Genomic DNA, 70979 nt, shown 5'->3' with positions numbered 1-70979 from the left:
AGTGTAAAGAATAAAATGCAAGTGAAATTATCTTAGTTTGTATCCAAAGTTTGGAGTTGGGCAGCTGCTCTGAGGGGGAAAGCCGCCTCAAATTTTCACACCAGCCCTTCGGAGTAGGCCACTCTTAAGAAACTAAAGAACGCTAAGACTTTTATTAAAATAAAGTCTTCCCAGCCTGAATGTGCGTCTCCCTCAAGAGAAGTAGGAAATGTCACAGCTGAGGCACTTTCCCAGATTACATTTCTGCCTCAGGCATCAAGGATCTCTTGGTGGTGGCTTTTCCTCCAATCTCTTCGACAGCTTTTACAGCCCGTAAGGCTCACAGGCAGGAAGCCTTTGACTTAAGACCACAACCAGGTCTTCTGTCGCTAAGCAATGTGGTCCATTAACTGAATTGGGCCTGCTTTTGAAACCTTTTTGGAGTTGTGGTTGTTAAGTGAATCGCACGGTCATTGGGAGAATTCCCATTAAGTTGTTCAGTGAGTCACATCCAATTTTACAGTTTTGTTTGCCACAGTTGTTCAGCGAATCATGCGGCTGTTAAGTCACTCATGCAGTTGTTAAGTGGATCATGTGGTTGTTAAGTGAATCATGGCCTATAAATAAACTTATTCTAATTCTAATTCTAATGGGGTGTTAAGTGAATCTGGCTTCCCCCATTGACTTTGCATATCAAAAGGTCACAAATATATATATTTATTGTGTCACAACCCCTGGTATGCCCAGATATGGGAGGAAGCATACTGCTTCCTTTCTCTGTCTATCGGCTCATCTGAAGAGACCATCCAGACAGAAAGCCATTATTTTTATTGTTGCCTTTTTCTTACATTTGTGTTGCATTTATGCTGATAAATAAATAAAGGGAGACTAGTATGGCCTAGCTGATAAAGGAGGAGAGCATGTGGCTTAGTGGCTAATACAACTGCCTAATATGTAATATCAGCCCAGGTTCGAATCCCAGTAAGGGTATGGCTAGCTAATGAGAGCTAAATAGCTTGAAATAGATCTATACTAGTCTCCCTTTATTTATCAGCATAAATGCAACACAAATGTGTATATATATTGTATATATTTATAATTTCAAACAGTTGCCAAATGAACAGCTATAAATCGAGAACTACCTGTGGCCTTAATCCTAGTCCTAATCTTAATTCTAGATTTAGCCCTAATCTTATCCTTATCCCAGGACTTCAGGAGAAAACAAGAGAGAAAAGATAAGAGAATAAGAGAAAAGAGTAAGAAGAATCTGGTAACTGCTTTTCCCGACCCACACATTTTATTCTGAGACCATTTTTAAAAATTAGTTTTGAAAGACTTGAGATCTTTGTCTTAGTAAAATTGGAATCACTGGATTGTTTCCCCCTGCTATTTTGGAAAAAAATTGTTATTTCAGAGAATGAATATCTCATGAGATATTAATTTATTTTCCCAATAATATGCCATTATATCTAATTGCCTCCAAAGATGGGAATAAAACATTTCCCAGGATTTCCGAGTTGCCAGAATAATAACTCTAACTTGTGCCTAAAATGGTACATAATCACTATCATTTCAATACCAACAAAAACAGGGGCTAATAAATATGCCTTCATGATACAATACAATAATAATTTGGAAGATTAAAGCCCCCATGGGAACCACAACGCAGAAAGAGATCATCTCGGAGTCCTTAACCATTCCTTACAAATTTAATCATTACATTATCAAAAGCATCTAAGGGGAATTAACTTAGGCCTCCTCGTTAAACTATATAACCGTCGTGAAGTTATACATATTCATTGTTAGCACATTTAATTCTTCTCCTTCGTCTCAGAGGGATTGTTAACCATCTCTTAATATCACTATTAATTTGCGTAAAATAGCATTTGAGATATTCAGGTCCATCAACAAAGAGATTTTGCTTGAATAATTATCCCAAAATATTTTAGCAAATTTCTTTTTTTCTAGCAAACAAGCAGCGGTTTCTGTGAGGCGGTTGGTTCTTAGGTTCAATCTCTTCAGACATCCTTCATTAATTCCCAAACCGAATGAGAAAGAGTCAAATATCATCAAATGCTATAATTTATCTATGAAAACTAAGATGCATCGTGATGTGTCCGTTGGAAACAGGTTCCCTAGCCTTGCGGGACAATTACTGTACAAAAGGTAGTTCTCGACTTGCAACAGTAACCTGGTTGTTAAGTGAATCCAGCTTCCCCAAGGATTTTGCAAAAGGATCATATAACAGCAAGTTATGAACCAGTGGCCAAGCGTCTGAATTTTAATCACAAGATCACGGGGAAGGCACCAAGGCCGTAAGTATGAAAAATCATTGTAAATCCCTTTATTCAGAACCGTTGTAACTTTGAATGGTCTTATTAAAGACAGATCCAACCTAGAATTAAGGGGAAATATTCTGACAGCAGACTAAAAAGCAGAAACATCACCCTGCCAACAAAAGTGTGCATAGTCAAGGCTGTGGTTTTCCCAGTTGCAATGGATGGCTGTGGAAGATGGACCATAAGGAAGGCTGAGGGCCAAAGAATGGAGGCCTTTGAACTCGGGTGCTGGAGGAGAAGACTCCTGCATTGAGTCCCTTGGACTGCAAGGCCATCCAACCGGTCAGTCCTAGAGGAGATCCACCCTGGCTGCTCTTTAGAAGGTCCTAAATCCTGAAGAGGGAACTCAAAGGCTTTGGCCATCTGATGAGAAGGAAGAAGGACTCCCTGGAGAAGAGCCTCATGCTGGGAACCATGGAGGGCAAAAGAAGAAGAAGGAGACGGCAGAGAAGGAGGTGGCTGGATGGAGTCCCTGAAGCAGTTGGCGTGAGCTTCAATGGACTCCGGGGATGGTAGAGGACAGGAGGGCCTGGAGGAAGTGGTCCATGGGGTCTCCATGGGTCGGACACGACTTCGCAACTAACAACATTCTGACAGTAACAACAATTAATCAATGGAAGAGAAGTTGGTGGTGCTCCATCACTGGAGTTCTTCAAGAAGAGTTTGGACAACCATTTGATGGTATGGTATTCATTCTCCTGCTTGAGGAGGGGGCTGGACTAGAAGATCCTGCAAGACAAGTCAATCATTATAAAGCTGGTAGGGACCTTGGAGGTCTCCTAGTCCAACCCTCTGGAATATGGAACATGGAACATGTTCGGAGAGATCTATTGTTGGCTCACTGTGACCCTTCAGACTAACCGTTGCAACAGGGACTCAATGAATGCAAAAGTTGAGTAGTAGTGTTCCAAAATGGGTAACCTTCATGCATCCACAATTAATCAGTGGAACAACTTGCCACCAGAAGTTGTAGGTGCTCCAACACTGAAGGTTTTCAAGAAGAGATTGGACAACATTCAGTCTGAAATGGCATTTGGTGTCCTGTTGGAGCAGGGGGTTGGACTAGAAGACCTCCAAGGTCCCTTCCGACTCTTCTTATTCCGTTATTCTATTCTGTTATTCTGAAAAAAAAAGTGACTTATTCTGTTACATGTGGTGAAGCCAGCCATATTCCGTTGGGAAAGAGATTGGTGTTTCCTGGAGAAAGTTAAGTGTGTGTCTGTGTGTGTGTCTTTGAATTCTCCAGATGGCAGCCTTTGACTCAGCTGGTGTAGCTGTGTGTTGCCAGACCACAAGTACGGCAATTTGACTGGCTGAATGAATAGGCTGTAAGAGTTGTATTCATGCAACCTGCATGCCACAATTAACTAAATTAGGCAGCTTGACTGCAATTGCACAACGGACCGAACAATAAACTAAGCGTACCAACTGGATTCACACACACAGACACACACACACACCCTGAGCTCCTTCTTAGCCAAGTGGGATGTGCAAACCCAGCCTTTTCATTGGTCAGCCGAGCCTCTGGGACCCGTGTCCGATGCTCCAGGCCATACCAGTGAGGAGGTCTGTAACGGAGCGGATAGAGTCCAATTTTGAACATTTCAACCACACAAAACCGCCAGAGGAGTTGGCAGATGCCCAGCAAATCTTCATATCATGCCAGGCACCATCATGTTAGAGCATTTTCTCTCTTCTAGATACTCCACCCCTCCTGCAAAACATTTTCTTTTTTAATTTCTCTCCTCCAACTGACATTTGGAGAGCCTTCTCTGTGGCTGCTCCAACCCTCTGGAACAAACTCCCCGTGGAGATTCGAACCCTCACCACCCTCTAGGCCTTCCGCAAAGCCCTTAAAACCTGGCTGTTCCGACAGGCCTGGGGCTAAAGACTTGCAGCCCCACTCGAATGGTATGACTGTCGTGTATTTTTAAATTATGTATTGTTATGTTTTTGTTTTTATTTTCTGTCTGTACCCCGCTTCCCTGATTTGAATTGTGAGCCGCCCTAAGTCCCCTTCGGGGGGAAAGGGCGGCATATAAATATAATCAAATCAAATCAAATCAATCAAATCAAATTTGACCTTTCCTTTATCAGGCTGGCAGGGGAATTCTGGGTGTTGAAACCCACAAGTTTCAAAAATTTCCAAGGTTGGAATACCTTTACCTTCTCACCCTGAACAAACGGCAGTCCAGTCTCTTCTTCAAAGCCTCCAGGGACGTAGCACCCACAACCTCTGGTGGCCAGCTGTTCCACTGGTTAATTGTCCTCGCTGTCAGGAAACTCCTCCTTAATTCCAGGCGGCTTCTCTCCTTGGTTAGTTTCCATCCGTTGCTTCTTGTCCTGCCTTCGGGTGCTTTGGGGAACAGGCTGACCCCCCTCTTCTTTGGGGAAGCCCCTCAAATATTGAATGGAGCAGAGCAGAATAGAAACATATTTGGAAAGGACCTTGGAGGTCTTCTAGTCCAACCCTGTACTCAAGCAGAAGCACAATTTCAGACAATTGCCTGTCCAATCTCTTCTTAAAAACCTCCAGTGATGGGACAGCCACAACTTCTGGAGGGACGCTGTTGTTCCACAGATTAATTGTTCTCACTGTCAGGAAGTTTCTGCTTAATTCCAGCTTGCTTCTCTCCTTGATGAGTTTCCACCTGTTGCTTCTTGTCCAGCCCGCAGGTGCCTTTCCCGATGGATTGCAACTCTGGTGTTCTTCCCAGCAAGCCAGGCCCTTTCTTCAGAACCAGCCTGCTTCCAGATCCACAGCTTGATCCAGTGCCACTTGGAAAACGATTCTTCCACTTTGGAGCAAATAAACAAAAATCAGCATTTCATCTTCCTGCCCTGCCCTGCCAGCCCTCTTGCCCAATGCTGCCCTCTGCTGAGGATGCCAGTACCTGTTTCCATCCTGCTTTGCTTCTTAAAATTACTCTGTGCCAGCTGCAATCAGGTGTTGACTCCTAGAATTTTGGTTGTTGTTGTTGTTAGTTGAGAAGTCATGTCCAACTCACCGCGACCCCCTGGACCACGTTCCTCCAGGCCTTCCAGTCCTCTCCCATCCCCTGGAGTCCATTGAAGCTCATGCTGGCTGCTTCAGTTACTCCATCCAGGCACCTCCTTCTCTGCCGTCCCCTTCTTCTTCTTTTGCCCTCCATGGTTCCCAGCATGAGGCTCTTCTCCAGGGAGTCCTTCTTCCTTCTCATCAGATGGCCAAAGTCTTTGAGTTCCCTCTTCAGGATCTGGCCTTCTAAAGAGCAGCCAGGGTGGATCTCCTCTAGGACTGACCGGTTGGATGGCCTTGCTGTCCAAGGGACTTGCAATAGCAATAGCAGTTAGACTTATATACCGCTTCATAGGGCTTTCAGCCCTCTCTAAGCGGTTTACAGAGTCGGCATATTTGCCCCCACAGTCTGGGTCCTCATTTCACCCACCTTGGAAGGATGGAAGGCTGAGTCAACCTTGAGCCGGTGAGATTAGAACTGCTGAACTGCAGAACTGCAGTCAGCTGAAGTGGCCTGCAGTACTGCACCCTAACCGCTACGCCACCTTGGACAGACAGACAGACAGACAGACAGACAGACAGACAGATAGAGATAGATAGAGATAGATAGATAGAGATAGATAGATAGATAGATAGATAGATAGATAGATAGATAGATAGATAGAGAGAGAGAGAGAGAGAGATAGATAGATAGATAGATAGATAGATAGATAGATAGATAGGTAGGATAGATAGATATAGAGGATAGATAGATAGATAGATAGATAGATAGATAGATAGATAGATAGATAGATAGATGATAGAGAGAGAGAGAGAGAGAGAGAGATGATAGAGAGAGATGATAGAGAGATGGAGAGATAGATAATTATATAGGTAGATAAATAGGTAAGTTGATTGATAGGTAGGCAGACAGTCAGACAGATAGATAGAAGAATTCCCCTCCTTCTTCTTTTGCCCTCCATCGTTCCCAGCATGAGGCTCTTCTCCAGGGAGTCCTTCTTCCTTCTCATCAGGTGGCCAAAGCCTTTGAGTTTCCTCTTCAGGATTTAGGACCTTCTAAAGAGCAGCCAGGGTTGATGATCTCTAGGACTGACCGGTTGGATCATCTACCTGTGCCTATTTGGGTTTGATGATGGTCATACTCTCATCTGCTCTGTTTTTAACTCAAGATTACCAAATCGAGGCATGGTATACTGCTCAAAGTTGGTTTAACTTCATAAAACCCTGCAAAATCAAGTCAATACAGGCCGCCCTCCTCACCTTATGACGACAATGGAGCCCAAATTTTTGTGTTGTTAAGTGAGTTTCGCCATTTTGCAAATTTTCTTGCCACCGTTGTTAAGTGAATCGCTGCTGTTGTTAAGTGAGCAACACGGTTGTTAAGCGAAACTGGCCTCCCCCCCACTGACTTGGCTGGTCAGGAGGTCGCCCAAGGGGATCACGTGACCCAGCACCGTCATAAATACGAGTCAGTTGCCAAGAAGAGGTCCGGATCTTGATCAACCATACCACGGGGATGCTGCTGCAAAGGTCGTTAAGTGTGAAAAATGGTCATAACTCACTTTCCTTTCCCAGTGCCGCTGTGACTTCGAACGGTCGCTAAGTGAACCATTGCAAGCCGAGGACGACCTGTGTAAATGTGCATTCATACTCAGGAGCAAAATGTCAACAAAAAAGGATCCTTTCACAAAAAAAGAATTAATAGGAGTTCTCTGAAATCTTGGTGAACTTTTGCCCAGGAAGAGCGGAAGGGAGAAAGGATTTCCGGGCAGAGATTTGCCCTTTCAAATCACCGGGAGAACAAAGTCAAACGGAAATAGATCGGATTCTCTTATTTTCTCAGTAACCATTTGGTGTGGCTCTCCGGACAACGAGGGTCCAGTTTGTTTCGTACAAAGTTGCTGTGGAAAGCTTATGCCAGGTTGGAAATCTACCCTCCTCCTCAAAATTCACCTTTCTAAGGCTGTTGGGCTAACCCAGGGGTGTCCTTTCATTGTCAGAATAGAGCTGGAAGGGACCTTGGAGGTCTTCTAGTCTAACCCCCTGGCTCAAGCAGGAGATGTGAATATAGCATTTTAGACAGGTGGCTGTTCAGTCTCTTCTTAAAAAACCCAGTGGGAGGGAGGCAGGGAGGGAAGAAAGAAAGAAAGAAAGAAAGAAAGAAAGAAAGAAAGAAAGAAAGAAAGAAAGAAAGAAAGAGTGGAAGGGACCTCGGAAGTCTTCTAGTTTAACCCCCTGGCTCAAGCAGGAGATGAAAATATACCATTTTAGACAGGTGGCTGTTCAGTCTCTTCTTAAAAACCCCAGTGGGAGGGAGGCAGGGAGGGAAGGAAGGAAGGAAGGAAGAAAGGAAGGAAGGAAGGAAGGAAGGGAATGAAGAAAGAGTTGGAAGGGACCTCGGAGGTCTTCTAGTCCAACCCCCTGCTTAGGCAGGAAACTCTACACCACTTCAGACAAAATGGTTGACCAATCTCTTCTTAAAAACTTCCAGTGTCGGAGAATTCACAACTTCTGGAGGCAAGTTGTTCCACTGGTTAATTGTTCTGTCTCCTTAATTCCAGCTTGCTTCTCTCCTTGATTAGTTTCCACCCATTGCTTCTTGTCCTGCCCTCAGGTGCCTTGGAGAATAGCTTGACTCCCTCTTCTTTGGGGCAACCCCTGAGATATTGGAAGACTGCTATCCTGTCTCCCCTGGTCCTTCTTTCCATTAGACTAGCCAGGCCCAGTTCCTGCAACCGTTCTTCATATGTTTTAGCCTTAACAGAATAAGAGTTGGAAAGGACCTTGGAGGTCTTCTAGTCCAACCCCCTGCCTAGGCAGGAAACCCTATACTGTTTCAGACAAATGGCTATCCAGCATCTTCTTAAAGACTTCCAGTGTTGGGGCATTCACAACTTCTGGAGGCAACTTCTGTTCCACCGGATTAATTGTTCTCACTGTTAGAAAGTTTCTCCTTCCTTCTAAGTTGCTTGCCTCCTTGATTAGTTTCCACCCATTGCTTCTTGTCCTGCCTTGAGGTGCCTTGGAGAATAGCTTGACCCCCAAATCTTCTTTGGGGCAACCCCTGAGATATTGGAAGACTGCTATCCTGTCTCCCCTGGTCCTTCTTTCCATTAAACTAGACCTACCCAGTTCCTGCAACCATTCTTCGTATGTTTTAGCCTCCAGTCCCCTCATCCTCTTTGTTGCTCTTCTCTGCACTCTTTCTGGAGTCTCAAAATCATTCTTTAATATCGTGGTGACCACTGTCAGGAAATTCCTCACTTTTAGGTTGCTTTTCTCCTTGACCATTGCTCCTTCTCCTGCCTTCAGGTCCTTTGGAGAATAGATTGACCCCCCCCCTCTTCTTTGGGGCAGCCCCTCAAATACTGGAATGCTGATATCCTGCCACCCCCAGTCCATCTTTTCTCTAAACTGGCCAAAAACCCAAATCCTGCAATTCTGTTCTTCGTATGTTTTGGTCTCCAGGCCTTTGGTCATCTTGGTGGCTCTTCTCTGAACTTTTTTCCAAAGTCTCCACATCCTTTTTTGTAATGTGGTGACTCAAATTGGTCGCAGGATCCCAGGTGTGGCCTTGCTAAGGCTTTATAAAGCGGCACTAATACTTCACCCAATTTTGATTCTATGCTTCTGTTTATGCAACCCAGGATTGCATTAGCTTTTTTGGCTGCTGCTGCTGCTGCACGCGGCTGGCTCATATTCAAGAGATCGTCCACTAGGACTCCAAAGTCCATCTCCCAGTGACTGCGACAGCCAGAATGTAATTGACCGTCACAGTAACTGCGAGTTACCTGCTGGCTGGGCGATGGGGAATTCTAGGCTGCCTTGTGCCCACATTCATTCATTTCTCCAACCACTGATTTGGAAACCAGGTGGGATATCCCTAATGGTCATCTCTCTTCCAGACGCGGCTTGGGCCACCGGTCAAGCCAAGTCCAAGAGATGTGGAAGTCCTCAGGAGGAACCTTAGTGGGCCGGAAGCTGTTTTGGGGGCACCGTCCAGGTGAGGCTGGTTAGCCAAGAAATCCACCTTTGCAAACTTCTGGAGATCTTTAAACAGCTGCCGAATCTTACGAGCTGAATTTCGAGGGAGGAATCGGTCAGCAGACTGACCCCACTTCCAGGCAGCAGAGGGAAGCCCTCCACTTGGGAGTGGTGGGGTGGCCTAGAGGTGGAGCTCTAGCCTGACAATCAAGAGGTTGTGAGTTCGATCCTAGGTAAGAGGCAGATATTTCTGGGCAGAATGAGAATGTATCTGCCGAACAAAACTCCTCATTGGCGACGGGGAAGGGCGTCTGGCCATTAAAACACTCTGCTAGCTCCTTTCAGTTGCCCAGGCTCTACCCCACAAGGGATTTTTGGGGTCGTTAAAAGAGGATAGGCAAGTCCTCAATTTACAAGCAGTTCGTGTAGTGGCCGGTTTATAACGGTACTGAAAAAAAGCGACTCGTGACCGTTTCTCACACTTATGGCCGTTGCAGCATCCCCAAGGTCACATGATCAAAACTCAAAGGCTTGGCAACTGTCTCGTTATTTACGACGGGAGTTACATGACCTCCCCCCTCTTTTGTGACCTTCTGCTAAGCAGTCAATGGGGATCACTCAGCGTCCACGTGATTCACTTAAAAAGGTCACTAAATGGGGCAGAACTCACTTAACACCTTGCTTGGGAATTTTTGGGCTCAGTTGTGGTCGTTAAGTCGAGGACTACCTGCAACCATAAGCTTGTGAAGCTCTTTCCATCCCCCCCCCAACCCCCAAACCTTTGCAAGAGACGGGAGGTGGAATTTGATGTGGTCAGTTCCAAGCGTGGGTAGGGAGAAGGGGACGCGTGTATCCCCTTCTCCCTACCCATGCTTGGAACTGACCACAATGCTGGGTAAAGAGTGACTGGCACATGGGATGGGTGGATAAGGCACCCTCGGCTGTCTTGTCCAGCACACTGACCTCACTGCCAGTCTTCCAGGTGGCTTGACCACCTCTGGCATGGTTGCATCTCCAGTGCAGTTCTGGTCTAGTTTTAGTGCTCTACATGGGGCAGCCCTTGAAGAGCATTTGGCGACTTCAGCTGGTCCAGAACGCAGCCGCACGAGCGATTGTGGGTGCACCTCGGTACACCCACGTTACACCTATCCTCCGCGAGCTGCACTGGCTGCCTATCGGTCTCCGGATACGCTTCAAGGCGCTAGTCGTCACTTATAAAGCCCTTCATGGTATTGGACCTGAATACTTGAGAGACCGCCTGCTGTCAATTACCTCCAATAGACCGATCAGATCCCACAGATTAGGCCTCCTCCGAATTCCATCCGCCAGCCAGTGTCGACTGGCAACTACTCGGAGGAGAGCCTTCTCTGTGGCTGCTCCGACCCTCTGGAACGAACTCCCCGTGGAGATTCGAACCCTCACCACCCTCCAGGCCTTCCGCAAAGCCCTCAAAACCTGGCTGTTCCGACAGGCCTGGGGCTAAAGTGGTTTATAGAGGTTTATAGAGGTTTATTTGCATTTGTAGGCCGCCCTTTTCCCTGAGGGGACTCAGGGCGGCGCACAGAAAACCAGGGAAGGGGGGATACAACGTTGAGACAACAACACATAATAAAATAATGAGCAACATGCATACAACATTCGGGCGGGGTAGCAATCCTTATCCCCAGGCCTGACGGGCGAGCCAGTTCTTCAAGGCTGTGCGGAAGGCCTGGACGGTGGGGAGGGTACGAATCTCTACGGGGAGCTCGTTCCAAAGGGTCGGGGCCACTGCTGAAAAGGCCCTCCTCCTTGTAGTTGCCAGCCGACACTGGCTGGCCGATGGAATGCGGAGGAGAGCTGTTGCCCCCGTCTCGAATGGGTATGACTGCTTTGTGTTTTAAATTATGTATTGTTGCGTGTCACTTTAATTTTTGTGTGTATCCCCCTCCCTTGGTTTGAGTTGTGAGCCGCCCTGAGTCCCCTTGGGGGGGGGGGGAGGGCGGCATATAAATAAAATAAACATTCAACATACATTCAACATTTGAACTTGGATAGCAAAGGTGGCTACCGATTTATTGCAACCCTCATATTAACCATCTCTGACACGGGAGCCGTGTCCGTTGAGGGCATCCACAGAAGGGACTAGAAGACTCCCATTTTGCTGCTGGACTTGGCTGGTCCTCTGGAGTTCTTCAGCACCCAGCAAGTGGGCAAATGGACATTAAGGGGTCCGGCTGGCAAAACACAACGCTGCCTTCTCTTTAACCCAAAATCCCTTTTTCAAAAAAGCACCTGGGCTTTTTCTTGGGGGTGTTAAAAAAGTAGGAGATGTTGTAATATAGTTCCTTGTGTAGGTGTGTGTCCTCCATGGCCTAGTTCATACTAGGGCATGCAGAGCCACGCTGAACCACACAGGAGAAAACAAGCTCTTAAAACCCCATAACATCTTGATAGTGCATAACATAACATCCTGAGATGTGCCCTCCCAATGACGCCCAGGATTTGACCATATACAGACTGAGCAGTAGATTAGAAATTGTACTTTTACAGGCTGTTTTTACTCACATGCTATTGCTCCTCCTGCCTTTGTCCTATCTCATTAAAAGGGGCTCTCAGACCCCCAATCTGGGTCGCTCCATCCCGAGAAAGATCGTGTCCTGTCTTTTCTCCACATTGGCCTCATGGACAAACCACGGGAACATCACATTTCCCCCCTTCGGAAACATTTCGCTTCTCATCCAAGAAGCTCCTTAAGTTGATGTCCAAATGATGGCGAAGAATACAGATCCTTCCATTCCCCGCTATTCAGTTAGAACCGAAGCAGCTTCCTAGTTGAGAAGCGAAATGTTTTCAAGAAGGAAAAAAATCCAAAATGCTAAAGGGGCTCCAGTTTGGAAAAGCATCTTTCGAGACAACCGTGAGCTGGGATTTCGGAGAGCCTGCAAAGACGTTTCTCCTCTTTTTTGGACCAAAAGTTTCCCAACGTTAAAAGAGGTATGGATGTAAATCTGAAACTCCCCGGATGTTTGCCGGTGGAGCAGAAAGGAGGAGAAAAGGAAAAAAAAAAAACACACCCACCAAACCATGGAAACTTAATTTTTTGTTTTTTAATCAACAATTTTACATTATGTAGCATCTCTTTTTAATTTATTTGTCCTACACACATCTCTCTCTGCCCACTGGGATTTATTTTATTTTCTTCATTAAAATATATATTAAAAAAAACGCTTAAGCACTGAAGCGCTATTGTGGAAGAGAATTCAGCACGGAGGAGAGGAGGAGGAAGAAGAGGAGAGAAAAAAGGGGAAGGGGTTTTGACTCTCCCCAGTCCTGGGTGGGAGGAAACGCCCCTGCAGAACTGCAACTCCACACACCTTGGAGGGGGGGGGTCCTGAAGGACAGAAAAGTCAACCTTTGGTGCGCGGGGAGGGATGAAAAACACTCGCATTGAAAACCTTGCCCCTCCACAAGCCATTGTGGCTACCTTGAGAAGCACCGTGTGTTCCTGCAGCTTCGTCCCTCCCAAATCTGGTACCCAGGCAAGCACACCTGCTTCCCGCCCCCCCACCCCACCCCTCCCCAGGGAAAGAGATGGTTGCCAGCAGCCAAACCTCACATGCTGCATTATTTGCAACGAAGGGCAGCTTGCGTTGCGAGGGGGGAGAGAAGAGGCTGCATTGAATCGTAGTCCAGGCGAGGAGAACCTCGGGGGGGCTCGAAAGGCCCAAAGCAGGGTGCGGATTCCACGCAACCTCAAGGAGTGGGGGTGGCAGGAGGGATGGGAGCACCCCCCCATAAAAGAAACCGAAGCCGCGAGCGAGCGAGCCAATCCCCCGGATTCAAAGCATTGGGGCAGATTTAGTGCTATTCCAAACAGAGAGAGAAAAAATAGGTGAAATTAAGCTTCTCGAAGCCCCCTCCCCACAAAAAAAGCCACATCTGGAGAATTAGGTGCATTTTGAGGGGGACGGGGCCAAGGGTCAAAGGCCAGGAACTCCAGGCAAGGCGCCCCCCTCTTCCCCCCAGCAGCCCTTGTGAGGAAGAGGGTTTCACTCCATGCATTAGTGTTCGGGCCGTCGTCTGCATGCACGCAACCTTGCAAAGGGCGTTTCTCGCGCCTTCCCGCATCCCCTTTCCACGCAGCGCTTGCAACAGAGAGGTTCTGGAATGGGGTCAAAACTAGGGGTGCCATTTCTTTTAAGCCCCGAGGGACACCCCCAACTCCCAGAATTCCCCAGGCAGCCATTTTTCTCATCAACAACTTTTTACATGGCGTAGCATCTCTCTTTCGTGCCTGCTGGGGAATTAGCAATAGCAATAGCAGTTAGACTTATATACCGCTTCATAGGGCTTTCAGCTCTCTCTAAGCCGTTTACAGAGTCAGCATATATTGCCCCCAACAACAATCCGGGTCCTCATTTTACCCACCTCGGAAGGATGGAAGGCTGAGTCAACCTTGAGCCGGTGAGATTTGAACCGCCGAACTGCAGAACTAGCAGTCAGCTGAAATGGCCTGCAGTACTGCACTCTACCCACTGCGCCACCTTGGCTCTGGGAGCTGGGAGAGGCTGGAGGTTGGATCAACCTTGGCACGAAAGCTGAACTCCTCAGAATTTGAACTCGGCGCACAGAAAAATCTGACCCATCTACCACTGGCCTACCCTTTGAAAGAGGAGGGGGTGAAGGAGCGCGGGGGGGGGGAAATGGGGGAGGCCAGGCCTGGGGCCTTTTGAGGGAGCCGTGTTGAGTCTGCAAAATTGGGCTTCGACAGCGTCGCAGCCGCACTCCGAAAGACACTTGAGCGAGAGACGCAAAAAGCACCAGGAACCGGTTTCGGGAAGGGGGGGGGAGGAGGAAGAGGTGGCCTCCATTTGATTCGACGTAATGTGCCACACACCCCATGCACGCAAGCCTTTGACTGAGCTATGCGCTTCCTAGAGTCAACGCCCTCCAAAGGAAGGCTGGCGCATTTCATCAAAGGGGCAGCGGGGGGCCACACGGCTCTCTCCGCCGTTCACGGAAATCCAATGCTTTCACTGAATGAAGACTTGAAGACTTCCGAAGGCTTCCCCAGTTCAGCCAAAGATGCTTCTGGGAAACCCCAGGGAGCCAATCCGTTAAGAACGATGCCCGAAGGCGCCGCCCCACCTCCCAAGTGGCACCGGGAAATCGAGAGAGCCGCGTGTTGAGCCCCTACTTTGTATGCACGTGGAAGAAAAGAGGACGCGGGGGATTTTACTGTCGCCGTGAGCTACGCCGCCTCGATCCCTGCACCAAATCTTTAGTTTTACAAGATGGGTCAGGGGGAGGGAGAACCTTTTTGGCACCAAGGGCCCAAACTGGAATAGGTGTGCTTGCGCGCTCACCGAAACGCCGCAAACATGAAGACCAGCTGGCTGGTTGGCGCATACCTGTTTTCCGGGTGTTTTTCCGGCTCGGTTTTGGGGTGTTTTTCCGGACTGTTTTTAGGCTGGTTTTGGAGGGTTTTTTTGGCCCGTTTTAGGCCGTTTTTCAGCCTGAAAACGGCGCGAAAAACTGCCTGTTTTTTTTAAAGCAGAAGAGCGGCTTGGCAGCAGCACATCTGCCCAGAGGGGGGGTGTCTGTGTGCCACCTCTGGCATGCGTGCCATAGGTTTGCCATCAGGGTGCTAGGGGGATTTCCTGCCTGTCCCTTAAAAACAGGCAGGGAAAGCCAACGAATAAGCTATGTTAGGGTGGCATCAGTGCCAGTCAGCATCTGGAGCAGGAGTGGGCAACGATGCCAATTTTACAACGGGTGGACTTCAACTCCCAGGATTCCTGAGCCTGCCTGGCAGGCTCAGGAATCCTGGGAGTTGAAGTCCACCCATCGTAATGTCGGCATCGTTGCCCAGTGCTGAGTTAGGGACCAGAGGGTGGCGGCGCCAATACAGGCAGTCCTCGAATTATGACCGCAATCCAGCTCCAAATTTATGTTAACTGAGACCCGTGCTAGGGGAGTCACGCTCTGTTTTCCGACCTTCCTTGCCGCGGTTGTTAAGCGAGCCACTGACACCAGTTGTTAAAAATTGGTAACCTGGTCGTTAAGCGAATCCAGCTTCCCCCTTGACTTTGCTTGTCGGGAGGTCGTAAAAAAGAGGATCACGTTAACCCTGGGACACTACAACCGTCGTAAGTACGAGCGGGTTGCTAAGCGTCGGGATTTTGATCACATGCCTACGGGGATTCCGCAGTGGCTGCACCTGGCCAAACATGGGCCGTTATAGCTTTGAACGGTCATTAAATGAACTGCCGTTAAGTCAAGGTCCAGCTGGATAATCGAAGGGCGCCAGGCTGCTCTGCTGGCTGGGGAATTCTGGGACTTGGAAGTCCAACAGTCTTAAAAAGTTCCCGAGGTCGGAGACCCCCCCCCCTGATTTACAGGACAAAAACAACAACAATAATAATAATATTGCACAAATCCTCAAATTGTTTTCTGTTAAAGAGTGGACCGAAGCACCACACTTAAAGAGCACCAGAAGCTGGGAACAGGATTCGAATCGTGGCCTTTCTGAGGTTTTCGCGGGTGTTAGTATGTAGGTCTTTGGTTATTCGGGTTTTCTCCCATGTAAAATTGGAAGTGTCTTGGCGACATTTCGACGAAGTCTCATTCGTCATCTTCAGGCTTGTTTGCTCGGCTTGGTGCTCCTGGAAGCACCAAGCCACCAAGTCACGTTGCTCCTGGAAGCACCAAGCCGAGCAAACCAGCCTGAAGATGACGAATGAGACTTCGTCGAAACGTTGCCAAGACGCTTCCAATTTTACGCGGGAGAAAACCCGAATAACCAAAGACCTACACACACACACACACACACACAGACCTATACATTATAATTTCCTGTGCCACCGTCATTCACAGCTCCACCGAACTGCTCTTCTCCCTCCTCCCCTCTCCCCACAGTAGCCCCAATTATTCACACAAAATTCAACCAAGAGGAGGAAAAGGTTAAAAGAAGAAGTCTCTGTTTAATAAGCAGTCAAAGGCCTTGGCGAAAGGATTTTCCAAAAGAAAAATAATAATAATAGTAGGTAATAATAATAATAATAATGTTTAAAAACAAGGGACGTTTACGCAGAAGGGAGGGGTGAAGAGGATCTTGTCCATCATCGAGGAGAAATCAGGCAAACCCCCCCCCCCTCACAAAAAAATCCAATTTTAATAGTGGATAATAATTAAGCTCTATTTGAAGGAGAGGGGAAACGGAGGTATAATTTTTCAGGCAAGGGAAGGACCTGATGCAAAAATGAAAGGACCACCTACCCAACTGGATCCTGGGCTGGGGGTGGGGGGGCGCAGCAGGGGAAAGGGGTGGGGGCCAGGATGGAGGGATAGAAGTAATAAGATCAGCAGCAATTCCTAGCAAAATAAAAGCAGAAAAATAATCCCGTTTTCAGAGAGGCGTTAAAAGGCGCAACCCCCCCCCCGAAGGACGAACGGTTCAAACAAACGGCAGACCCTCCCCCACCCCCTTGAGAGATCAAGACAGCCCCCCCCCCAAGCTTCATGGGATCCAAATGTCTCTCCCCCCCCACGCCAACCACATCTGCAGTGCCCAGCCACACCTGGGGATTGTCTTGTCAAAGCCTGAAGCCCTTCCTTGTGTTATTGAGGGGGGGGGGGGCGAGAACAGCTTCTGATTCAAGACCTCCCCCTCCTCAGACCTGGCTGCAGCTCTGGATGCACCCAAGCCCACCCCCCTCACCCCCAAACCCTGCCTGGCTCCATAACCCGAAGAAATCCGGAGACCCTCCTCAGAAGACCCCCCTCCCTTCAAGGGGGTGGGGGGGGAGAAGCAGTCCAGAGTTACCACCAGAGTGAAAAAGCAGGCTGCGGGGTGGGGGGGTGAGTGAAGGGGAGGCACACACACACACACAACACACACACACACAGGGGGGAGGGAGGGAGAGCAGCTGGTTTGATTTTTCCTTTTATAAATTAATTTCCACACCAGTTACTACCTGCATCGTGTGTCTGTGTGTGTGTGTGTGTGTGTGTGTGTGTGGTGTGTAGAGGTCCAGGCATTCACACACGCAATGCACACTGTTAGCAAGAAGAAGAAAAAAGCTTTGAATCTCCACTAAAGGATCCCCAGCCAAACTCAGAATAGATCCAGGTGTTTTTTGGGGTGGGGAGGGGGAATCCCAGCATTCAAAGGATGGAAGGAGACCCCCCCCTTGAGGGCCTTTGTGCTCCCCCTTCCTCTTGTTCTCTCTCTCTCTCTCTCTCGGCCCACAGACACACAGGCACAGACCCCAACCCTGGATTCCGTATTAAGAAACAAAAGGCCCCTTCCTCACCTCCCCGCCAACCGCGGTCGAGGGGTTCGAAGGGCGGATATATCTTAGCGAAAACACCGTGTGTCCCCCCACCACCCCTCCACCCCACAGGGGGAACCCGCTAATTTGGCAACTGGCTGAATTTCCACAATTTTTCCCTTCCTTTTTTTGGGGTGGGGTGGGGGGAGCAGTGTGGTTGGGGAGACGCGCAGATCCAAGATGAATTCCTGCTCACCCCCCGCCCCCCCCAGCCACTCCCAGGGAAGAAAAGTGGGGGTGAGGAAGAGCTTCCTCCTGGTTAGTGTGTTACCAATGATTGCAAAGCCTCTTCCCACACACCCCCCCCCCGGAAAACGCGACGACAAAACCTGACACGCTTCTGCTCGCGATGCTCCGAGCTACGGGACAAGCGAAGTCTCTCTAACCCACCTCTGGTTTCATTTTAACGGGGGGGGGGGGGGGGAGAAAGGAAAACAAAAATGAAACTGGGGGAGGGGGGGGGAGAACGGGACGAGACATCAGGAAAGATCCGGACATTCGGAAGTGGGGTTTAAATAATCACAGGGAAGTCTCTTGCCAGCTTGGTAGGGAGTTTCGTCAAGCCCAGAAGAGGGATTGTGTCAGGCGGGTGTGCATCGGTATACAAACAGACACACACACAGACACATCTGCAGTTCAGATTCGGGTGACCAGAGCAGTCCAGCGGCGCCATTCAGGGATGGGGCACGGGGGCTGACCACGGGACCAGCGGAAACCGTCATGGGCTGCTGCTGCTGCTCAGGTGCTGGGGTGTCCAGGGCTTCGGCGTAAGTGATTATCCGTTTTGGGTCTGGAAAAGAAAGAACAGAGTCCGAGTGAACCGGACGTCCGGCGTGTCACTCCTGCAGCGCATACACCCCCCTCCCCCCGATTCCAGCATTAGCAAAGATCAGCGATGCCCCAAACCCAGCCGTGGTCCAGTCAGCCCGTATGATCAAGGGTCCACTTATTAGAAATTCTGTTTATATATAGCACCACAGATCAAACAAAGAGTACAATCACCATGTCCTTTACTGCTTAACTGTCTTAATTGTAATAGGAAACTCTACTTAGAACGAAAAAGCATAGAGCATATACCAGTGGTGTCAAACTCAAGGCCCGGGGCCCCAGATCCGGCCAGAGGGGTGCTTAGATCTGGCCCGTGGGGCCGTCCTATAAACAGCAAAGGACCAGCCCGTGGTGGCTCTGCCAGTGAAAATGGAGCTCGCAGGCGGATCTCCCAACTCTGTTTATGCTGGCAGAGGGATGCAGGAAGCTGTCGCAGCCAAAACCAGAGCTCAGGAGCCTGTTTTGCTGGCGGAGCACTTGGGCCACCACGGGCGCCTCCGACACAAGTGATGTCGAGCTGGTCATGCCCATCCTGGCCACGTTCACCCTGCCCACTCCACCCCAAGGTCAAGCACAATTCTGAAGCGGCCGTCAATGAAATCAAGCTTGACACCCTGGTATATACCATAGAGACAAACTTGTATAAACACTGCCATCTACTGGCTGAATACTACTCTAACGGTTGCACAAAAATACATTCCAACAATGAATTCCAACAAAGCTCCATTAAGTCAAACCTGGCCCCTTTGAGACCTGTGGACTTCAACTCCCAGAATGCTGGCTGGGGACTTCTGGGAGTTGAAGTCCACAGGTCTCGAAGTGGCCAAATTTGGAGACACCCTGCATTAAAGGGGATCCCCTCAGGTGCTGGCCGTGGGGTGAAGTGAGCCCCCGCAGCCAGTTCTAAAGGAATCGTGGCCACATGATTGGGAAAGGGAGTGCCAGATGTAGGAGCCAAACCCGAAGCGCTCGCGCACGGCGGGCACTTGCCAAAAGGCCCATTATGCTCCCCCAGAGAGGTGACTGGGTTTGCACTTAATTTGAAAACAGGCCAAGGTGGGAAGATTTAAACGGGGCTGATCGCACTTGGCTTCCGGACCAGATTTGATACACATCCTTAAGAAAGGATCCCTCGGTGTTTCACCCCAAACGTCCCACTGTCTCCCCCCCCCCCCAACAGCAATAACAATGTGCTTCCTCCCTTTTTAAGAGGACTAACGTAGGAAAATCCCTGGAAAATCTTACCTCGCTTTTGCAAATTACAAAGAGATTCCATTTCTGCAAGAAAGAAAGAGGGGGGAAAAGGGGGCGGGAGGGGGGGAGAGAGAAACCGGTTAGTATTGCAAAGACACGAAGTAGACTCTTATTCATGATCTAGCTCAGTGTTTCCCAAACTTGGCCACTTGAAGATGTCCGGACTTCAACTCCCAGAATTCCCCAGCCAGCGAATGCTGGCTGGGGAATTCTGGGAGTTGAAGTCCGGACATCTTCAAGTTGACAAGGTTGAGAAACACTGTCCTAACCACTGCTGGGGAATTCTGGGAGTTGAAGTCCAGACATCTTCAAGTGGCCAAGTTTGGGAAACACTGTTCTAGCTGATAACCTGCCTTGCCCTGGTACCGTATTTCTCGGAGTATAACATACACCAATATTTTGAAGATGCAAATTAAAAAAAACAATTGTTTTGCACTCTGCAGACCTCCCCAAAACCCGGTTTTTCACCCCAAAAAGGGCATGCATAGCCTTTAAGAGGCTTGTAAAGTGCTCCTGGGGGAGAGGGGGGCAAAAACGAGCAAAAAACAGCCCATTTTTTGCTCGTTTCTGCCCTCCCCAGCCCCCAGGAGCACTTTACAAGCCTCCTAAAGGCTCTGCACGGCCATTTTTGCAAAGTTTTGCAAAAACATTCGAAAGTGGGGTTTTGGGATGCCAAAAATGCTGTATTCAGTGCATAAGACGCACCCAGATTTTCTCCCTCTTTTTGGGGGGAAAAGGTGCATCTTATACTCCGAAAAATACGGTATTTATTTATAGGGGGGAAAATGTCCGGACCAAATGTAATTTCTAATGTTGGATTTTCCCCCCTACGAGAGGGAGCCCCCTTGTGGACTACTGTGAAGCCGTTACCATGGCAGCTCCACTGTGCTGTGCAGTAGAAACCATTTTGCGGCAGTACAGTAGAAGCCATTTTCAGTTGATTCAAAGTTACAACGGCACTGGGGAAAAAAAGGACCGTTATTCAGAGCCACCACCTTTGCAGTGTCTCCATGGTCACATGATCCAAATTCAGACGCTCGGCCACTGGTTCGTATTTACGACGGTTGCAGCATCCATCGGGGTCACGTGAGGTTCCCTTTTGCAACCTTCTGACAGGCAAAGTCAACGGGGAAACTGGATTCATTTAACGACCAGGTTACTGATAGAGCAACTGCAGTGATTCGCTTAACAACTGAGGCAAGAAAGTTTGGAAAACGGAGCAAGGCTCGCTTAACGACTGTCTTGCTTATCAACAGGAATATCGGGGGCTCCGTTATGGTTGCAAGCTGAGGATAACCTGCATTAACAGCTCGCCCTCTCCAGCTCCCAGACCCCGGGGAGACCCAACGCCAACCCTGGAGGGTAGGGCCCAAACCGCAAACTGGACTGCAGTTCTCCAGAAAATGCCGGGGCTGATGGGGAACGGAGTCCCTCCCAGGGAGGGGAGGAAGCCCGGGAGACCTTACCTTGGATGTGATATAGAACAGCTGCCCGGAGGTCGAACTCCCCCCAGCTGGCTTTCCGTTCTAGACTGCCGGGCTGCCTCTGCTCTTTGGTGGAGACTAAGAAAGTGTTCGTAGGCGAAGACAGGCGACTGTCTCCGGGATGATAGTCCTTGGCGAGGAACACAAAGGTCCCCGGGGCCCCCAGCTCAGCCTGGGGCAGGCCCCCCGGCAAGTGGGGCTCTAACAGTAGGTCGCTCTCCTCCCCAGCGGCCCCCATCTTCAAGAGTCCACCCAAAAGCTGGGGACTAGTCCGTCTGGCCAGCTCGTAGGCCTTCGGGAAGGCCGGCTGTTCGGGTCCAGTGGAAGGAGTCTCGGCCGCAGGAGGAACTGACGCGGCGGGGTAGGAGGAACCCTGGAAGGTCACCTCGCCCGCCTTGGTGTCCGTCGGCTTCCTGGGCGAGGCGTCCGGGCCCGCGCTGGGCTCGTTTATAAAGGATAACCCCCACTGATTCTGGAAGATCTCGCCTAGGTTTTGCTGCATGGCCAGGAATGGAGCCTCGGCCTGGGCCGCCACGCTGAACAGGCCGTGCATGTTTGACGGGTAGATGAAAAGGCTCGCCTTCTGTGGGTCCATGGCGGCCGCAGAGGGACTGGCGTCCTGGGGTGCCAGTTTGGAAGAAGCCGAAAGGACAGTACTAGCAGCTGGTACCAGCAGGGCCTGGACCCCGGCCGGACACACCCCGCGGTCAGCCCCGGCCAAGAGGGGCCCGTTGGAAAAGCTGGCCGATGTAACAGACTTCATGGCGGACATGGGGACCTGGGAGAGGCGGTTGGAGGTCTGGACTTGGGCCTCGCCCGCAGAAGACGAACATAAGGAGGAGGAAGAGGAGGAGGAGGAAGAGGAGGAGAGAGAAGGAACAGCCTTCTTGAGGTTCTCTTTCACTTTGCTTGCATAACTGATTTTGGGAACGATCTTCGCGCTGCTGTTATCCACGGGGAAAACCGGTGGCGGCTTAAACAGGGTCCAAGAATCTTCCTTCGACGAGGACGTCACCAAGACGTGCTTCCCCTTGGGACGCTCCTCAAACTTCTTGCTGGCCTGTCCGACTTTGGCCTCCGCTGCCTTCCGGAGCATGTCCGGAGCAACTCCGCCCGGCTTCCCACGGCCCACCCCCAGGCCTCCCGGATGTTCACACTTCCAAGCGGGTTTCAGGCCGTCCGGCCGAGGGTCAGCCTTCGGGTCCCCTCCGTCGGCCCCAAAGGGGTCCGTCTCCAGCTTCAAGGCCGGGACGGGGCTGCAGGGTGCGACCTTCTCCTGCCCCAAGCTCAGGTTCTCGCAGCCCTTGACGCTGTTGCGCCGGCCTTTCCGCTTCTTGGGTGTGGTGTAGCCGCTCTCCGAGCCACTGCCGTCGTTGTCCGCCCCTTTGCCGACGCAGCCGTTGGCGAGGTACTCAGAGCCGTTGGCCGCGATGCCGTTGGGGACGGGGTGCATCTCGGCTTTGTCCCAGGATGGACCATCCCTGGCTCGGCTCTCGTGGCATCGCTCGTTCTTCCTGTCCAGGCTGCTTTTCAAACTGAAGGGCTTGGTTTTCAGACCAGCTTTGACAAACATGCCGCCTTTCGCCGTCTGCTGGAGAGACAGGCTCAGGTCCTGGCCGGGCTGGCTGCCGTTGGGAACCCCGGAAACGGGGGCAAACAAGTCACCGGCAGCGGGAGACGTCAGGAAGGGGTCTCGTTCACCAACGGTCCCATTGAGTTCGCCATAATCTGCAGAAAGCAAACAGCGGAAGATTAGAGGTCTCCAACATAATCTCTGGTTTGAAGAAGGCATTCAAAACACACACACACACACAAACACAAACACACACAAACATAGTTAGGATAGATTAGCGAAGCTAAGGGAATAGGAAATGATGTTTGGGTTTGCGGAAATGCCATCCCAAGGAAACATAGATTTGAAAGAGACACCTATAACAACAGAAAAAGAAAGGGAGAGAGGAGGAGAGGAAGAGGAGAGAAGGAAGGAAGAGGTAAGGAGAGGATGGCGGAAGGGAGAGGAAGAGAAGGAGAGAGGGTAGGAAGGGGAAGAGGAAGAGTAGGGGAGAGGGAAGGGAAGGAAGGAAGAGATAAGGAGAGGAGAGTGGAAGGGAGAGAAGGAGAGAGGGTAGGAAGAGAAAGAGAGGAGTAGGGGAGAGGGAAGGGAAGAAGGAAGGGGGAAGGAGAGGAGGGTGGAAGGGAGAGAAAGAGAAGGAGAGAGGATAGGAAGGGGAAGAGGAAGAGTAGGAGTAGGGGAGAGTTAAGGGAAGGAAGGAAGAGGTAAGGAGAGGAGAGTGGAAGGGAGAGAAAGAGAAAGGGTAGGAAGAGAAAGAGAGGAGTAGGAGTAGGGGAGAGGAAAGGGAAGAAGGAAGGGGAAGGAGAGGAGGAAGGAAGAAAGTAGAGAAAGGAGGGAGGGAGAAAAGAAAGGGAAAATAAGGTGGTGTTACAACAGGAGGAAGGGATGGTAAATAAAGCAACCCAAACTGTGTATTATAACCTATCAAACGAAATAATAAATGTATAAGAATTATAAATGTAAAGAAGAAGAATCATGTGAATCTATACTTAAAATGGTATGTAAGAAAACAACAAAAAAAAAAATTTTCTGAGGGGAAACAAGACCAGTCACCCCAAACTATCAATGAGGGCTTGGTATGGAAGCATTGGTTCCTTTTTTTATGACATTGCTCAGATTTCCATCAAGGGCAGGCCGAGAAGAAGGAGGACATTCTGACCGACGCAAAGACTTTTCATCCCCCACGCGTTTCTCGTGCAAATGGAGGCGACTCCAGAAGATGCAGATAATAAATTTCAAACAAAAATAATAATTTCTGGGGCCCCAACAGCATTTGGGAGACGACACCCGAGGAAACTGGGGGTGCAGAGACCAAAAAAAAGGGACTCCTTTCTCACACTTACAACCGCCGCGGTTCTGTGATCGAAATTCAGACGCTTGCCAACTGACTCACATATACGACGGCTGCACTGTCCCAGGGTGATGCGATTCCCCCTTCTGACAAGCAGTTCAGTTCAGTTCAGTTGTGTTTATTTATAGGCCGCCCTTTTCCCTGGGGGGACTCAGGGCGGCTAACAACTTATGGGAGGGGAAGACATACAATAACATAAAAATACAGTGTGTAGTTAAGATCAAACAACATTCATTCAACATTCGGGCGGGGGCAAACTATGATCTTTACCCCCAGGCCTGGCGGGATAGCCAGATCTTGAGGGCTGTGCGGAAGGTCTGAAGGGTGGTGAGGGTACGAATCCCCACGGGGAGATCGTTCCAGAGGGTCGGAGCTGCTACAGAAAAGGCTCTCCTCCGCGTAGTTGCCAGCCGACACTGGCTGGCAGATGGCACTCGGAGGAGGCCTAATCTGTGGGATCTTATGGGTCGGGAGGAGGTAATTGGCAGAAGGCGGTCTCCCAAGTACGCAGATCCACTACCATGAAGGGCTTTATAGGTAGTAAGAAGCACCTTGAAGTGCACACGGAGGCCAACAGGTAGCCAGTGCAGCTCGCGGAGGATAGGTGTTATGTGGGCGAACCGAGGTGCACCCACGATCACTCGCGCGGCCGCATTCTGGACTAGCTGAAGCCGCCGAATGCTCTTCAAGGGCAGCCCCATGTAGAGCACGTTGCAGTATTCCAGCCTAGAGGTCACGAGGGCGCGAGTGACTGTTGTGAGAGCCTCCCGATTCAGGTAGGGTCGCAACTGGCGCACCAGGCGAACCTGGGCAAATGCCCCCCTGGTCACAGCCGACAGGTGATGATCAAAAGTCAGCTGTGGGTCCAGGAGGACTCCCAAGTTGCGAACCCTGTCTGAGGGGTGTAAATTTTGACCCCCCAGCCTGATCGTTGGAACACTAGCCAAATTTTTGGGAGGGAAACACAACAGCCACTCGGTCTTTTCTGGGTTGAGTACAAGCTTGTTAGCCCGCATCCAGTCCCTAACGGCTTCAAGACCCCGGCTCATCACGTCCACCGCTTCATTGAGTTGGCACGGGGCGGACAGATACAGCTGCGTATCGTCCGCATATTGGTGGTATCTTATCCCGTGCCTCCGAATGATCTCGCCCAGCGGTTTCATGTAGATGTTAAATAGTACGGGGGACAGGACCGACCCCTGCGGCACCCCATATGATAGGGGCCTCGTGGTCGATCTCTGACCCCCGACCAACACCGACTGCGACCTGTCCGAGAGGTAGGAGGAGAACCACTGTAAAACAGTGCCTCCCACCCCCACCTCCCGCAGTCGTCGCAGAAGGATACCATGGTCGATGGTATCGAAAGCCGCCGAGAGGTCGAGGAGAACCAAGATGGAGGAATGGCCTCCATCCCTGGCTCTCCAGAGATCATCGGTCAATGCGACCAAAGCGGTTTCTGTGCTGTAACCAGGTCTGAAGCCGGACTGGAAGGGGTCCAGGTAATCGGCTTCCTCCAAGGACCGCTGGAGCTGGTAGGCCACCACCTTCTCAACAACCTTCCCAATAAAGGGGAGGTTGGAGACTGGACGATAGTTGTTAAGTACGGCTGGATCCAAAGATGGTTTCTTCAGGAGGGGTCTCACCACCGCCGTTTTAAGTGCGGCGGGGAAGTGCCCCTCCCGAAGCGAGGCGGTAATAACCGCTTGGATCCAGCTCCGTGTCACCTCCCTGCTGTTAGCAACCAGCCAGGAGGGACACGGGTCCAGTACGCAGGTGGAGGCACTCACAGCCCTCATGGCCTTGTCCACGTCCCCGGAAGTAACATCCTGAAACTCAACCCAGCGATGGTCAACCAAATCATCCTCTCGTGCCTCTGCTGGCTCTGCAAAGGTGGAGTCCAAATCCGACCGAAACCGAGCAACTTTGTCCAGGACCAAGGGAGACATGATAGCAGTCTTCCGATATCTCAGGGGTTGCCCCAAAGAAGAGGGAGTCAAACTATTCTCCAAGGCACCTGAGGGTAGAACAAGAAGCAATGGGTGGAAACTAATCAAGGAGAGAAGCAACTTAGCACTAAGGAGGAATTTCCTGACAGTTAGAACAATTAATCAGTGGAACAGAAGTTGCCTCCAGAAGTTGTGAATGCCCCAACACTGGAAGTCTTTAAGAAGATGTTGGATAGCCATTTGTCTGGAACGGTATAGGGTCTCCTGCCTAGGCAGCGGGTTGGACTAGAAGACCTCCAAGGTCCCTTCCAACTCTGCTATTGCATTGTATTGTAACTGGCTCACATTTATGACAGTCGCAGCATCCCAGGGTGACGTGATGCCCCTTTGCGACTTTCTGACAAGTAGGAAGCCAGATTCATTTAACAACCGGGTTACTAACTTGGTGACTACGTTGATGACAACCGTGGCAAGAAAGGGTCGTAAAATGGGGCAAAACTCACTCAACAAATGTCTCACTTAGCAACATAAATTTTGGGCTCAATTATGGACGTAGGTCGAGGACTATCTGAACTTAAAAACGAAACCTTTAAGAATACAATCAAAACAGTTATAAATAAAGCAACCACAGAAAGCTTACAATCTCTGTGCAATTTTTCCAGCCCTGAAAAACATCCAAGGATTTCAACACTGCTGCTGGTTGCAGTAAAACATTTACTGTAATTGCACAATTCGCCGCTTATGTGAGAGATTTATCCTTTATTTTTTTTAAAACTTGAAACCCTTCCTCAAGTCGGTAATCTGTGACGGTCGTAGGTGTGAGGACTGGTCCTAAATCACTTCCCTCCCCCTCCCCAGTTCCGTTGTAACTTTGGACAGTCGCGAAGTTGAACCAAACGGCCTGTAACATTATGGCTTCTGCCCAGTTCAAATCCCCGCAAACGGAACCGCTCTCTCGTTTCAAGAGCGACTGAGACTTTTCCTCCCCATAGCAGTTAGGGGGGGGGGGGGAAGAGCATTTAAAATAAGGCTTTTAATGGTTTGGACGTGACTTGTGAGACGTGAAGTTAACACACAGCTTTCTTTAGTCATGAAGCTCCCAGGAGGACTTTCTGGATTGTGAGGCCTACACAAAATTATTTTAGAGAAGGATCCAATCTCTTCTGCTGATGGGAAGCTGAGCTCTGCCGGCTGGGGAATTCTGGGGATTGAAATCCGCCCGTTTTTAAAAACTGCAAAGAAGTTGAGAAGCCCCCCCACCCCACCCCGGACTGTCAAAAACCCTTTCAGAGTTTGGGAGCCAAACATAGGAAATAAATAAAGCACCATCCTTGTCTCCTTTAGAGGGGTTGGACCACAACATCCAGCAGCCTCAACTGCCAGGCTGGCAAAGGATGATGAGAGTGGGAGTCTCGTTGCTTTGCCCCAGGTCAAAAAAACATTTCTTGGGCTAATACTGAAGGCCCAAAAAACATCGTTATGGGTATCAATAATAGAATATTTGGAGGAAAAGGATTGGGGAGTCCTTGGTGCTCTCCGAGTGGTTTTCTTGCATTCTTCCATCTCATTACCCATCTCAGTAACATCATCAGGGATTTGCAGAGGAGGAGGAGGAAGAGAAGAGGAGGAGAGGAGAAGAAGGGGGAAAGGAAGAGGCAGAGGAAAAGAGGGGGGGAAGAAGAGGAAGACTGGGTCCTTGATGCTCTCTGGAAGACATTTCATTACCCATCTCGGCAGCATCATCAGTGCTATACGGGGGTTGGGGGAGAACTGTGGGGGTTCTTGGTGCTCTCTGAGCTGGGTAGTCTTCTTGCACTGATGATGTTACCTAGTTTGGTCATGAAACGTCTGCAAGAAAACCTCCAAGCTCAAGGAGCACCAAGGACCCCACAGTCCTCCTCCTCCTCCCCACAACCCCCCTTCTTGCACTGGTGATATTACCTAGTTTGGTCATGAAACGTCTGCAAGAAAACCTCCAAGCTCAGAGTGCCCCAGCATCTCCCATAAAGAGAAGTGATTTAATGAAACTTCGTTTGGACTCAAATCAATATTTTAACAGTTTTAAGGCAGTGTTTCTCAACCTTGGCAACTTGAAGATGTCCGGACTTCAACTCCCAGAATTCCCCAGCCAGCTTTGTTTTAGGACTTCAACTCCCAGAATTCCCCAGCCAGCTTCGCTTTAGGACTTCAACTCCCAGAATTCCCCAGCCAGCTTCGCTTTAGGACTTCAACTCCCAGAATTCCCCAGCCAGCTTCGCTTTAGGACTTCAACTCCCAGAATTCCCCAGCCAGCTTTGCTTTAGGACTTCAACTCCCAGAATTCCCCAGCCGGCTTTGCTTTAGGACTTCAACTCCCAGAATTCCCCAGCCAGCTTCGCTTTAGGACTTCAACTCCCAGAATTCCCCAGCCAGATTTGGAATTCTGGGAGTTGAAATCCACAAGTCTTAAAGTGGCGAAGGTTGGAGACCCCTGCATGTAAGTCTAAACTCAGGATCTCCTAGATCCATTTTCATCCCACAAAATGCCATTAAAATCCAGACATTTTTGAATGTATACAAGTTGTCTTCAACTTACAACCATCTGAAGTTACAATGGCACCAAGAAACCCGGACTTATGACCGGTTTTCACACTTACGACCATTGCAGCATTCCAGTGGTCGAAATTCGTATGCCTGGCAAATGACTCATATTTATGACGGTTGCAGCGTCCCAGGGTCACGTGATCCCCTTTTGTGAACCTTCTGATAAGCAAAGACAAGGGGGAAGCCAGATTCACTTAGCGACCGGGTGACTGACTTAACCACTGCAGAGATTCATTTAACCACTGTGAGGAAAAAAGGTGGTAAAATGGGGGAAAAGCTCACTTAACAAATGTCTCACTTAGCAACAGGCATTGTAGACTAAATTGGGATCGTAAGTCAAGGATTGCAGTGGGAAACTCTTTTTAACAACTGATCCCAAACTGGCTGGAATGATAAGGAGCCACACGCCTGGTCGACAAACCACAAGTGGGCTGGTTCGCACAAACACACAACGCAAAGAAAAACGAACAGGCCGCATTACGACATTCAGCCCAGTGTGCGAACCAGGTGGTAGCCGGATTTCTTCAGGTGATCTTTGTAACACAACACTCTTGCGACACAACACTCGTCCGTGGCCTCTCTGAGATTTATGCGCTTGTGCTAACCACACAAAATAGGGACCCGACAATCCCTGCCCAACAGTGACAACACAGCACAAGGGGTGGGAGGCCTCCGAGCTCTACCAGTTGGGTCTGAGCCAATGTTTTTTCAAAGTATCTGGTCTGAGCATTTTAATCCCACAACAACCCTGCAGTTGAGTTGCATCGAAGCTGGTTGCGCGCAAGGGGCTGAGTTCACAAGCCCCTGCCATGCATAAAATATGCTCTTCCTCTCCCCCAAAGGGCCACATGGCTACAACGGCTGATATCCCCCCCCTCCTCTCCCCCAAAAAACATAGGTTCCCTTAAAGGCAGGGCTCACCAAACTTGGCAACTTTTAAGACTTCTGGACTTCAACTCCCAGAATTCCGTAGCTAACATGGCTAACCAGGGAATTCTGGGAGCTGAAGTCCACAAGTCTTAAAAGTTGCCAAATTTGGAGGCCTCTACCGTAATGGACTGGACTCTTGTTAACACAGCCTAATGTGTTGGGTTTGGGGCATTGCCAGCTGGCTAGGGGATTCTGGGAGTTGAAGTCCACCTCTCTAAAAGGTGCCTAATTTGTAAAAAAAAAAAAAACCTGTTCTAAGCCACGCCCAGGAATTTGGTTGGATGAATATTTTTGGGGAAGAATCCATTCCACTCCACGAAAAAGGAGATGGGTAACGGAGACCTCAACCCCCTTCCAGAAGGATGCTAGGTGGTTTGTGGCTCCAGTTGAGAGATTTGAAAGGCCAGGTAAGGGACTGGTCCTCTTGGAGGAGGCCTATCCAGCGTTTCACACCCTTGACAGGTTTAAGAATTGTTGGGTGGGTTCCAACTCCCACAATCCCCCATCTAACATGCTTTAAAATAAATGGGCTCCAGCTCCCCAAAACCCCCAGCCCCCTTAAGAGGGGGGGGGATGGCCTCAACGTCCCGGAATCCCCCAACCAGCATGCTTTAATGCAGGGCTCCCCAAACTTGGCAACTTTAAAGACTTGTGGACTTCAACTCCCAGAATTCTCCAGCCAGCTCTGCTTATATTAAACCATGCTGGCTGGAGAATTCTGGGAGTTGAAGTCCATAAGTGGCCAGGTTTGGAGACTCCTGCTTTAATATAAATGGACTCCAAGTCCCAGAATCCCTCAGCTGCCATCTTGCTTCGAGAGGGGTGGACTCCAACTCCCAGAATCCCCTGCCCAGCATGCTTTCCTACAAACGGACTCCAACTCCCAGAATGCCCAAGCCGCCATCTTGCTTTGAGAGGGGGGACTCCAACTCCCAGAATCCCCCACCCAGCATGCTTTCCCACAAACGGACTCCAACTCCCAGAATGCCCCTGCCGCCATCTTGCTTCGAGAGGGGTGGACTCCAACTCCCAGAATCCCCCACCCAGCATGCTTTCCCACAAACGGACTCCAACTCCCAGAATGCCCCCGCCGCCATCTTGCTTCAAGAGGGGTGGACTCCAACCCCCAGAATCCCCTGCCCAGCATGCTTTCCCACAGACGGACTCCAACTCCCAGAATGCCCTAGCCGCCATCTTGCTTCGAGAGGGGTGGACTCCAACTCCCAGAATCCCCCACCCGGCATGCTTTCCTACAAACGGACTCCAACTCCCAGAATGCCCTAGCCGCCATCTTGCTTCGAGAGGGGTGGACTCCAACTCCCAGAATCCCCCACCCAGCATGCTTTCCTACAAACGGACTCCAACTCCCAGAATGCCCTAGCCGCCATCTTGCTTCGAGAGGGGTGGACTCCAACTCCCAGAATCCCCCACCCAGCATGCTTTCCTACAAACGGACTCCAACTCCCAGAATCCCTCAGCCGCCATCTTGCTTCGATGGGTCGAACTCCAAGTCCCAGAATCCCCTGCCCAGTATGCTTTCCTACAAATGGACTCCAACTCCCAGAGTGCCCAAGCCGCCATCTTGCTTTGAGAGGGGGGACTCCAACTCCCAGAATCCCCTGCCCAGCATGCTTTCCCACAGACGGACTCCAACTCCCAGAATGCCCAAGCCGCCATCTTGCTTCGATGGGGCGGACTCCAAGTCCCAGAATCCCCTGCCCAGCATGCTTTCCCACAAACGGACTCCAACTCCCAGAATGCCCCCGCCGCCATCTTGCTTCGGGAGAAGCGGCCTCCCATTCCTAGAAGCCCTGGGCCGGGCGCGCGGGGCCTCCTGGGCCTCGTAGTCCAGCGCTCCCTCCCTCCCTCCCCTCAGAGGGGCCTCCCGCTCCCCTCCAGACGGACGTGGGTCTCCCAGGCTCCCTCCCTCCCTCCGCCCAGAGCAGGCCCGCGTCTCCTCCCGAGGAGGCCTCCTTTCCCCTCAGAGAGAGAGAAGGCCGCCCTCCTTCCTTCCTTCCTTCCCGCCCGCCCAACATGGCGCCGGTGTCGGCGGGGACTCTGAGGCGGCGGGGGGGGGCGTTTGCGGGGGGGGGGGGGCGAGCCCGGCTCCTCCTCCTCCTCCCCTCCCCCCATTCCGCCCCTCCCTTCCCCCCCTCAGACCTGCTGCTCGGCGTCCGTCTGCGGGCGGGGCTCCGGGGGGCCGGCCCTGGCCGTGGAAGCGGAGCGGCGCGGGGGGCGCCTCCATCGGGCACCGGCCGCCCTTCCGCCTGCGCGCCCGCCCGCCACCCCCGGCTCTCCTGGCGCGGAAGGGAGGCCGCCGCCGCCGCCGCCACTTCCGGCCCCGCCCAGGCAGGGGAGGGAGGGGGAGCCGCTCCTCCTCCTCCTCCTCCCCCGCCCTTCGCTGCCCCAGCGCCGGGCACGCCCACGCCCCGCCCACCGGACACGCCCCTCGCCCCCGGCGGACGTGGACAGCGGGCAGCGCCGCAGCTCCTGGGAAGAGGGCGGGGGGAGAGGAGGGCGGTGGGCGGGGCGGCTCCTCCCCGTTTGGCAAAGGGGTGGGATGGGATTCCCCTGCCCATCCCTCGCTCCCCACTGAGGATGATGGGCATGGTAGTCTCTCTCCTTAGGGGGCTCCGGTTCCAAGCCCTCCTTTTCTTCCATCCCAGAAGCCCATCGCTCCCCTCCAGGAAGGAGGCTGATGGGCAGGGCGGACCCTCCCCATTTGGCAAAAGGATGGGATGGAATGGGGCTCCCCAGCCCATCGCTCTCTCCCCACTGAGGATGATGGGCATGGTAGTCTCTCTCCTTAGGGGGCTCCGGTTCCAAGCCCTCCTCCTCCTCCTCCATCCCAGACAGTGCAGTGGGACTCTGAAGCCCATCGCTCTCCTCCAGGAAGGAGGCTGATGGGCACGGCGGACCCTCCCCATTTGGCAAAGGGATGGGACGGGACTCCCCAGCCCATCGCTCCCTCCCCACTGAGGATGATGGGCATGGTAGTCTCTCTCCTTAGGGGGCTCCGGTTCCAAGCCCTCCTTTTCTTCCATCCCAGAAGCCCATCGCTCCCCTCCAGGAAGGAGGCTGATGGGCAGGGCGGCCCCTCTCCATTTGGCAAAGGGATGGGATGGGACTCCCCAGCCCATCGCTCCCTCCCCACTGAGGATGGAGGATGATGGGCATGGCAGTCCTTGGGGAAGGACCAGCTCCAAGGCCCCCTCCCCATTTTCCCAGCAGATGGGATGGGACTGCCCATCCCATCGCTCCCTCCCCACTGAGGATGATGGGCATGGTAGTCTCTTTCCTTAGGGGGTTCCGGTTCCAAGCCTCCTCCTCCTCCATCCCAGAAGCCCATCGCTCTCCTCCAAGGAGGAGGCTGATGGGCAGGGCGGACCCTCTCCGTTTGGCAAAGGGAGGGGATGGGACGGAACTGCCCAGCCCATCGTTCTCTCCCCACTGAGGATGATGGGCATGGTAGTCTCTTTCCTTAGGGGGCTCCGGTTCCAAGCCCTCCTCCTCCTCCTCCTCCATCCCAGACAGTGCAGTGGGACTCCAAAGCCCATCGCTCTCCTCCAGGAAGGAGGCTGATGGGCAAGGCAGACCCTCCCCATTTGGCAAAGGGATGGGATGGGACTCCCCAGCCCATCGCTCCCTCCCCACTGAGGATGGAGGTTGATGGGCATGGCAGTCCTTGGGGAAGACCACCTCCAAGGTCCCCTCCCCATTTTCCCAGCGGATGGGATGGGACTGCCCATCCCATCACTCCCTCCCCACTGAGGATGATGGGCATGGTAGTCTCTTTCCTTAGGGGGCTGCGGTTCCAAGCCTCCTCCTCCATCCCAGAAGCCCATCGCTCTCCTCCAAGGAGGAGGCTGATGGGCAGGGCGGACCCTCCCCATTTGGCAAAGGGATGGGATGGGACGGGGCTCCCCAGCCCATCGCTCCCTCCCCACTGAGGATGATGGGCATGGTAGTCTCTTTCCTTAGGGGGATCCTCCATCCCAGACATCCGAAGCCCATCGCTCTCCTCCAGGAAGAAGGCTGATGGGCACCTCCAAGGTCCCCTCCCCATTTTCCCAGCGGATGGGATGGGACTGCCCATCCCATCACTCCCTCCCCACTGAGGATGATGGGCATTGTAATCTCTTTCCTTAGGGGGCTCCGGTTCCAAGCCCTCCTCCTCCTCCATTCCAGAAGCCCATCACTCCCCTCCAGGAAGGAGGCTGATGGGCAAGGCGGACCCTCCCCATTTGGCAAAGGGATGGGATGGGACGGGGCTCCCCAGCCCATCGCTCCCTCCCCACTGAGGATGGAGGATGATGGGCATGGCAGTCCTTGGGGAAAGACCAGCTCCAAGGCCCCCTCCCCATTTTCCCCATTTGGGCAGGGTGGGACTGCCCAACCCATCGCTCCCTCCCCACTGAGGATGGAGTGTGATGGGCATGGCAGTCTCTTTCCTTAGGGGCTCCGGTTCTAAGCCCCCCACTTCCATAAATACAACTCAGTTGCCAAGCCTCTGGATTTTGATCACGTGACTGCGGGGATGGTTGCGACGGTCGTTAAGTATGGAGAAACAAGTTACTTTTTTCCAGTGATGTTATCTTTGAACAGCCGCCAAGTGGACTAAAATGACAGTTCATTTAGGTACAAAAATAGGAACCAGCATTTCCCTTGCTAAGCACAGCGGTTATTAAGTGAGCCGTAACCTCATTTTACAACCTTGGACTGGCAGGGGGATTTGGGAGAGTTTGCGCCAAAGGAAGGGCCGCAGTTTTAAAGTCGAGCTCCGCCATGCCATGATGGTGACCGAGAAACATTTTAGTGTCCGTGATGGGTGATGGACCAGGCCTCACCGCGCAGGTAAGTCCTCGACTTACGACAGTTCATTTAGTGACGGAAGTTACAGCCGCACTGAAATGCCTCTGGTGACTATTTCTGACTCTTAACAACTGTTGTCCCATCTCCACGTGATCAGAATTCCGATGCTTATCGACCGACTCGTATTTATGACGGTTATAGCGCCCCAAGTCACACGAGAAGCCAGATTAAACTTAACAACCACCTTACTCACTCAGCAAGTGCTGTGATTCACTTAACAACGGGGGGGGGAGAAGAAGAGTCATAAAACTGGGCAAAACTGACTTAGATCTGTTTTGCTCAGCAAGAGAACTGTTGAGCTCGATTGTGGTCGTACGTTGAGTTGGACTCCCAACTCCCAGAATCCCCTGCCCAGCATGCTTTCCCACAAACGGACTCCAACTCCCAGAGTGCCCTAGCCGCCATCTTGCTTCGTGGTAAGGACCCTATTGAAGACTGCTACTTTGAGGTTAAAAATAGCAGAGTTTATGCAATGAAATAGATTTATTCTGCGTTTGGGAAATTAGGAGAAATGGGAAGAAGGGAATGGATTTTGTGTGGCATGGAGCTAGCAGATTACCGCAGGGAAGTTTGTACGGGTACGTTTCAAACTTGGCATTTTAAGCTAAGTTTAGTTCAACTCCCAGAATTCCCTAACCGGCCATGCTAGCTAGGGAATTCTGGGAGTTGAAGTCCACCCAGCTCCCAATTGTCGAGTTTGAACAACACTGGCTCTGAACCTTTCTACTTCGACATCAACGTGGCAACGGATTAACATAAATTTAATATCGGTTTACTAGAGCAGTGTTTTTCAACCTTGGCAACTTGAAGATGTCTGGACTTCAACTCCCAGAATTCCCCAGCCAGCATTCGCTGGCTGGGGAATTCTGGGAGTTGAAGTCCAGACATCTTCAAGTTGCCAAGGTTGAAAAACACTGTACTAGAGCATGATCAATATGATCATTGAATGTATAAATGTGATCAACCCGATCCTGAAATCTGTTTGAACCTCATCCATTTTGACGGTGGATTTAAGAGAGACCTCCAGGAGAGAGATGAGAAGGTGGCAAATGTAGGACAGATAAATATATCGAGGCACCCAGAGTGCGTTATGGATCAAAATAGATCTTAAAGAAGTGGAGGAAATGATTGTGAAAGTGGAAGGATTGCAGGAAGAGAAAGTGAGAAGTTTTGTGTCGTTGCAAAAAATAAAATAAAATGTTGAGGCTTTGGAAAAAGTGCAGAGAAGAGCAACAAAGAGGATTAGGGGACGGGAGGCTAAGACATATGAGGAATGGTTGCAGGAACTGGGTATGTCTAGCTTAATGAAAAGAAGGACTAAGGGAGACATGATAGCAGCCTTCCAATATCTCAGGGGTTGCCCCAAAGAAGAGGGAGTCAAACTATCCTCCAAGGCACCTGAGGGCAGAACAAGAAGCAATGGGTGGAAACTAATCAAGGAGAGAAGCAACTTAGAAGTAAGGAGAAACTTTATAGCAAGTGAGAACAATGAACCAGTGGAACCGCTTTCCACCAGAAGTCGTGAGTGCTTCGTCACTGGAGGTTTTCAAGAAGAGACTGGACAGCCACCTGTCTGGAATGGTCTGGGGTTTCCTGCTTGAGCAGGGGGTTGGACTAGAACAGTGTTTCTCAACCTTGGCAACTTGAAGATGTCTGGACTTCAACTCCCAGAATTCCCCAGCCAGCGAATGCTGGCTGGGGAATTCTGGGAGTTGAAGTCCGGACATCTTCAAGTTGCCAAGGTTGAGAAACACTGGACTAGAAGACCTCCAAAGTCCCTTCCAACTCTGTTATTGTGTTATATTCTGTTAAAGCTAAAACATGAAGGTGGGTTGCAGGAAATTTGGTTTAGGGGCTGCCTCAAAGGGAAAGGAGTCGAGCTATTCTCCAAAGGACCTGAGGGCAGAACAAGAAGCAATGGGTGGAAACTAATCAAGGAGAGAAGCAACTTAGAACTGAGGAGGAATTTCCTGACAGTGAGGACAATGAATGGGTGGAACAGAAGTTGCCTCCAGAAGTTTTGAATGCATCAATACTGGAAGCCTTTAAGAAGATGCTGGATAGCCATTTGTCTGGAACGGAATAGGGTTTCCTGCCTAGGCAGGGGGTTGGACTAGAAGACCTCCAAGGTCCCTTCCAACTCTGCTATTGTATTGTATTGTACTGTAATTGTATTAATGAAAAGAACTAGGGGAGACATGATAGCAGTCTTCCAGAATCTCAGGGGTTGCCCCAAAGAAGAGGGAGTCAAGCTATTCTCCAAGGCACCTGAGGGCAGAACAAGAAGCAATGGGTGGAAACTTATCAAGGAGAGAAGCAACTTAGAACGGAGGAGGAATTTCCTGACAATTAGAACAATGAATCAGTGGAACAGAAGTTGCCTCCAGAAGTTCTGAATGCCCCAACACTGGAAGTCTTTAAGAAGATGTTGGATAGTCTGAAATGGTACAGAGTTTCCTGCCTGAGCGGAGGGGGGGGGGGTTGGACTAGAAGACCTCTAAGGTTCCTACGAATTATGTTGTTCTCTCTTGAGAGATCCAGCGTAGAACTAGGGAGAAGCTTCCAGACAGTGAGGACAATTAATCAGTGGAATGGCTTGCCTGCAGAAGTTGTGGCTACTCCATCACAGGAGGCTTTAAGAAGAGACTGGGCAGCCCCTCGTCTGGAATGATATGGGGGTTGGACTAGATGACCTTCAAGATCTCTTCCAACTCTTGTTCTTCCGTTAACTGTTAATCTCTCAAACTTCCTCGGGCAAGAGACGTGGTTCTCCTCTGTGACCAGTAGAGGGCAGCACTAGACAGCCGGAAATCTGCACATTCTAAGTCAGTGTTTCTCAACCTTGGGAACTTGAAGATGTCCGGACTTCAACTCCCAGAATTCCCCAGCAGTGGTTAGGACAGTGTTTCTCAACCTTGGCAACTTGAAGATGTCCGGACTTCAACTCCCAGAGTTCCCCAGCCAGCGAATGCTGGCTGGGGAATTCTGGGAGTTGAAGTCCGGACATCTTCAGCAATAGCAATAGCAGTAGACTTATATACCGCTTCATAGGCCTTTCAGGCCTCTCTAAGCGGTTTACAGAGAGTCAGCATATTGCCCCCAACAATCTGGGTCCTCATTTTACCCACCTCGGAAGGATGGAAGGCTGAGTCAACCCTGAGCCGGTGAGATTTGAACCGCTGAACTGCTGATCTAGCAGTAGCCTGCAGTGCTGCATTTAACCACTGTGCCACCTTGGCTCTTCAAGTTGCCAAGGTTGAGAAACACTGTTCTAAGTTATGTCTTCTTTGCCTGAATTACTCTATTGGTAGTCCTTGATTTACGACTATTCACTTAATGACCGTTCAAAGCTTGGATGGCAGCGAAAAGAGGGACTTACGACTGTTTTTCACACTTACAACCGCTGCCACTTTTCCCCACAGTCACGTGATCAAAATTCATACACTTGGCCGCTGACTCATACTTACGACCATTGCAGTGTTGTGGGGCCCCTTTTGTGAATCAGCAGAGTCCATGGGAGAAGCCAGATTCACTTAACAACCGTGTGACTAGCTTAAGAACTGCGGTGATTTGCTTAACGTCGGCAGCAAGAAAGGTCCTAGAAATGGGACGAAACTCACTTAACAGCGGTCTCGCTTAGCAACGGAAACGTCAGGCTCAGTTGCAGTCGTGAGCCGAGGACTACCTGTAGTAACTTCTGTTATTAAAGGTTGCATCTCAACCTTGTTTTCAACAAGGGGGTGTTGAAGGGGGGTGGCCGTCTTCCCCCACTCCCAAGGTCAGGGGAGAAGGTATGCGGAGAAGCTGTGCACCAAATCACCAAGAGAGGGTTAAAGCAAGGATGTGGATACCAAGAGGTCATCCAAACGATCCTAGCTGATAACAAGGGGGGGAAAACGAGCAGCAGGCACGCGGCTTACAGATGAAAACAGACAAGATACATGACATTATGGAAAAGAAATCAGTATTAAATTGGGAATGTTAGTGCGAGAGAATAAAGGCAGGAATTAAAGCCAAAATCTCTCAAGGATTTAGAGGATTCTCCCATTTCGCGAAGCCTCCACTGACAGCCAGGATCTACCTGAGAGGATGCAAATCCTAATTTGCTTTCCTTAAATAGCAATAGCAATAGCAGTTAGACTTATATACCGCTTCATAGGGCTTTCAGCCCTCTCTAAGCGGTTTACAGAGTCAGCATATCGCCCCCAACAACAATCCGGGTCCTCATTTCACCCATAGATAGATAGATAGATAGATAGATAGATAGATAGATAGATAGATAGATAGATAGATAGATAGATAGATAGATAGATAGATGATGGATGATAGGTAGAGAGACAGAGAAAGACAGATGGCTGATAGATAGGATAAGAAGATTAGATAGATAGATAGATAGATAGATAGATAGATAGATAGATAGATAGATAGATGATAGATAGATAGATAGATAGATAGATAGATAGATAGATAGATAGATAGATAGATAGATGGATGATGGATGATAGGTAGAGAGACAGAGAAAGACAGATGGCTGATAGATAGGATAGGAAGATTAGATAGATAGATAGATAGATAGATAGATAGATAGATAGATAGATAGATGATAGATAGATAGATAGATAGATAATATAGATAGATAGATAGATAGCAATAGCAGTTAGACTTATATACCGCTTCATAGGGCTTTCAGCCCCCTCTAAGCGGTTTACAGAGTCAGCATATCGCCCCCAACAACAATCCGGGTCCTCATTTTACGCACCTCGGAAGGATGGAAGGCTGAGTCAACCCTGAGCCGGTGAGATTTGAACAGCCGAACTGCAGAACTGCAGTCAGCTGAAGTAGCCTGCAGTGCTGCATTTAACCACTGCGCCACCTCGGCTTAAAAACCTCAACTCACGCGATGACAATTCTCCATCAACCCAGCAAGATGGGATTGGGAGAATGCTGGGCCCCTATACCCATCTGGAAAACAACATACTTTGATATAGAATCCCGGGGCTGGAAGGGACCTCGGAGGTCTTCTAGTCCAACCCCCTGCTCGCCGCATTTACATCTATGCTTTCACGCCATTGCGAGCTGCCCACAGTCACTCTGGATATTGACGAGCGGCAGGTAAATTCAATACATAAAATAAAAATAAATATTTGAGATCTTTCCAGGCCAGAATTATGTCCTGACTGGGGAATTCTGGGGATTGAAGTCCTTGATAGGCCTTAACGTTGCCAAGATTAGTCACCCCTGGGCTTGTTGGAAGGTGGGCAAAAGGGGATTCTTCATGACCTCGGGATATTGCGACCGTCATAAACATGAGTCCGTTTGAGTGGTGCGGTGGCCTAGAGGCGACACCCTCGCCTCACAATCAGGAGGCTGTGAGGTCGATCCCAGGTGGAGGCAGATATTTCTCTCTCTGAGCAAAATGAAAATATATCTACTGAACAAAACTCCGTGTTGGCGACTGGAAAGGCATCCGGCCATTAAACGCTGTGCTTGCTCCATTCAGTTGCCCAGACTCCACCCTGCAAGGGATTATGGGTTTGTTAAAAGAGGAGGATGATATAAATATGAGTCAAATGCCAAGTGTCTGAATTTTGACCCCGGGAATGTTGCAATGGTCGTAAGTGTGAAAAACCATCGTAAGTCCCTTTTTTCAGTGCCATTTTAACTTCAGTCACTAAACAAATCGGCGTAAGTTTCTGTATTGCCTTTTGGGGAGTTCCCCCCTCCCTTCCCAGTTTATCTTAGGCCTGAATTGTCCTTTCAGCCTCCCTAACCAGGTTAGATGCTGGTTAATTGTTTCAAGGCAAATCAGCCGGAGCTACGGAGCAAATGTTTGAATAGACAAGCAGGAAAGCATGAAGCCAAAATGAGGGTTAAACTGTGCAAAGCCTGCTGGTAGTCCTCGAGTTACGACCATGATGGATCCTGCGCCATATGGCCGTAAGTCGAGACAAGTCCTAAAGTGGGTCGTTACGGGATCGGATCAGTTTTTAGGACGTTCTGTCTGTGGTGGTCGTTAAGTGAATGCCGCAGTCATTAAATGAACCTGTCGATCGGGGCGCTATGGGGTGTTTTTGTCAAAAACCAGTTTTGGAGGGAAATGTTGCCAATCGTGTTTATGCGACGGGAGGATCAGAATTAGAACCGAGCCGGAAGGGACTTTGGAGGTCTTCTAGTCCAGCCCCATGATCAAGCAGGAGACCTTATACCATTCCAGATTAATATTAACAGTCTCTTCTTAAAAAGCTCCAGTGTTGGATCATCCACAACTCCTGGTCCACTAGTTAATTGTTCTCAAAAGTCAGGAAATTCCTCCTCAGTTCTAAGTTGCTTCTCTCCTTGATTAGTTTCCACCCATTGCCCTTCCTTCCTTCCTTCCTTCCTTCCTTCCTTCCTTCCTTCCTTCCTTCCTTCCTTCCTTCCTTCCTTCCTTCCTTCCTTCCTTCGCTGTTCCACTGGCTAATTGTCTTCACTGTCAGGAAATTCCTCCTCAGTTCTAAGTTGCTTCTCTCCTTGATTAGTTTCCACCCATTGCTTCTTGTCCTGCCTTCAGGTGCCTTGGAGAATAGCTTGACTCCCTCTTCTTTGGGGCAACCCCTGAGATATTGGAAGACTGCCATCATGTCTCCCCTGGTGCTTTTCATTAATACAATTACAGTACAATACAATACAATAGCAGAGTTGGAAGGGACCTTGGAGGTCTTCTAGTCCAACCCTCTGCCTAGGCAGGAAACCCTATACCGTTCCAGACAAATGGCTATCCAGCATCTTCTTAAAGACTTTCAGTGTTGGGGCATTCACAACTTCTGGAGGCAACTTCTGTTCCACTGATTCATTGTCCTCACTGTCAGGAAATTCCTCCTCAGTTCTAAGCTGCTTCTCTCCTTGATTAGTTTCCACCCATTGCTTCTTGTTCTGCCCTCAGGTGCCTTGGAGAATAGCTTGACTCCCTCTTCTTTGTGGAAACCCCTGAGATATTGGAAGACTCCTATCATGTCCCCCTAATTCTTTTCTCTAAACTGGCCATACTTAAACCCTGCACAGGTGGGCTGATTGCGGAGTGCTCCGAATATGGTCGAGTGATTGGGGGTGGGGGGGAGAGGGGGGCTTTCAGACCTTGAGTCCTAAGCACATTTGGGACCCTGTCCCAATTTCAAATGGTCACCAAGCAGCCAGTTGTAAGTCAAGTACTACCTCCATTGTCATGGTGTAGCAACAAGAATCTTGCAAATCTGAAAATATATTTTAACAGAATAGAAAATAGCAGAGTTGGAAGGGGCCTTGGAGGTCTTCTAGTCCAGCCCCGTGCTCAGGCAGGAGACCCTGTTCCTTTCTCCCTTCCTCCCTCTCCCCTTCCCTTTCTTTCTCTTCCCTTCCTCCCATCTTCCTTCCTTTCTTCCTCCCATCTTCCTTTCTTTCTTCCCTCCCTCTTTTTCTTCCTTCCCTTCCTCCCATCCTTTTTCCTTCCTTCCTCCCCTTCCTTCCTTTCCTCCTTCACTCCTTTCCCTCCCATCCCTTTTCCTTCTTCCCTCCCATCCTTTCCTTCCTTTCTTCCTATAAAGTAACAGAGTTGGGAGGGACCTTGGAGGTCTTCTAGTCCAGCCCCGTGCTCAGGCAGGAGACCCTGTTCCTTTCTCCCTTCCTCTCTCCCTCCTTCCCTTCCCTTCCCTTTCTTTCTCTTCCCTTCCTCCCATCTTCCTTCCTTTCTTCCTCCCATCTTCCTTTCTTTCTTCCCTCCCTCTTTTTCTTCCTTCCTTCCCTCCCTCCCTTTTTCCTTCCTTCCTCCCCTTCCTTTCCTTCCTTTCTTCCTCCCATCCTTTCCCCTTCCCCTTCACTTTTTCTTCCCTCCCTCCCTCCCTCCCTCCCTATAAAGTAACAGAGTTGGAAGGGACCTTGGAGGTCTTCTAGTCCAGCCCCGTGCTCAGGCAGGAGACCCAAGACCATTTCAGACCCATGGCTACCCAGTCTCTTCTTAATAACCTCCAGTGGTGGAGCACCCACAATTTCTAGGGGGTCAGCTGTGCACCCCTTTTTGCAGGGAGATGTCACAAAGGGGCAGAAGCTCCACACCCCTCCTCTCCCCACATACACCCCCCCATCTCCAAGCCTTCTGCCCCACATCCCCCTTCCAGAGGTCCCCTCCCTTTAAACCCCTGGCAGCCCCTCTTTGCATGGAGATGGGTCGCCAGTTGCACCGTGGCAGAAAGGACAGCACTCCAGAGGGTCAATGCTATTGCCCAGAGCAGTGTTTCTCAACCTTGGCAACTTGAAGATGTCCGGACTTCAACTCCCAGAATTCCCCAGCCAGCGAATGCTGGCTGGGGAACTCTGGGAGTTGAAGTCCGGACATCTTCAAGTTGACAAGGTTGAGAAACACTGTCCTAACCACTGCTGGGGAATTCTGGGAGTTGAAGTCCGGACATCTTCAAGTTGACAAGGTTGAGAAACACTGGCCCAGAGGATCATGGGTTGCCCCCTCCCCTCTTTGGAAGAGCTTTATAGCCCCCCGCCGCCTTCAGAAAGTTCGAAACATCCTTAAAGATCCATCTCATCCTGGGGCACCCCCTTTTTTTGGGCCGGGGGGGGGACTATTACCCCCTGGCAGACGGTACAGGCCAATAAAAACAAGGACATGTTGAAAGAAATGTCCTTCTGGGTTCGGCTCCAAGTGGGGAAAAAGACACCGGAGACATGGAGGCTGCTTGGAAAGATGGTTTTAATGGTGGACAGGACCACATGGCTTGAGCCCTGAACAGAAACATGCTTCAATGTTGGTGGAGAAGAAGAGAAGGGCTGAGGGAGGGGCTTGCTAGGCTTTTTATAACCTGTTCAGTCCCACCTCTCTGTTTCCTGTTGCTGTGTAAGAAATGTATTCTGATTGGTTGTCAAGACTCCCATGGTGCCATGCAGGGGGCTACTCTCTAGGCTGCGTTTTGAATCCAGGTATAGGTGAGTTCTCAGATGCCATGCGGAGAGTTGAATAATATCCCTTCCCCCCTGCAGCTGCAGTGGAGAAGTCTTTGTTATGTAAAGTGGGCTAGCCTGGCTAGTCTTAATGGGCCTATTGACAAAGTGGGGGTGGGCAGGAAGCTACAGGCAACTATTCTGTCTTTTAAAACATGTTTCTTTTCACACCCAGAGAAATATTCTGCCTTTTCAATATTTCCCTAGGATATTTCATTTTTTTCTGGGAGAGTGGCTGGGTGATAACTTCCCACAGGTTGAAAAACAGCGTCTCTCCCAGGGCAGTAACCATACTGAATCCTACGGCATAGTGCAATATCAGGTTTTCAATTTCAATTACATGGAATGTGAAGGATGCATGCTTGCGTTTTTTATTTTCATAATTGCAACGTACACCGAAGACGGCATTTAATTTCGTTGAGTGAGATGCAATGACAATAAAACTTTTGTAATGTGTGTGTGTGTGTGTTTTAAATGTTGTAGGCCGCCCTGAGTCCTTTGGGAGAAGGGCGGCATGTAAATCCAATAAACAAACATGTAACGTTCCCGTGGTTCGTCCATGAGGCCAATGTGGAGAAAAGACAGGACACGATCTTTCTCGGGATGGAGCGACCCAGACTGGGGGTCTGAGAGCCCCTTTTATTGAGATAGGACAAAGGCAGGAGGAGCAATCAGCATGTGAGTAAAAACAGCCTGTAAAAGTACAATTTCTAATCTACTGCTCAGTCTATATATGGTCAAATCCTGGGCGTCATTGGTAGGGCACATCTCAGGATGTTATGTTATGAACTATCAGGATGTTATGGAGTTTTAGGAGTTTGTTTTCTCCTGTGTGGTTCAGCGTGGCTCTGCATGCCCTGGTATGAACTGGGCCATGGGTGACTGCCACACCTACGCAAGGAATTATATTACAACAACAAACTAAACTAGATGCACGCCACGAAAGCCCAGCACCTCTTGCAGGAAATTTTTTTAAAGAAAAAGTTTTTATTAGAAACAATTTTAACCGTTAAAAACAAGGGAAAAACAACAACAAATACAGAAAAAAAAAAACAAGGCACACATATGAAATAGTTTTACAGTCCCCCCCAAAAAAACTAATATTGAATAAAAATTAAGCAAAGTTATTAATTGATATCAAACTTGAAAGCATTGGGCAGAATGTAAACATAATGGTGATCTGAAGAAGTTATTATTGTTACAAGGGTGAGTACAACTGTTATTCCACGATTGCAGATGTTCAAAGATAGGAAGGCAACGTAGAAGAGAGAAATATAAAAGCTGAATATGTAAAAGCTTCTTGCAGGAATTAAATTGCACCCTTAAAGCAGTGTTTCTCAACCTTGGCCACTTGAAGATGTCCGGACTTCAACTCCCAGAATTCCCCAGCCAGCGAATGCTGGCTGGGGAATTCTGGGAGTTGAAGTCCGGACATCTTCAAGTGGCCAAGGTTGAGAAACACTGCCTTAAAGGTCTCCCATCTCCCTTATGACCCCTTTGCAAACCATTCCCCCCCCCCACAACCACCACTTCCGCAGGTGACTTCATCACAGACATCACAAGACCCATGTGGCGCCGCCCAGAGCTTGCACTACACTTCCCGTCATCCCCAGGCCGGCTCTACAGCAGGAAGACTAGGAAAAGGATCATTCCCCCCCTTTTTTTTCTTTAATCCTGCTGCTTGGTACGGTCTCCTCTGCTTTTCCTCCCCCCACGCGCTCTCCGTTTTTGGTACGTTCCTTCTTCCTTTCTCCACCCTCCCCAGCGACGTGGTAGTAGTACGACCCGCTTTCCTTCCCCTCCCCCCTTTCACTTGGTACATTCCACTTCGGGAAAGGACTGCACCTGCGAATCGCCGGGAGTGGCGAGAGAGAAAGAGAGGGGGAGGAGCCAAAAGCGAGCGCGCGGCCCAAGGCGGCCGCCGTCGGCGTCAGGGCGCCGCCTCCACGCACGCACGCACGCAACGCGTCGCTCCACGCCACGTCGCCCCGCCCCCTGTCAGTCACACTTCCTCAGTCAGCCCGTCCCGTTCCACTCCGCTGAGGGAGGCGAAGGAGCGCGAGCGCGTCCCAAATCTCGCGAGAGGACGCGCTGAGGCAGAGGAGGAAGGGCGGGCGGCGGCGGCGGCGGCGGCTGAGGAGGCTCGAGAGGCGGAGGGCGGCGGCGGCGAGGAACGGGGAGCGCGACCCCGCCCGTCCAGCGTTGTCCCGCGGCCGGCATCCTTCAACCCCGCCCGGGCCGGATTTCCCTGGGCGGGCGCAGGCCGGGCCGGGCCTCGGGGCCTTGCAGGGCTCAAGGCGGCGGCGGCGGCGGCAACAACAACCCCCCCGGTGAGTAGGCCCGGGGAGGGGAGGAGGGTTGAGGGGCGGGGCGTGGCCTAGCGGGGCGTGGCCGGCCACGCCCCTGCTCCCCTTACCCCAAAGAAGTGGGGGCCCTCCCATAACACCCGGGGCGTGGCCTCTCGGAGACCCCTCCCCCTTGGGAGTGTGGGGGGGGAAACACCCCCATTTAGAGTCACCGGGGGGGGGAGAGCTCAGGAAGAGGGGGGGGGTTCTGCCTCTGGGGCTTTGACCCCCTTCCCAGGGCTTCAAAAACCCTTTGGGGGAGGGGGAGTGCAGACTCTTTGGGGGGGGGGGAAAGGAGAGATGCTGGCTTGGTGGGGGGGCGCCTATTTCCCTTAAAAATATAAAGGGATTGGAGTTGTTTTCAGGGGAGGGAGGAAGAGGGAAGGAGGGACACCCCCCCACCCCCGTGATTGGGGTCCTGGTCTCCTGCCTGCTTGTTTGGGGGGAGCCCAGAAGAAAAACTTGGAGGGGGGGGGGAAAGAGATTGCAAATATCCTGGATGTCTTGTCACCTTTTGCAGGGTCTGCTGCTGTTTCTTGGGGGAGGGGGGGAGGAGGGGGTGCTGCTTCCTGGGGTCTGGAGTGGGGGGGGTCGTAGCTGGGTTATGGCGGGACTAATAATGAGTGACCCCTGGGAGGGAGGGGGAGTCTTGCAGCAATCCTTACTGCAGGTGGTCCTCGACTTACAATGCTTCATTGAGTGACCGGAGTTACAACAGCGCTGGGAAAAAAAGTCACTTACGACTGGTTTTTTTTTTTTTGCACTTAACGACCGTTGCAACGTCCTTTACGGTCGCCTGATCAGAATTCGGACACTGGCTCGTAGTTATGACAGTCACATTGCCCTGAAGGTGATGTCATCCCTCTCGGAGACCTTCCGACAAGTCCACTGGGGAAGCCAGATTTACTTAGCAACCATGTTGCTGACTTAAATGAGGAAATGAGGTTCATTTAACAACCATGTAGCTAACTTAAAACAACGGCAGGGATTCTCTCGGTGGCAAGAAAGGTCGTAAAATGGGGCAAACCTCACTGAATAAATGCTTCACTCAGCAACAGAAATCTTGGGCTTAATTGGGACTGTAAGTCAAGGACTACCTATACTTAGCTGAGCCTGGGTTCAAATGTTGCCTCGGATTTTTTTTAAAAAAGAAACCAGCAAATTTAGGTGAGTGCCCTTGGTTTGCTTTGGGACTCTCTCCATCCTTGGGAAGGCAGCCAGGAAAGGAATGGGGGGGGGGCAGAGAGCGGGGGGGGGGAGGAGGCATCTGCAACTTTAAGGTTGCAAGAACGCTTATGCCATGATATGAGACTTTCCGGGGTGGGGGGCATTCATCCTTTGTGACACTTACTATGCTGGTAAGACTTTGCTTGACCTGGTGGTCTCCTAGGGTTTCAAACTGCCCCCTTCCCCTCCATTTCTCAAAGGGGGGAGCAAAGCACCATGGGAGGGCGAGGTGAGGCTTCCTTTGGTATATATGGTCAGTTGCGGGATTATTTCGGAGTTGCACAGAGAAAGAAATAAACCGGAACCACTTGGTAATCAGAAGAACTGTGAAGGCCTGGTAGCTTTGTTGTAGTGGGGGGGGGGGAATACCCTGAGGGTGGGGGGCAGGAAGAGACCCCCTGTTTTCCCCCTCCCCCCTCCGTATTCTCTGCAGTGCTGAAGGACCCCCACTGAGTCTCTCTGCACATAACAGCCGTGGAAATTATGTGGTACCCTTGCAAAGACCGGCTAACACTCACTCAATAGCGTGGTCAGTCTGACATCTTACTCTCTGCGACTTGTGATGTGGGGGTGGCGTGGGAAGCTTTCCTCAGGCCTCTCTCGGTCTGATTATATCCCTCTGCAAAATTGCAAAAAGGCAGACGTAATTTCAGTGGCTTTCATGACCTAAGGAGAGAAAGGGAGGGTGGGGGGGGGGAAGGATGCTACCTTAGTTTCACAGAGCCTACATTTTGCCTGCCAGAGTTCTGCTTTCCCCCGCCCCCCCCCCCTCCCCGTTGCAACAGAGAACGATGTGGGGCCCAAAATATTTTGCTCAAAAAAAAAAAGCTGCTTCGTTGCAGGGATTTTGTGTTGAAAAGACAAGCGCTTCCCTTCGGTTGAATGCAGTTTTCAGGATGGCCGTGACGAAATCTGGCTGCCCGTGTTTGTTATGACAAGGAAAAGAGACAGAAAATATTGTCGGTGATTACACACTGCATTTATTGACCTCTCGGGCAAGGGTGTGGCACAAGGAACTGGGTAAAATTTAAAATGGCATTCTTGGGCGCGTTCTTATTTGAGCCTGTGGTGGTTTGGGTTAAGGTCTGGAGAACATGAGAGCCCTCCAGATGTTGTTGACCAGTTTGGAGTGTTGGTATTGTGGTTTGCTGGGAATTGTAGTGTGGCAATGCCAGGGCCCCAAAATTCCTTATCCCTACTCGCCTTTCAGTGCTGTCTAGAGCAGGGATCCCCAGCCTTGGCCATTTTAAGATGTGTGGACTTCAACTCCCAGAATTCCCCAAGCATGGCTGAATGGAGGATTCTGGGAGTTGAAGTCCACACATCTTAAAATGGCCAAGGTTGGGGAATCCCTGCTCTTGAGGAACAAGTAAGCATTTATCTTCCCTTTAACAAAGCAGATCGTCTTTAATTGGCCTTTTCAAAGCCTGAACTGATCTTAAATCGTGCAGACTGTGGCTCCTTCTATTAGCTAATTTCAACAACGTTTTTCCACATTTAGACATTTTATTTTATTGTGTTTGTTATGCTGCTGAAAGGATGCGTGTCATCTTCCTTTGAACTGTAGAGACTTTCACCTTGGAAAGTTATAGAGAAGACATTTCCCAAACCCCAGATATATTAAGACAGCTGCTCCTCTCAATTCTCTGCTTATCTGTGTCTGTGCCAACAATCAGGAAAGAGGCCTTGTGGTCAGGTAGGCAGAGAAATTCCTGCCAAGTTGCTTTGTTCTCTTCTTTCGACCGTCCTGGTGGGCTCAAAACCTCCAAGCACCATAAGCTGGATGTGCAAATATTCTGTTGAACTACCTGTGAAGTTTGGAGACTGTAGAAATTATTTTGTATGGGGTACCCCCTGACCCATTCAGCCTGTGTCAAGCTGTAGGGCAGTGATTCCCAAACTTGGCAACTTTAAGACTTGTGGACTTCAACTCCCAGAATTCTCCAGCCAGCTCTACAGAGCTGGCTGGAGAATTCTGGGAGTTGAAGTCCACCAGTCTTAAAGTTGCCAAGTTTGGGAACCACTGCTGTAGGGCAAGGTTCAGTTCAGTTCAGAGGTCGGTAGGATCCACACGGGTGTTTACAGTATTGACTTAAAACCATTTAGTGAACCATTCAGTTACGACTTAACAACCATTGTTTACACTTTAGGACCGTTGTAGCATCATCCCTGCAATCATGGGATCAGAACCGGGACGCTTGGCAACCGACTCATGTTTACGACGGTTGCAGTACCCCAGGGTCATGTGATTCCCCCTTTGCACCCTGGGGCGGATTCCCCTTTAACAACCATGTCCCTAACTGAGCAACTGCAGTGATTCAATTAACCCCTGTGGCAAGAAAAGTTGTAAAAAAAGGAGCTAAAACTCACTTTCCGGTTGTCTAGCTGAGCCATGGAAATTTTAGGTTCAAATTGGGGTTGTAAGTCGAGGACTATTTGTATATTAAGATAGCCAATTATACATTGGACTAGAAGATCTCCAAGATCCCTTCCAGGTCTTTTCTGATTCTGATGGCTATCCCAGACTGGGCTGGGCCTCGGTGAAGGTCCCGATCCACTTACCTGGAGACTTTGGGTGTCTGTCCTGGAAGAACCAAGCTTAGAAGTGAAATAACCTGATCCAGGAACTACCAACAGAGGCAAAACAAGCCAGCAGTAAACAACAGCCTATTTGAGGGACTAACAAGACCACTCCTGCCAACACTGAACTGACAGGGCAACACCCCCCCATCAGCATTTGAAAAGCCACGCACAACCAGCACCATCAACGCCACACACAGAACAGCAAACACATACTGCCCGAGAGAAGTTCCCTGAGGATGGGTTCCAGCCCAAGTCCAAAAGCTCAGAAGACGAAACCTCTCGTCCCGACAACTGACCCAGGTTGGATCCTGTAACAGACAAGGGCAAGTCACTTGTATTTAAAAATAAGAGCAACCTCCCCTCTATCTTCTGGCACTGATGATGTTGGGTTGGGCCGCGAAACATCTGCAAGGAAACAGCCAAACTCAGAGAGCATCAAGTACCCCACAGTCTTTCTCTTCCCCTCCTCTCTAGCACTGATGACGTTGCCTAGTTGGGTCATGAAACGTCTGCAAGAAAACAACCCAGCTCAGAGAGCGCCAAGGACCCCACAGTTCTGCTCCTCTGTCATCACTTCTCTTCCCTTCCTCCTCCTCCTCTCAGCCTTCACTCTCTTTTAGCACTGATGACATTATCTAGTTGGGTCATGAAACGTCTGCAAGGAAACCACGCAGCTGGGGGAGCAGCTCACAGTCCTCCTCCCCCTCCCCCATCCCTTCTCTTTCCCATCTTCCACTCTGCAACCCTCCTTCCCTTCTACCGTAGCACTGATGAGGCTACCTAGTTGGGTCCTGAAACGTCTGCAAGAAAACAGCCAAACTCAAAGAGCGCTGAGGACTCGAATTGGGAGGCCTTAAACCTCTTGTTGGATTGACAGACAACAGATGTCATGTCTGAAAGGGTTTGTGACCATCTCTGACCAGCGTACAAATCCTTCGTAGCTTCAAGTGTATATTGGAATGAATTTTATATTGGCGTACTCCTTAGAACAGTGTTTCTCAACCTTGGCGACTTTAAGTCCAGTGGACTTCAACTCCCAGAATTCCCCAGCCAGCTATGCTGGCTGGGGGATTCTGGGAGTTGAAGTTTACAGGACTTAAAGTCTCCAAGGTTGAGAAACACTGCCTTTAGAAGCTGCAGTTGGTGCCTGAGGCAATAGAGGTACTCCTCAACTTACGACCACAATTGAACCCAACATTTATGCTGCTAAGTGAAACGTTTGCTCGTTTTACAACCTTCCTTGTCGCAGTTGTTAAGTGGATCACCACAGTTGCTAAGTGAATGTAGCTTCCCCATTGAATTTGCTCATCAGGAGGTCACCAAGGGAGACTGCGACCGTCATAAGCATGAGTCAGTTGCCAAGCCTCTGAATTTTGATCGTGCAACCATGGGGGTTCTCCAACGGTCGTAAGTGTGAACTCCGGTCACTTACTACTCTTCCGGCCTTCCGCAAAGCGATTAAGACCTGGCTGTTCCGGCAGGCCTGGGGGCTGTTGATTTATCCAGCCCCATTCTAAGCTATATGAATGTTGGGGAATTTTAATGTCTGTTCCTTTTAATTTTTATATGTTCCCCCTTCCTGCTTTATCTGTAAGCCGCCCTGAGTCTCTCTCTCGAGTGGGCGGCATAAAAATCCTAATAAACCGTAAACCAGTCACTTTTTTTCAGTGCCGTTATAACTTTGGCCACGGTCATAAGTCAAGAACTACCCATGTCTCCCTAGCTGGCCAATGAGATGTTGTGAGCATTGCGCTGGCTTTCAGTAGCTTTGAATAAGGCTAAAGAGAATTTCCATGATGATGAGCTCCGACAATAAAACTCCGCATTGGCGACAGGAAGGGCATCCGGCCAGTAAACACTCAGCTCCATTCAGTTGCCCAGACTCCACCCCACAAGGGGTTATGGGGTCCTTAAAAGGAGATGATGATGATGATGATGGACTCCAGCACCAGTCCGAAAGCTAGGAAGGCAAAACTTCGGGTCCTGCTGATCAGCGCAGATTTGATCCACTCATCATAATGTCCTAAAGTGTTTTATAGCTGAATAACTGAATGATCCTACTCCAGATAGAACAGCCAAAGGATCCTACCGCCAGGGTATCATTTTCAGAAGGAACTTGGTAACCAAACTCCAGACTTCAGAGGGCAACACTGGAATTGTCCAGAGTGGGACAGATCTATTGTGTGTTGTTTTGTAAACCGTTGGGGTGGTTTTTGGAACTCAGTACTGCCTGAATGAATAAACAAAAGAAAAAGAAAAATAATACAAAGGATCCTATAATGCACTTTTACATAGATCTTGTATGGGTAATCCTCCGTTTACTCACACTTGGGACCGGGATTTTCAGTGCTAAACAAGGCTGCTCCTAAAATCGCACCCCATTTTACAACCTTTTATTGCTGCAGTTGCTAAGCGAATCACTGCTGTTGTTAAGTGGTCATTAAGCGAATCCCATGTCCTCCGTTGACTTTGCTTATCCGAAGCCCTCTGGGAAGGTTGCAGATGGCGATCAAATGACCTCGAGACGGCGTGACCCTCGTGGTAAATACATACCGATTGCCATCTGTCTGAATTTTGACCCCCCCCCCCCCCTGACCATCAGGATGGTACAGCAGTTGTATGTGCGAGGACTGATAAGTTGAGTACTTAACTGTATTTGCTCAGGCAGGAAATCGGGTGGATTGTAATTTTGCAACCGAGGGGCTATTGGTTCTAACTGTGTCCCTCTCTTTCTCACAATAGCCCGGGCTTCTGACTTTAGAATTATTTATTTGCTCATCCTGAAACGTTCAAGTTTTTTGCAGCTGCCTAGAAGAACTCGGAAGCCAGCTCTCCCCAGTTAAATGCTTTCCAATGTTGTCTTTCTGCTGTCGTTTCTCCTTGCTGAAAATAAAGTGTCTTTTCCAATGTGAACGCCTCTCAAAACTAAATATTTGGTCATTTTCAGGCACACCAAGTGTTCTTCATACGTAACTGTCCACCCGTGAAGTAATTAACACCAGATATATGAGTTTTTCCACCATTTTATTTAAAATGAACTGGGTATGTGTAGAATGCTTAAGCCGATACAGTCAAAATTCCAAAATTAATGTATGTTAAAAAGTACATTATGTCATTTTGCAATTCATACTGAGATAAGAAATATGGACTTGAAGGAAGGGGTTAGAATTACTTCAAAGGTGCCTGAAATAGGACTTCGGAAAGTATTTTGCAGTAAAAATAAAACTTCACCTCACTCTACCTCTTCACATCTTCCGCTCTGGCAGATTTTTGCTTCCACCAGTACAGTTAGTCCTTGCACTTATGACAATTGAGTCCCAAATTTCTGTTATTAAACGAGACATTGGTTAACTGAGTTTTGCCGCATTTTACACCTCTCTTGGCCACAGTTGTTAAGTGAATCACTGCAGTCGATAATGCGCAGAGGATTCTGCAAAGTTAGTAACGGTGGAAAATAGTCACAACTCACAGTTTTTCAGTGACATTGTAACTTTGAACTGTCGCTAAATGGACTCTTGTAAGTTGAGGACTATCTGTATAGACCGAAGGGCTTTGTACATTCCATAAATACACAGGCTTTGTGGCTTAGGCCTGGTTAGCTAGGAGACCTCTTCAGTCAGAATAGAATCAATCAGATTAGAGCTGGAAGGGCCCTTCGAGGTCTTCTAGTCCAGCCCCATGCTCAGGCAACAGACCCTAGACCATTTCAGACATGTGGCTGTCCAGTCTGTTCTTAAAAACCTCCAGTGATGGAGCAACCCCAATTTCTGGAGGCAAGATGTTCCACTGGTTAATTGTTCTCACTGTCAGGAAGTTTCTCCTTAATTCCAAGTTGTTTCTCTCCTTGATTGGTTTCCATCCATTGCTTCTTGCCTTGCCCTCTGGTGCTTTAGAGAATAGCTTGACCCCTTCCTCTTTGGGGCAGCCCCTCAAATACTGGAATGTTGCTATCAATGTCCCCCCCCCCCAATCCTTCTTTTCTCTAGAATGGCCAGACCCAAATCCTGCAATTCCGTTCTTCGTATGTTTTAGTGTCCAGTCCCCTAATCGACTTAGTTGCTCTTCTCTACACTTTTTCCAAAGTCTCAACATTTTTATTTTTTTGGTAATGCAGTGACCAAAACTGGATGCAGAATATCCCAGGTGTGGCCTTACTAAGGATTTATAAAGTCCTACTCATACTTCACCTGATTTTGATTCTGTGCCTCTGTTTATACAACCGAGGATTGTATTAGCTTTTAAATTTTTTTCCTGTCCTGTTCGTCCTGTCTGGCTGGTACGATCCGGCAGAGTTGGCCCCTCCGGGGTCCCATCCACAGCGTCATCTTGTGGCCTGTGGGCCTTTCTCTGTGGCTGCACCTGCTGTGGGCCAATCACATCTGCCCTGGAGCCATTGCAACCACACCTGTATTGTACCTTGGCAATTCTTTTAACGACCTGTTTCTACTTCTTGCCTTCTGAGCAGGGCGGCTAGGTTTCTAATCCGCTCTCCATCGATGGAGGGACAGCTAGGTCTCAATTTACGACCGTTCATTTGGCGACCTTTCCAAGTTACAAGAGCACAAAAGCGACTTGAGATCGGGCCTCCTCGCACTTACGACCGTTGCAGTATCAAGCTCACTGCACAGCTGTCTCGCTTAGCGATAGGAACTTTGGGCTCAATTATTGTACGTCGAGGACTACCGGTGTATAAGTTGTCTAGCTTTGCCTTTGTGATTGATGTAAAGTACTCTGGTGTAACTGTAGTAGTAGTACTAGTGTGTATTTGCATCCACCCTGCCTCTGATTATAGGTAGTCCTTGACTTAACCACAGTTTCATTTTCTTTTGAAGTTTGCAAAGCCACGTTTTTCAGGCTGACCAACATTGCGTGAGTCGTGATCAAAATTCAAATGATTGGCAGCCGCCAGTCGCAGTCTGCTGAGGTCACGCGATCCCCTTTTGCGACTGTCTCGAACAAGCAAAGTCCGTAGGGAAGCCAGCTTCCCCTGGGACTAACCGAACTGCAATGATTCACTTAACAACTGCGGCAAGAAAGGTTGTAAAAGAGGGCAGAGTTCACTTATGTCTCACAACAATAGAAATTTTGGGCTCCGTTGTGTTCGTAAGCCGAGGACTCCCTGTATAGACTCATAATAGCAATAGCAATAGCAATAGCAGTAGACTTATATACCGCTTCATAGGCCTTTCAGGCCTCTCTAAGCGGTTTACAGAGAGTCAGCATATTGCCCCAACAATCTGGGTCCTCATTTTACCCACCTCGGAAGGATGGAAGGCTGAGTCAACCCTGAGCCGGTGAGATTTGAACCGCTGACCTGCTGATCTAGCAGTAGCCTGCAGTGCTGCATTTAACCACTGCGCCACCTTTAATACATGAAAATGGCCTTTAAAAAAATACTTAACGTTTTAGTGAGGCTCTCAGTATGTCATCTTGAATCTGATAAGTATTTCAAAGGGAGCGGATCTTTGACTTTAGCCTTAATTTATCTTTTAATACCCACCATTCTGTATCATTGTGATACACTCAAAATCCAGTGTGTAGAATAGGAATATTCTTTTATTCAGGTCTTGCCTCTTTCTTTTAGACAAAGGGTGTCCACCTTTCACAACTTTTAAGATCTGCAGATCTCAGTTCCCAGAATTCCCCAATTTCTGGGAGTTAAAAGTCCACAAATCTTAAAATTGCCAAGGTTGCACACTTCTAACTTAGACCCTCCAAACATTTGCTGCGGTCCTATTTCTTGGTTGCTTCATGTTACTTCTTAGAATCATTTATTTGTTCACTTATTTATCTAATTTTTATGCCACCTATCTTTGCCACCAGTGACTGGGCCACTTAAAGTGATAAGTGAGAAAAAAAGTTCTCCAAGACAATTAAAAGCAGAGGGAGTGGAAATAGAAAACCTATTTCTATTTATTGCTTCCCCTTGTTTATTGTGTTAAATAAAAGCTATTTATTTATTGCTTCTACTCTCTTCAGGCCTCCCCCCCCTGCCCCCTTTTCTATACATTGAATACAAAGCACTTTAGTATTCCGTTTTCTTGCATGCACTGAAGCGGGTTCTAATCCCCTGCTAATTTGCTGATAAATCTTGGCACTTTGAAGATTATTTTCGGTTTCTTTGAAACTTTGAATGTGGTTTGTTTGGCTGACACATTTTTATCCTTCCAATGACCCTGAGTAAGTTCTCTGCACGACAAAGAATGTGCGCAGGGGAAGGGAGAACGAGAAGCAGAATCATCCAAAATATCCTGGTGTTTATTACGAACGGTTTGCGCAACGTCTTCTGACTTACTCAACTGTGTATTGTCGTAGTACTTTTCTAGACGAGGAAATGTTTACAAACACTGCAAATGTAAGCAGGAGTCTGCTCTTTGATTTCCCTTTCGGTGTCTCAAGTAGAGAGGAGGTTTCCACCAGGATTTGATTATCCATTTACTATGATAATAACTTTTATGAAATCTTCCCCATAGATCAGTGTTTCTCAACCTTGGCAACTTGAAGATGTCCGGACTTCAACTCCCAGAATTCCCCAGCCAGCGAATGCTGGGAGTTGAAGTCCGGACATCTTCAAGTTGCCAAGGTTGAGAAACACTGTTCAGATGCTTGGCAGCTGGCTTGTATTTATGACAGTCGCAGTGTCCCCTGGATCACGTGGTTTCCCTTTTTGCGACCTTCTGACAAGCAGCATCAATGGGGAAGCCAGATTCACTTAACCGTTTTAATAACTTAAGCGATTCACTTAGCAACCGTGGCAAGAAAGATGGTAAAACAGGGCAAAACTCACTTAGCAACCATCTGGCTTAGCAACTGAGATTTTCAGCTCAATTGTGGTCGTATGTCGAGGACTATATGTACTGCATCTTGCTATTAGCAGATACGCCCAAGGCCCTCTGAAAAGACTCTTGTTTTGTCGTACAAAGCTGCAATTTTCAGTTCGCAATTTTAGACCGCAATCCGAGATTAGGGTTCCCTGCTGCCACTGGTTTATTCCCTCGGAGTCGACTCCCTTCCCTGCAACGCTAGAAGGGAGAGAGATTGTAGTTTTAATTTACAGATCCTTATTTAGAAACATGGCATCTCGGTGACCAGAAGCTGGGCCTGGTTGATGAGATGGGTTGGTTTGTGTTGGACATATTTGCGCAGGCATTCTCCAGCAGGAAATATGAGGCCACACCTGGAATCCTGCATCCAGTTTTGGTCACCGCATTATAAAAAGGAGCGCAGAGAAGAGCAATCAGGATGATGAGGGGATTGGAGGCAAAAGCATACAATGAACGGTTGCAGGAACTGGGCCCGGCTAGTCTAGAGAAGAGAAGGACCAGGGGAGACAGGAGAGCATCTTCCAGTATTTGAGGGGCAAGATTAGAGGGGTCAAGCTATTTTCCAAGGCACCCGAAGGCCAGAACAGGAATAACTGACCAAGGAGAGATTCAACCTAGAAACAAGGAGGAATTTCCTGACAGGGAGAACAATCAATCCATAGAAGAGAAGTTGCCTTTGGAAGTTGTGGGAGCTTCATCACTGGAGGCTTCCCAGAAGAGACTGGGCTGCTGTCAGAAATGGTGTAGTAGGCTCTCCTGCTTTGGGGGGATTGGACTTAGATGATCTACAAGGTCCCTGCCAATTCTAATCTACTCTAGATGTCTTGGATCTAGAGTAGAGTAGAACAGATTTAGGACAATTGGGAATTGATAGGACAAGAATTCATCATCAAACGGATTGTGTGAAAACCAGCAAAGAAGCTAATTTTTCTCTATCAAACAATTTGTTTTTGCAAGTGGTTTATGGCCTGTTTAAAAGCTGGCCCTGATAATGGTGGAATCCCATTAATTTTGCTAGGCAAAATCCCCTATACATGTAGTCCTTGAATTACGACCACCATTGAGCCCAAAATGTGTGTTATTAAGGGAAACATTTGTTAAGTGAGTTTTGCCCCATTTTACGGCTTCCCTTGCCACCGTTGTTAAGTGAACCATTGCGTTTGTTAAGTGAGTAACATGGTTGTTAAGCGGATCTGGATTCCCCGTTGGTCAGTTGCTCGTAAAAGGGGATAACGTGACTCAGGACACTGCAGTGGTCGTAAGTATGAGCCAATGGACAAGCATCTGAATTTTGATCACGTGACCATGAGGATGCCACAGAGGTCATCTGCTTGAAAACCTCTCCCTTTTTTCCCCGTTGTGCCGTTGCGACATTGAACGGTAATGAACTGTTGTAAGTCAAAGATTTACCTGTATTTATCCCGGTTTGTTCATCCTGGCTTAAATATTTCAGCCAGTAGATCCAAGGCCTGCAAGTATTCCAGGACATTTATCAGAGCAGCATTTTTTAAAAACGAATTTCAGTTCTGTGGCCCCCAAAAATGGGGTGACGAGGGCATTTAATTAAGGTTTGGCAAATTTCACACCTGCCCAATTTGCTCCCTACCGTTGGCCTAGCAAGCGGCAGAGTGAGGGTCTCCTTTGGGTTTAAAGGACTAGAGCTCCCATCCAGGGGTGAAATCCAGCAGGTTTTAACAGGTTCTGGAGAACCAGTGGCGGAAATGTTGAGTAGTTTGGAGAGCTAGCAAATGCCATCTCTGGTTGACCCCCCAGAGTAGGGTGGGAATGGAGATTTTGCAGTATCCTTCCCCTGCCAAGCCTGCCAAGCCACGCCCACCAAGCCACACCACGCCCACAGAACCGGTAGTAAAAAAAATTGAATTTCACCACTGATCCCATCACTTGAGAAGGAATCCCCACATCAACGCCTAGTGAAGGATCCCACAGTTAGAAACTGGAACCTGAGAAGGATCCGGTAACAACCTGAGCTCTTCTGTGCCGGTTGCTTTTGGGGAAAGAAATGATGGACCGTGAGACGCAATAGAAGAGGGCATTTGTGGCTCAGGGTGGAGCTGTGGGCTTCTCACTTCTCTCTGGGCTGGTGGGGGGGGGGTGTTATTGCAGAGGTTTCCATGACCAAGCTGGGTAACACCATCCATGCTAGGAGGAGAGGGAGGATTGTGGGGTCCCTTGGTGTTCTCTGACCTGTGCTCTTTTTTTTGCTGACATTTCATTACCCTACTATGTAACACCATCAGTGCTACAAGAGGGGGAGAGAGGAGGAGGAGGAGGAAGACTGTGGGGTCCTTGTGCTCTCTGAGCTTGGTGGTTGTTTTGCAGATGTTTCATTACCCAACCGGGGTGGAGAGGAGAAGGACTGTGGGGTTCTTGGGGCACTCTCTGGCAGACATTTCGTGACCCAACTAGGTAACATCATCAGTGCTAGAAGGGGGAAATTCCAGAGGAGGAGGAGGACGCCACCGGCTGGGGTCCTTGGTGCTCTCTGAGCTTGGTTGTTTTCTTGCAGATGTTTCATGACCCAGCTAGGTAACGCCATCAGTGATAGAGCCAAGGTGGCGCAGTGGTTAAATGCAGCACTGCAGGCTACTGCTAGATCAGCAGTTCAGCGGTTCAAATCTCACCGGCTCAGGGTTGACTCAGCCTTCCATCCTTCCGAGGTGGGTAAAATGAGGACCCAGATTGTTGGGGGCAATATGCTGACTCTCTGTAAACCGCTTAGAGAGGGCTGAAAGCCCTATGAAGCGGTATATAAGTCTAACTGCTATTGCTATAGACGGAAGGGGCGGTTGCGAGGAGGAGGAGGAGAACTGTGGGGTCCTTGGTGCTCTCTGGGCTCGGTTGCTTTCTTTCAGACATTTCATGACCCAGCTAGGCAACACCATCACTGCTTAGAGGGTGGGTGGTGTTGGCAGAGTGGAGGAAGACGAGGTCTGCGGGTCCTTCTCAATCATTTTCTTGCAGTCATTTCACAACCCAACTAAGTAACCCAACTCTGATGACGTTCCCTAGTTGGGCCATGAAAACGCCTGCAAGGAAAACAACCCAGGCCGTGTTCCCTCTGTGCGACGGATCTGCCCAGCCAGGCCTAACCACGCCTGAACCCTTGTTATCAGAGTACAGCTGTTGGGGGTTGCTGTGGTTTTTCATTTGCGGGAGAAAAATGCTCTTTGTTGCATGGGATTCTGTGGTTTTTTTTCTGGGCATCTGGAGAGGAGGAGGTTGCTCTTTTTTTGGTCTTGAGAAGAGAGAATTCCGTGTTTTCACCGGTCTTTCCTGGTAAGAAAGCAGCTTCTGGTTTCCCTTGCTAAGGATTTTTCCCCAATTGCAAATCCCGTCCTTGCTATTTGCCTCTAGACAGTTAAAAAACTTAGCCTTTTTAAAGTTACCTGGTGCCTTTTCTAACGTGTTTCCCCGAAAATAAGACAGGGTCTTATTTTCTTTTGACCCTCCCAAAATAAGGGCCTGGCCTTATTTTCGGGGAGGTCTTATTTTTGAGGTGCAGGAGGTGGCGAGCGTGGTCCCCTCATGGCGGCTGCTGGGTTGCAATATTTTCAGGGAGGTCTTATTTTAGCCCATGCACTCAAACGCCCTATTGGGCTTATTTTCAGGGAAATACGGTATTAAAACCTTACAGTCAGGGGTGGGTTTCAACCGGTTTGCGGCGGTCCCCGCGAACCGGTTGGTCGGCGAACCCGGAAGTAAGTAACTTCCGGGAACGGCGAAGGGCCCACCCGCCCGCCTGCACTCCTTACCCGGTTTTGATGAGTTCTGCGCTTCCACGCATGCGCAGGACGCATACAGCGCCTGCACGATCCTCCAGGAGCAGCTGGAGCATCGCACAGATGACAGTCGCAGCCCTTGGCATCACGCGAGGCCCTTTTGCGACCCTCTAACCAGCAAAGTCAATGGGGAAGCCGGATTCACTTAAGAACCGCGTCGCTAATTCAACACACCTGCAGTGTTCTGCTTAGCGGCAGTGGCAAGGGAGGTCGTAGAACAGAGCGAAACTCACTTAACGGACATCTCACTTGCTTACAGAGATCTTGGGTTCGATGGTGGTTGTAAGTCGAGGACTACCCATACATACCATAAAATCCCCCTTGGGTGACCTCGTGTCAAGTGAAGTCGGTGGGGAAGCCGGATTCCCTTAATAACTGCATTACTAACTGAATAATTGCGGCGATCCGCTTAACAAACAGCGTAAGGAAAGTCATAAAATGAGGCAAAGCCTAGAACTCTCTTGCTTAACAATGGACATTTGTGGTCGTAAGTTAAGGTGTGCCTGTATACCGTGGGGGGTGAGCAAAGATGGCATCTTTAGGACCGGCGGACTTCAACTCCCAGAATTCCTGAGTCACCCACCTGGTTGGCTCAGGAATTCTGGGAATTGAAGTCCTGGCTGGCTCGGGAATTCTGGGAGTTGAAATCCAAGCTGGCTCAGGAATTCTGGGAGTTGAAGTCCTGGCTGGCTCAGGAATTCTGGGAGTTGAAGTCCCGGCTGGCTTGGGAATTCTGAGAATTGAAGTCCCGGCTGGCTCGGGAATTCTGGGAGTTGAAGTCCGCCGGTCCTAAAGATGCCATCGTTGCTCACCCCCACAGTATACAGTAAGGCTGGTTTCTCAGTTGAAGGTACCTTGGCATTTGCTTGGTGCCCGCTTAGGTTCAGCGATGGCACATGAGCTTCCATTCATGCTCTGAGTCGACACGCCCCAGTGTTGTGTTAATTGGCTGGCACTTGCGAACTTCACCCATTGCAGGTTCCACCCTGATGGTTTGAGGTGGTGCGATTCAGGCACCCAGTCCTTCTCTGGAACAGGCAGCCTCTGTGTAAGTCCTAAGTAGCTGCGGGCTGGCAGATGGCTTCCTTCTGAACGTTGCCAGGCTCCCCACCCTGGTCCTCCTTCCCCAAATGGTCCAGATGCCTGCTGTGTGCCCAGCCTGTTTACCCCCACGCCTTTTTAACTTTCCCTTTCTCTTTTTTTTTTTCTTTTTGATAAGCTCCGAGTTGACTTAGCTGCATTTAATTTTCAGGTCAGTTAATTTCCTGCTCTGGGGAAGAAAAGAATCTGTTCATATAGCATGGGAGAGCTGGGAGCGACCACACCCATTTTAAAGGGCATTCGTCTGCTGGATAGAGAAGGTTTTATTTAACTTTTGGGATATTATTACATGGCTGCAGGACAGCCTTGCCCTGGATAAATTGCTGACCACGTCCCGACTTCCAGCAAGATAAGACGGAGGGCTTGTTACCACTGGCAAATTCAGGTACCGTGTTTTTCGGAGTATACGACGCACCATTTGCCCCTTTAAAAGAGCGTAGAAATGTTGCTGTGTCTTATACACCGATTACAGCCATTTTTGGCCTCCCAAAGCCCCATCCCGCATCCCATTTTGGCGAAAAATGCGCCTTTTTATTTTTGCAAAAACGGAGGCGTTTTTGCCTTTCCCCAGCCTTGCTGAATGAAGCCTGCAGAGTGTTCCTGGGGACCAGGGAGGGGAAAAACTTTTTTTCCCTACTTACCTCTTCAAAATCTTGGTGCGTCTTATAGTCCGAAAAGTACGGTAGTTCTTGACTTAACAACCCTTCGTTTAGTGATTGCTCAAATTTACAACGGCACTGAAAATAGGGACTTATGGCTGTTTTTCACACTTACTGACTGTTGCAACATCCCACTGGTCATGTGATCAAAATTCAGACACACACATACACAGACACATTTATGACAGTTGGTCTATCCCGGGCAGGGTGGATTTGATTTAATCAAGTTGATTTAAATCATGATTGAAATCATTAGTAAAAAGCCTTGATTTAAATCAAGTCGATTTAAACCATCATTTTTAAAGAGCCACTCTCATCTCTGTTCCCGCAGCGGCTCTTCCTCTGACCTGCTGTTGACTCACCGACAGTCCCAAAGTTGCAGAATATACAGCCAAATATGCTACCTAACGAAGCTCCGTTTCATGCTGAATAAACTAAATTATTCATGCATCTGAAGTAGAAAACTATCTTTAGTTGACACCAAGCTGGCAGGAATAGCCAACAGTCCAGAAGAGAGATTTAAGATACAGAAGGATCTTGATAAACTTGAACATTGGGCACTATCTAATAAAATGAAATTCAATGGTGAAAAGAGTCAGGTTCTACATTTAGGCAAGAAAAACGAAATGCACAGGTACAGTATAGGTGGTACCTTGCTCAATAGTAGTAACTGTAAGAGGAATCTTAAGAGTCCTAGTGGACAACCATTTAAATAGGAGCCAGCCGTGGGCAGCAGCTGCCAAAAAAGCCAACACAGTTCTAGGCTGCATCAACAGAGGGAGAGAATCAAGATCAGATGAAGGGTTAATACCACTTTACAAGGCCTTGGTTAAGGCCACACTTGGAATATTTGCATTCAGCTTTGGTCACCACAATGTAGAAAAGATGCGGAGACTCTAGAAAGAGTGCAGAGAAGAGCAAGAAAGAGGATGAGGGGACTGGAGGCTCAAACATATGAAAAACGGTTGCAGGAACTGGGTATGTCTAGTTTAATGAAAAGAAGGACCAGGGGAGACATGATGGGAGTCTTCCAATATCTCAGGGGTTGCCCCAAAGAAGAGGGAGTCAAGCTATTCTCCAAGGCCCCTGAGGGCAGGACAAGAAGCAATGGGTGGAAACTAACTAAGGAGAGAAGCAACTTAGAACTGAGGAGACACTTCCTGACAGTGAGGACAATTAATCAGTGGAACAGAAGTTGCCTCCAGAAATTGTGAATGCTCCAACACTGGAAGTCTTTAAGAAGATGTTGGAGAGCCATTTGTCTGAAACAATATAGGTTTCCTGCCTAGGCAGGGGGTTGGACTAGAAGACCTCCAAGGTCCCTTCCAACTCTGCTATTGTATTGTATAAAAGCATTTTATTTTAATAAATTTGATAAATATCAACAAAATCCAATTTAATTTTTTTTTAAATCCACTTAAAAAAAATTAAATCCATTTTTTTAAAAATGAATTTTTATCCCCCCTGGTCTCGGGGTTATATGGTCACTATTTGAGACCTTCTGACCAGCAAAGTCAACGGGGAAAGCCAAATTTGCTGAACAATAAAAGGATCCACTTAACAACTGCAGCGAGAAGGGTCATAAAATGAGGCAAACCCCGCTTAACAGCTGCCCTGTTTAGCAGTGGAAATTTTAGGCTCAATTTGTGGTCGTAAATCGAGGACTACCTATATAATCTGGGCAAGTTGCTCCCAGAATCCCTGGGACCTTCCAGCAAGATATTCCTGATGGTCCGAAGCAGGAAACTGCAGTGGGGCAGGATCCCTCCCTAAGTGCCACTCACTCAGGTGAGCTCAGCCTCCAGCTGTACCTGTCAGGTGCCCAGTCAGGTGTGAGATATAAAGCCAGAGCTGGCAAAAGGGTTTTGGCCTGATTTAGCAACAGCCCTGTGCCCAAGGCTTCCAGATACCTGCTTCCTGCCCTTGCAGTCCGTAAAATGTAGTAGAGAATGCCTGTTCTTTCCATCCTAACCTGAGTGGGCATACGCACACAAACGGCGTCAGATTGATTAAGTCCTTCCTATCTGGCCCCTTTTATGGATCCGGTGGCTCAGTGGCTAAGACGCTTAGCTTGTCGATCAGAAAGGTCGGCAGTTGGGCCGTTCGAATCCCTAGTGCCGCGTAACGGAGTGAGCTCCCGTGACTTGCCCCAGCTTCTGCCGACCGAAAAGTTCAAAAATGCAAGTAGAAAAATAGGAACAAGCTTTGGTGGGAAGGGAACAGCGTTCCGTGCGCCTTCGGGGGCATTGAGTCATGCCGGCCACGTGACCACGGGGATGTCTTCGGACAGCGCTGGCTCTTTGGCTTTGAAACGGAGATGAGCAGCGCCCCCTAGAGTCGGGAACGACTAGCACAGATGTGCAAGGAGGACCTTATCTGGCCATTTAGAAGCAATTCCAACTCAGGTGATCATGACTGATAGTCCAGAGTCCTCTTAGGATCCTGATAAGGGTGAAGTGTTTAAACCAGGAATGCCCAACCTTGGCATCTTTTAAGACTCACGCCCTTCAACTCCCCAACTGGGGAATTCCACAGGTCCCAAAGTTGCCAAGGTTTAAACGGATGTTTGGATTTAAACGGATGTTTCCTCCCTCGCACTTTCTCCCAAGTAGAATGAGTTCACACGTCCCTGGACTGATCCACGTTTCTTAGCTGTGGCCTGTTGATTAGGCCAAGTGGCTCCACTTTATCGATAACCCTCTGCCGTGAATTAAGGTTTGCCAGCCAAAATAGCCAGGTGATTCACACATCACACCGATGAAGCTAGGACCCAACAGTCCCGTGATGGTGAACCCAGAACACGCGTACCACAGGTGGCACGCAGAGCTCAGTCTGAGGGCACGTGAGCCAATATCCCAGCTCAGCTCCACCGGGCATCTCCCCCCTCCCCGAAGCGTGTTTTCGGTCCCAGGAGGCTGCTGGGAGGTTTGCTAGGCCCAAATGGGGCGCAGGAGGGGGTCATGTGCGCATGCGCAGGGGGACATGGAGACGTAGGGGGGCTAGCGCACATGCACAGAGGTGCACGGGCATATGGGGATGCTGTCATGCACACATTGCATTATGGGTGTGGGCAGGCACATATGCGTGGCGCGCAAGTGTGTGAACTTTCGACACAACATAAAAGGTTAGACGCAATAGCCCATGTTATGACTTTATGTAACGTGTGACCCCAGTCGAAGTGCTAAAAATTAAACTCTCAGGTTCAATAAAAGAGAATATTTGTAGCTCAGGGGTTGAACTGTGGGGTCCTTGGTTCCATCTGAGCTTGGTGGTTTTCTCGCAGATGTTTCATGACCCAACTAGGGAACATCATCAGTGCTAGAAGGGAGTTTCTGGAGAAGAGGTGGAGGAGGAAGGAGAAGAGGAGGAGGACGGAGGAGGAAGATTGCAGGATCCTTGGTGCTCTCTGAGCTTGGAGGTTTTCTTGCAAACATTTCATGACCCAACTAGGCAACATCACCAATGCTAGAAGGGAGTAGGGGTTGTGGAAAGGAGGAGGAGGAAGAAGAAGGAGAAGAAGAGGAGGAGGAGGAGGAGAACTGTGGGGTCCTTGGTGCTCTCTGAGCTTGGTGGTTTTCTCGCAGATGTTCCATGACCCAATTAAGTAACATCATCAGTGCTAGAAGGGAGTTTCTGGAGAAGAGGAGGAGGAGGAGGAAGAAGAAGAGGATTCTGGGGTCCTTGGTGCTCTCTGAGCCTAGTTGTTTTCTTGCAGACCTTTCATGACCCAACTAGGGAACATCATCAGTGCTAGAAGGGAGTGAGGCTTGCTCTCTGTTTATCTATATATCATAGCTTGCCCTATCAGTGTTGTTTTCTTCTCGCTAGTTCCTGGATTACGCCGTTTCCCGTTGGATTTATTGCCTGAGTTGGTGGTTCCTTGATTGGGATCTTGTTTACTGCTGGGAAGTTATTCTGGTTTAGACCAAACGGTTGCAATTAATTTCCTCCACATGGATTTGCATCAGCCGTGCCTCCTTCGGCTGCAGGAACTTCAGGTGGTGGCTCTGCTCTAAGGCAGGATTCTCGGGCCACCACAGATGAGTAGCAACGCCAAGGGGAAGCCCACGAAGATCTACTCCAAAACTATGGTTTTGGGGAAGGACCAAGGCATCGCGAGAAGAAAACAAACCTTGATTGTAGCCGAAATTGTTATCTGCCCCTTTTCGTTTGCATGACACCCTCCCTCTCTCCCTCCCTCCCTCTCTCCCTCCTTCCCTCCCTCTCTCTCTGGTTCAAATGAGATGCAGATCTGCTGGTGGCAATGAGTAATCGACTTGCATAACGTTTGGCTGGAGCAAACACAGATATAAATTCTGCAACAAAACATACTTTTGTGATGAGGGTGAGTCATTTGTCATCGCTGCATCCCTTAACCTGTTTTACAGAAGAGCGATACCAGTTCAGATCGGATGCGACTTAAAGCATCCGTTTCAGTTTGGCTGGACAGATGTCCCCTAGAATAACGGGTGCCCAATTTCAAGACTTCAAGTGGACTTCAATTCCCAGAATCCCCCAGCCAGCCATGCTGGCTGGGGGATTCTGGGAGTTGAAGTCCACAGGTCTTGGAGCTGCCAAAGTTGGATATCCCTGCTGGCTGGGGGATTCTGGGAGTTGAAGTCCACAAGTCTTAGAGCCGCCAAAATTGGATATCCCTGCTGGCTGGGGGATTCTGGGAGTTGAAGTCCACAGGTCTTGGAGCCGCCAAAGTTGGATATCCCTGCTGGCTGGGGGATTCTGGGAGTTGAAGTCCACAGATCTTGAAGCTGCCAAAGTTGGATATCCCTGCTGGCTGGGGGATTCTGGGAGTTGAAGTCCACAAGTCTTGAAGCTGCCAAGACTTGGCACCCCTGCTTTATCTAAGAGGACCTGAGGGGATCCGCACCATTCTCCTTGTGGTCCTTACCCTGTCAGACACCAAGCAGCTACCACCTCTGGTTCTGGGAGCATACAGCCACCCATCATGCTCCCAATTGATCTTCCAATTTTCTCTTCCATAGACTTTCAAGTTCAAGTTTATTAGAATTTGTATGCCGCCCACTCCCAGGGGACTCTGGGCGGCTCACAACAGACAAGAAACGTTTAAATTTAAAAAATAGAAATAAAAAAATAAAAAATACAGTATTAAAATTCACATCACCCATTCCATCTAAGCGGGGCTGGATATCACTCAACAGCCCCAGGCCTGCCAGAACAGCCAGGTCTTGACGGCTTTACGGAAGGCCGGGATAGTGGTAAGGGTCCGGATCTCTATGGGTAGAGGGCCGGACTTGGTCTCTCTCCTCTTAAAACCATCTTTACAATGGGCCTCCTCACCATCTGGGAAAGACCAAGGGTAGATTTCACAGCCCACCTCTTAGGCCACGTGAGGGAATCCCCCTTAACATCTGTCCTGAACGCCTGGCCAGATGTTGGCGAGGCGAACTACATGGGTGAACTCACTGGGTTTAAATAATTTGGTATTTTAACATAAGCAGTGTGAGAAAGTCCACCAGTTTTTAAATATACACAAGCAGGTCAGTTTTACACAGAACTCTGTGGCTTTTTTAAAAAAATGAAAAATAGTGTCCGATAGGGTAGAATTCTTTCGATTGTTCAGATTGCCTGTTTCTGCGCCTTTCCAGTCCTTCTGTATTCTTTCCCACTAGGCCTGTGCCCGCTACTTCAAGCGGGATTTGAATAAGAGCATTACAACGTTAGCAGATTTACTTTTATTCTATCCTTCTGTAGCTCCATTCTTTAAAATGCACTCTTGTTAACATTCCGCAAAGAAGGGAGGATAATCCGGTCCTGGGAAAAGATACGTTGCCTAAAAAAAAAAAAAGCCTACGGATCCATCTGCGTTTCCTTCCCATTTATAGGGCAGGCCTTTTTTTCTTGGGTCCAAAGAAAATTACGTTGCCAGGATGGCATCGGATTGAGAAGTGGGTGGTTGCAAGAGTTTGGGCCCTACTGCTAACCGGTGGGATTTCTGCCTCAACAAAATGGAAGAACACGATGGAATTATTGCCGGTGTAGTTTTTCAAGCGATTTTACCTGCCTTTTGGTCTTTGATTCGCGGACAGCCAGAGTTGAAAAATGGCCTGCTTAAACCTAGTTTCCTGACTTAAAGAGTTATTTGTATGGGTTTGAAAAATAGCAATAGCATTGAGACTTACATACTGCCTCAGCCTTACAACAGTCTCCGGAGGGTTTTCAGAGCTAGCCTCTTGCCCCCAACAAAGCGGGTCCTTGGAAGGATGAGTCCATCTTGAGCCGGTCAGGATTGAACTCCTCACAGTCGTCAGAATTAGCCTGCAATATGACACTCTAATCACTCTACCTCGACAGCTTCCTTCCTTCCTTCCTTCCTTCCTTCCTTCCTTCCTTCCTTCCTTCCTTCCTTCCTTCCGAGGTGGCGCAGTGGTTAAATGCAGCACTGCAGGCTACTTCAGCTGACTGCAGTTCTGCAGTTCGGCGGTTCAAATCTCATCGGCTCAGGGTTGACTCAGCCTTCCATCCTTCCGAGATGGGTGAAATGAGGACCCGGATTGTTGTTGGGGGCGATATGCTGACTCTGTAAACCGCTTAGAGAGGGCTGAAAGCCCTAGGAAGCGGTATATAAGTCTAACTGCTATTGCTATCTATCTATCTATCTATCTATCTATCTATCTATCTATCTATCTATCTATCTATCTATCTATCTATCTATCTATCTATCTATCTATCTATCTATCGGTGAAATGAGGACCCGGATTGTTGTTGGGGGCCATATGCTGACTCTGTAAACCGCTTAGAGAGGGCTGAAAGCCCTATGAAGCGGTATATAAGTCTAACTGCTATTGCTATTGCTATTCCTTCCCTTAGCTCAATGATGGCGAACCTTTTAGACACAGAGGGTCCAAGGTGCGTGTGCATGCATGGACATGTGCATGTGCATGCACGGACATGTGCGAATGTGCACATGCATGGACATATGTGTGGCCATGTGTGAATGCGCGGCAGAGATTTGGAGATCAGCTGTCCGGCGGGAGGCAGGGCATCCCAACACCGGTAAGAGGTAAAGATCTTTTTCTTTCGCGAGATTCTGTTTCGTCGTTTGGACTCTGGTGCCATACGTTCCCCATCACGGCCTTAGCACTTACACTTATATACTGCTTTACAGTGCTTTGCAGCCCTCTCTCTCAAAGCACTTGACAGAGTCAGCCTCTTGCGTCCAACAATCCGGGTCCTCATTTTGCCAATTTCAGAAAGATGAGTCCCATCTTGAGCCGATCAGGATCGAACTCCTGGCAGTGGGCAAAGCAATACTGTATTCTGACGACTGTGTCACCACGAGAAATAGGCAAGTGGAAGGAGGGGGGAATAGCAATAGCAATAGCAGTTAGACTTGTATACCGCTTCATAGGGCTTTCAGCCCTCTCTAAGCGGTTTACCGAGTCAGCATATTGCCCCCAACAACAATCTGGGTCCTCATTTTACCCAGATAGATAGATAGATAGATAGATGATAGATAGATAGATAGATAGATAGATAGATAGATAGATAGATAGATAGCAATAGCAGTTAGACTTATATACCGCTTCATAGGGCTTTCAGCCCTCTCTAAGCGGTTTACAGAGTCAGCCTATCGCCCCCAACAACAATCCGGGTCCTCATTTTACCCACCTCGGAAGGATGGAAGGCTGAGTCAACCCTGAGCCTGGTGAGATTTGAACAGCCGAACTGCAGAACTGCAGTCAGCTGAAGTAGCCTGCAGTGCTGCATTTAACCACTGCGCCACCTTGGAAGGAAGGAAGGAAGGAGGGAGGGAGGGAAGGAAGGAAGGAAGGAAGGAAGGAGGGAGGGAAGGAAGGAAGGAGGGAGGGAAGGAAGGAAGGAAGGAAGGAAGGGCCTGTGGCATGAAGATTCTCACATTGTGCTAAGAAATGGCCTGCTTAAACCTAGTTTCCTGACTTAAAGAGTTATTTGTATGGGTTTAACCATTTATTAAGCCAATGAAGCCTTCATAAGGTTTAAGGAGATACAACACATGTTCCTTGTCGGGGAGGTCTGTGAATGATTGAGCTCCCTGCTCTTCCCTTGTACATATTTTTATTTTCATTAAATTTCTGTGCCGCCCATCTCCCGTCCGAGATGACTCTGGGTGCCGTACGAGGAAACATCTTTCACTAGCAGGCACGATTACACTCTTCGGGTGTTTGTTTAGTGCTCTCGCTATCTCAAAGCCAGTTTCCCAGAAGTTAATTTTCTTTTTTTTTAAAGCCCTTTTCCTTTTCCTTTCTACTGTAAGAAGTAATCCGGCAGGTGGAAATGTTCTCTTTCTCCCATCTTCTGTCAAAGAGAATTCTGTAGGTGGGAAGAAGATGTCTTGTGGGGCTTCCGTGAGCCTGTGGTGGCCGCGTCAGTTTGCGGCTGAGATTTTGGCCCAACGCGGAGATGCGGGGAGACGATCACCCTGCCAAACACGGCAGAGGGGAGTCTGCAGGCGCGGCGCTGATTCTTATACGCTGCTCTGCTCAGTCGTAAACGTGTGAATCAGTCCTGAAACTCACCGAGGGATCTTTGGGGTCTGAGGTCCTGTGAAGAAAAGCAGAGATTTTGTGCCCACGTGCCAACGAAACCGAGATGCTGTGGGCAGCCTGGTGCGTGCCTCCTCTTGCTTCCACCGCGGCTTGGGAAAGGGAGTAGATGATCTCCATATAAATCGCTGAACCGTCTCCTGTGGCTCCCTCTGTGGCTTTCTTGGCTTCCTCCATCTTCCCGGAGTCTTCGCGCCGCCTGGGTTTGAGTCGGCGTTCGGGGCTCAGGACCCAGGACAGCATTACGGAGTTCAGGGGAGCTGGTAGAGGTCTTTAAAGAGTGTTTGGGTTAACGTCAAGGATCCAAGTAACACCACCCCCAACGAAAGAAGACTCCCAGGCTCGAGTTTCTTCAAAGCTCCATCTTACTAGAGATGTCCTATAGGCCAGTGGTCTCCAACCTTGGCAACTTTAAGACCTGTGGACTTCAACTCCCAGAGTTCCTCAGCCAGCTTTGCTGGCTGAAGAACTCTGGGAGTTGAAGT

The 70979-nt window shown here is 49.4% G+C and overlaps 1 protein-coding gene across 1 annotated transcript; it reads right to left on the bottom strand.

Annotated features, from left to right (window-relative positions):
- Positions 1-18065: 18065 nt before the first annotated feature.
- NUFIP2 (nuclear FMR1 interacting protein 2) lies at positions 18066-31902 on the bottom strand. The gene is made up of 4 exons (XM_087702827.1): positions 31722-31902; positions 21161-22906; positions 19686-19718; positions 18066-18402 (listed from the first exon to the last, which is right to left on the bottom strand). The coding sequence occupies exons 1-4, from the start codon at positions 31804-31806 to the stop codon at positions 18194-18196; spliced, it is 2073 nt and encodes a 690-aa protein (XP_087558953.1). The 5' UTR covers positions 31807-31902; the 3' UTR covers positions 18066-18193.
- Positions 31903-70979: the final 39077 nt, after the last annotated feature.

The sequence above is a fragment of the Thamnophis sirtalis genome, unplaced genomic scaffold (genome assembly GCF_051295495.1).
Source record: "Thamnophis sirtalis isolate CommonGarterSnake01/CBP01778 unplaced genomic scaffold, rThaSir2_p1.2 scaffold_17, whole genome shotgun sequence".
Lineage (NCBI taxonomy): Eukaryota > Metazoa > Chordata > Lepidosauria > Squamata > Natricidae > Thamnophis > Thamnophis sirtalis.
This window is presented reverse-complemented; position numbering and strand designations above follow the sequence as displayed.

What these genes read in the sequence shown, in the direction of transcription:
- NUFIP2 (XM_087702827.1), bottom strand. Translation starts at nt 31,806, where the DNA reads ATGGAGGCGCCCCCCGCGCCGCTCCGCTTCCACGGCCAGGGCCGGCCC. An exon ending in AGACGGACGCCGAGCAGCAG is followed by an intron (nt 22,907 to 31,721) that starts GTCTGAGGGGGG and finishes TGCTTTCTGCAG; the next exon opens with ATTATGGCGAACTCAATGGG. An exon ending in TTGTAATTTGCAAAAGCGAG is followed by an intron (nt 18,403 to 19,685) that starts GTAAGATTTTCC and finishes TTTCTTTTCCAG; the next exon opens with ACCCAAAACGGATAATCACT.